Genomic DNA, 68,934 nt, shown 5'->3' on the forward strand with positions numbered 1-68,934 from the left:
TCTGAGGTTGCTGTCCTCCTTGAGCGCTCTGAGGTTGCTGTCCTCGGAGCGCGTCAGTAACCGATCATGGAGGAAGCGTCAAATCCAGTCCTTGTTCAGGTGGTCGTAATATTTTTAGAGCAACTTCTGTCCGGACCTGATCAGGCAACCAGAACACAGAAGGATCCATTTCACTTTACAGGTGAAACTAATTATTTGTCACATTGGCAATGTGCTCTAGAAAAATGTGAACATATTGAAAACAAATGTTAAAAGTTTACAGACAACATGCTTGTGAAAATTCGCACAAATGTTACAAAATATTTCAGAGTACTGTTTTTCATACTTTAGTGTTTACTTTCTTTTTCACCTCCCGTATCTCGGAGCCGACAGCCGAGGTCGGAGAACACGCTCTCTCGGAGCCGAGGTCGGAGAAAACGCCTCTACTGCGTTATGCACATATTCCGGGCTCGCTGTAGTCGCCGAGCCCGGGACACATTGTAATGCGGTTCGGTGGAGTCGCTGCGGGAGGTATATACGGCTGAATCGAAATGATTTGTTTCATTTATAAAATTCCTCCAGATGACATGCATTGTGAATTCAGTAAACTAACTTGAACAGAAACTTTAAAACTCTCCGCTGTCTCTCTGATTTCCACAAGTTTTCATGTTGTGCGTCTCCATCCGAAAGAAGCGCGTTCAAGTCCTCAACGAGCTGGACGTGTCGGCGGGGTATTGATAAATTTCTCTTTATTGTGACTGAATTATAGTTAAAATATATTTAGAACGTTATATTATCATTATATACTTTATATATCAGTAGTGTGATTACAGTATGCTCCAATTACACTCTTTAGTCACACAATGTCTTTTATTAATCTGCTTTGTACATTGATGCTTCTTTCACATTACAGTGCTGCCAACACATCAGGCAACCAGAAACAGAAGGAGCGCGCTCTGAGGTTGCTGTCCTCGGTGAGCCTCTGAGGTTGCTGTCCTCGTTGAGCGCTGTGAGGTTGCTGTCCTCGGTGCGCGTCAGTAACAAATCATGGAGGAAGCGTCAAATCCAGTCCACCAGCACTTCTGTCCGGACCTGATGTGTCGCCCCTCCTTTCTCTTCCCCCTCTGAAGAGGTTGGAAGAGAAGCATCGCAGCTTGGAATTGTGTGAAAACCGTCCCACCGTTGTTCGTCGGGTAGAGGAGACAGGGGAGCTGCTCACCCTAAGATGAAAACGATTTGCGATATTTCGGTCCCCGTCATCTGAGGTTGCGGCTTATTGGTAGTTACTAATTTCACATATTACAATGTTCCAAGAAGACGGTAAACCGTTATTGTGTTTGTCATTATTGTGTATGACAAACACAATAATAATATAAAAAAGAAAGAAAAGTAACACTAAGGAGGAGATCCAAAAGCGATTGTTTCGTCTGAAAATTGAGAAACCGCTGAGCAGCACTTGTTACCGGTGCAAAGCGACACATATTAAAATGTGAAAGGGCGCAATGAACAAGTTGAGCTGCAGAGCCCGCTCAGCGCGCCCTCAAAATCGCCCCGCCGTGGTTCGTCGGGGAGAGGGGACAGGGCAGATGCTCACCCTGCAATGAAACCGAAGGAAAAAGTCGGTGTATGGCACGGAGAAGGAGAGTTGCGGACTGCAGCCCGTGACTCCATGTTATAAGAGGAACAGAGTTCACCGTGACTTTACGAACGACGAGCCAGAGCGCAAAAGAGAGATATTAAAGACAACACATCAGCAAGAATCACTACGACCAAACGTTAACATCAGCTCACCTGACGCAGCAGCAACCAAACTGTTAAACCATGAACGGAGACGATGCAGCGACAAGAAGCCCAATCTGCAGGTTCACCATCTTTGGATTCGCAGTACATTTGAATTGCCACGAGACTCACCGACCGGCGCTGCACATTCCGGGACTGTGTAACTCAGAGATCTACCTCTACGAGGCGTGGTGCTGTCTCTGCAGAGGTTTCGCGGCCATGTGCAGCTGGATTTCCCAGAAAACACAGAAGCGGACACAGAAGCGGCAGCGGCCTCTGGACTCCAAGATTCTGGAGGCGGTCTGAAATCCGCCTCCAGAGTCTAGACTGACACATGTTGACAAGATTATTCTCAAACGCATCTCAGTCCAGCAGGCCGAACCGTGGCATCCCTCACACAGGACTGAAACTCCGCCACCTGCTCGCTTCACAAACTCCAAGAACGTGAATGAAACTGGTGGAAACCCACAATTCAGTAATCAACTGCTCTTAACGCACTGTGTGGCCGAACATTCTGTGGCCGAGCCGAAATGATTTGTTTCAATTGCATAAAATTCCTGACATGCATTATGAATGGCCCCACATGAAAACTGAATTGAACAGAAACTTTAAAACTCTGCGCTGTCTCTCTGATTTCCACAAGTTTTCATGTTGTGCGTCTCCATCCGAAAGAAGCGCGTTCAAGTCCTCAACGAGCTGGACGTGTCGGCGGGGTATTGATAAATTTCTCTTTATTGTGACTGAATTATAGTTAAAATATATTTACAACGTTATATTAGCATTATATACTTTATATATCAGTGGTGTGATTACAGTATGCTCCAATTACACTCTTTAGTCACACAATGTCTTTTATTAATCTGCTTTGTACATTGATGCTTCTTTCACATTACAGTGCTGCCAACACATCAGGCAACCAGAACACAGAAGGAGCGCGCTCTGAGGTTGCTGTCCTCGTTGAGCGCTGTGAGGTTGCTGTCCTCGGTGCGCGCTCTGAGGCTACTGTCCTCGGTGCGCGCTCTGAGGTTGCTGTCCTCGTTGAGCGCTGTGAGGTTGCTGTCCTCGGTGCGCGCTCTGAGGTTGCTGTCCTCGGTGCGCGCTCTGAGGTTGCTGTCCTCCTTGTGCGCTCTGAGGTTGCTGTCCTCTGTGAGCGCTCTGAGGCTACTGTCCTCGGTGCGCGCTCTGAGGTTGCTGTCCTCGGTGAGCGCTCTGAGGTTGCTGTCCTCGGAGCGCGTCAGTAACCGATCATGGAGGAAGCGTCAAATCCAGTCCTTGTTCAGTTGGTCGTAATATTTTTAGAGCAACTTCTGTCCGGACCTGATCAGGCAACCAGAACACAGAAGGATCCATTTCACTTTACAGGTGAAACTAATTATTTGTCACATTGGCAATGTGCTCTAGAAAAATGTGAACATATTGAAAACACAAATGTTAAAAGTTTACAGACAACATGCTTGTGAAAATTCGCACAAATGATACAAAATATTTCAGAGTACTGTTTTTCATACTTTAGTGTTTACTTTCTTTTTCACCTCCCGTATCTCGGAGCCGACAGCCGAGGTCGGAGAACACGCTCTCTCGGAGCCGAGGTCGGAGAAAACGCCTCTACTGCGTTATGCACATATTCCGGGCTCGCTGTAGTCGCCGAGCCCGGGACACATTGTAATGCGGTTCGGTAGAGTCGCTGCGGGAGGTATATACGGCCGAATCGAAATGATTTGTTTCATTTATAAAATTCCTCCAGATGACATGCATTGTGAATTCAGTAAACTAACTTGAACAGAAACTTTAAAACTCTCCGCTGTCTCTCTGATTTCCACAAGTTTTCATGTTGTGCGTCTCCATCCGAGAGAAGCGCGTTCAAGTCCTCAACGAGCTGGACGTGTCGGCGGGGTATTGATAAATTTCTCTTTATTGTGACTGAATTATAGTTCAAATATATTTAGAACGTTATATTAGCATTATATACTTTATATATCAGTGGTGTGATTACAGTATGCTCCAATTACACTCTTTAGTCACACAATGTCTTTTATTAATCTGCTTTGTACATTGATGCTTCTTTCACATTACAGTGCTGCCAACACATCAGGCAACCAGAACACAGAAGGAGCGCGCTCTGAGGTTGCTGTCCTCTGTGAGCGCTCTGAGGTTGCTGTCCTCGGTGCGCGCTCTGAGGTTGCTGTCCTCTGTGAGCGCTCTGAGGTTGCTGTCCTCGGAGCGCGTCAGTAACCGATCATGGAGGAAGCGTCAAATCCAGTCCTTGTTCAGGTGGTCGTAATATTTTTAGAGCAACTTCTGTCCGGACCTGATCAGGCAACCAGAACACAGAAGGATCCATTTCACTTTACAGGTGAAACTAATTATTTGTCACATTGGCAATGTGCTCTAGAAAAATGTGAACATATTGAAAACACAAATGTTAAAAGTTTACAGACAACATGCTTGTGAAAATTCGCACAAATAATACAAAATATTTCAGAGTACTGTTTTTCATACTTTAGTGTTTACTTTCTTTTTCACCTCCCGTATCTCGGAGCCGACAGCCGAGGTCGGAGAAGACGCTCTCTCGGAGCCGAGGTAGAGAAGACGCTCTCTCAGAGCCGAGGTAGAGAAGACGCTCTGTCGGAGCCGAGGTCGGAGAACACGCTCTCTCGGAGCCGAGGTAGAGAAGACGCTCTCTCAGAGCCGAGATAGAGAAGACGCTCTCTCGGAGCCGAGATAGAGAAGACGCTCTCTCGGAGCCGAGGTAGAGAAGACGCTCTCTCGGAGCCGAGGTAGAGAAGACGCTCTCTCGGAGCCGAGGTAGAGAAGACGCTCTCTCGGAGCCGAGGTAGAGACGCTCTGTCGGAGCCGAGGTCGGAGAACACGCTCTCTCTGAGCCGAGATAGAGAAGACGCTCTGTCGGAGCCGAGGTCGGAGAACACGCTCTCTCGGAGCCGAGATAGAGAAGACGCTCTCTCGGAGCCGAGGTAGAGAAGACGCTCTCTCGGAGCCGAGGTAGAGAAGACGCTCTCTCGGAGCCGAGGTAGAGAAGACGCTCTCTCGGAGCCGAGGTAGAGAAGACGCTCTGTCGGAGCCGAGGTCGGAGAACACGCTCTCTCGGAGCCGAGATAGAGAAGACGCTCTCACGGAGCCGAGGTCGGAGAAAACGCTCTCGGAGCCGAGGTCGGAGAAAACGCCTCTACTGCGTTATGCACATATTCCGGGCTCGCTGTAGTCGCCGAGCCCGGGACACATTTTAATGCGGTTCGATGGAGTCGCTGCGGGAGGTATATACGGCTGAATCGAAATGATTTGTTTCATTTATAAAATTCCTCCAGATGACATGCATTGTGAATTCAGTAAACTAACTTGAACAGAAACTTTAAAACTCTCCGCTGTCTCTCTGATTTCCACAAGTTTTCATGTTGTGCGTCTCCATCCGAGAGAAGCGCGTTCAAGTCCTCAACGAGCTGGACGTGTCGGCGGGTATTGATAAATTTCTCTTTATTGTGACTGAATTATAGTTAAAATATATTTAGAACGTTATATTAGCATTATATACTTTATATATCAGTGGTGTGATTACAGTATGCTCCAATTACACTCTTTAGTCACACAATGTCTTTTATTAATCTGCTTTGTACATTGATGCTTCTTTCACATTACAGTGCTGCCAACACATCAGGCAACCAGAACACAGAAGGAGCGCGCTCTGAGGTTGCTGTCCTCGTTGAGCGCTCTGAGGTTGCTGTCCTCTGTGATCTCTCTGAGGTTGCTGTCCTCCTTGAGCGCTCTGAGGTTGCTGTCCTCCTTGAGCGCTCTGAGGTTGCTGTCCTCCTTGAGCGCTCTGAGGTTGCTGTCCTCTGTGATCTCTCTGAGGTTGCTGTCCTCCTTGAGCGCTCTGAGGTTGCTGTCCTCCTTGAGCGCTCTGAGGTTGCTGTCCTCGGTGATCTCTCTGAGGTTGCTGTCCTCCTTGAGCGCTCTGAGGTTGCTGTCCTCGGTGAGCGCTCTGAGGTTGCTGTCCTCCTTGAGCGCTCTGAGGTTGCTGTCCTCGGAGCGCGTCAGTAACCGATCATGGAGGAAGCGTCAAATCCAGTCCTTGTTCAGGTGGTCGTAATATTTTTAGAGCAACTTCTGTCCGGACCTGATCAGGCAACCAGAACACAGAAGGATCCATTTCACTTTACAGGTGAAACTAATTATTTGTCACATTGGCAATGTGCTCTAGAAAAATGTGAACATATTGAAAACACAAATGTTAAAAGTTTACAGACAACATGCTTGTGAAAATTCGCACAAATGTTAAAAATATTTCAGAATACTGTTTTTCATATTTTAGTGTTTACTTTCTTTTTCACCTCCCGTATCTCGGAGCCGACAGCCGAGGTCGGAGAACACGCTCTCTCGGAGCCGAGGTAGAGAAGACGCTCTCACGGAGCCGAGGTCGGAGAAAACGCGCTCTCGGAGCCGAGGTAGAGAAGACGCTCTCTCGGAGCCGAGGTCGGAGAAAACGCCTCTACTGCGTTATGCACATATTCCGGGCTCGCTGTAGTCGCCGAGCCCGGGACACATTGTAATGCGGTTCGGTGGAGTCGCTGCGGGAGGTATATACGGCTGAATCGAAATGATTTGTTTCATTTATAAAATTCCTCCAGATGACATGCATTGTGAATTCAGTAAACTAACTTGAACAGAAACTTTAAAACTCTCCGCTGTCTCTCTGATTTCCACAAGTTTTCATGTTGTGCGTCTCCATCCGAGAGAAGCGCGTTCAAGTCCTCAACGAGCTGGACGTGTCGGCGGGGTATTGATAAATTTATTTTTATTGTGACTGAATTATAGTTCAAATATATTTAGAACGTTATATTAGCATTATATACTTTATATATCAGTGGTGTGATTACAGTATGCTCCAATTACACTCTTTAGTCACACAATGTCTTTTATTAATCTGCTTTGTACATTGATGCTTCTTTCACATTACAGTGCTGCCAACACATCAGGCAACCAGAACACAGAAGGAGCGCGCTCTGAGGTTGCTGTCCTCGTTGAGCGCTCTGAGGTTGCTGTCCTCGGAGCGCGTCAGTAACCGATCATGGAGGAAGCGTCAAATCCAGTCCTTGTTCAGTTGGTCGTAATATTTTTAGAGCAACTTCTCTCCGGACCTGATCAGGCAACCAGAACACAGAAGGATCCATTTCACTTTACAGGTGAAACTAATTATTTGTCACATTGGCAATGTGCTCTTGAAAAATGTGAACATATTGAAAACACAAATGTTAAAAGTTTACAGACAACATGCTTGTGAAAATTCGCACAAATATGACAAAAATGTTTCAGAGTACTGTTTTAATTCAATGTCACAGTTTTCCAGTATGAAACTGACATTTCTCCAGAACAGTGACATGCTGGCCTCTCGCAGAATTAACTTGTTATTGCTACATGAACTGGCTTCATATCAGACGCTCCGATCTCCAATTCTCCTCCTGCTGCTGGAAGCAACGACTGAGAGCAGCTCTGAAGCTGCTGCTGCTGCTGGTCTGAAACCATAAACCACAGATCAGTTCATCACTTTGCCTCAAACACCGTGGAGGCGCATTGTTGCGCACCGCTCAGCAGAGTTCATACTTTTGTGCTTACTTTCTTTTTCACCTCCCGTATCTCGGAGCCGACAGCCGAGATCGGAGAAGAACACGCCTCTCTCGGAACCGAGATCGGAGAACACGCCTCTCTCGGAACCGAGATCGGAGAACACGCCTCTCTCGGAACCGAGATCGGAGAACACGCCTCTCTCGGAACCGAGATCGGAGAACACGCCTCTCTCGGAACCGAGATCGGAGAACACGCCTCTGTCGGAACCGAGGTGGGAGAACACGCCTCTCTCGGAACCGAGGTGGGAGAACACGCCTCTCTCGTAGTCGAGAACGCGCCTGTCTTGTGGTCCACAACATCTACATATATATCAGTCCTTTGAAAAAGTTAAAAATGTGTCTTCATTAACAGCTTTGTTTTACTTCGATAGATAGCGGAAGTAGTACGAGCGATTTGCGTTTTATTGTGACAGTCACCGGAAGTAGTGCGAGTTCGGCGTTTCCAGTTTGATGCCGCCGGACTGCAATAGTTGGAAAAGTACTGCAGGCAGCAGCTGAGCAGGACAACCGAGAGAGAAAGTTGAAGCGGAGTTTAGTGAATGGAAATGGATTCTGCGGCGGTGGAGATAGACGGCAGCGTCATGGAGGGAGTGAGTATTGACTTTAATTAGCAGAGAACAACGGGAAAGCCGCAGAGTTCCTCCTCCGCGCTGATAATAACAGGCTAACGGGCAGCTAGCGGCTAGCAGCCGCCTCTCAGCGCCTCTGCTGCGGCTCTGTCTCACCCCGCTGTCGGTTCTCCTCAGGGCGGACAGATTCTCAGAGTCTCGGCGGCGCTCAGCTGCATCACAGGCTCCGCCATAAAGATCATCAAGATCCGGGCAGGCAGGAGCACCCCGGGGCTCAGGTGGGTTAGCGGCTAACAGGCTAACGTTAGCCTATTCATTAAAGTTGCTTCAGTCAGTTTTAGGAGAACAAAACCTGTTCAATCAACTCTAATGTTCCCAGCTCAGGTTACATGTGTAACTCTCACATGCATTCTGATGATTTTAAACTTTTAACAGATTTAATGCTCCTGGATGTCCGATCACAGACCAGTCTTCATTCAAAAATCTCCATAAATAAGAATATTAATGACCATCTGAAGCATCAGTGAACCAGCCAATAGGAGCGACTTTGTGTTTTATCCACAAAGCCTTCACATCATCCCTGGTTTCTCTGCTGCTTCCTTCCAGGAAAATGTGTTAAACATCAACTGAGCTCAGAGATGTAAGAACTGGACTGTCAGCTTTTAGATCAGCCTGAAATTATGTTGCTTTCAATGAGAACTGGAACCAAATTACTCCACTTTATTGCCATTTTCTGTTCATTAATAATGTTCAGCCATTTGGATTGGTTAACAGCTATATTTGATTATTTGGACACAAATAATCTGTATATTTTATTATCTAAATTCAAATGTTGACATCAACACATTTTTCCAATTTGTTTTTTAAAGAAAAAACTTTCATATGTTTTATTTGCAAGAGTAAAATATATATTTTTAAGAATAATTTAAAATTTAATCTGGTATGTAACATTAAATATTTATTACTTTCATACTAACTCTATAGATGCACAAATCCACTTTTTTCACTTCTAATATCTGAGATCTACTGTCAGAAAAACAACTGAATTTAAAATGTATAAAAAACAAACACACAAAAAAACAAACTAATACATAAACGAAAGTAACAACCCTGCAGTAGTACAGCTCACTTCAACACACCAACAGCTTGACAAGCTTGTCAGACATGGAAAACCAATTTTAATTTGTTCAGTCAGTGCAGGGAGGAGAGAAACAGCCAAAGCAGAATAAATAATAAACAAACTGAATTTGACAGAAACACCAGGTTGACAGATTTTTCAGACATGTAAAAATAAGATGCAACAAACCTTCTTTCAAATGGTTCAGAAAATATAATTAAACATTCTAAATACAGTGTAAAATAAAGAATAAAGCATGATGTCACTCACAGCACAAAGAATAGAATTAGACTGAATAGATGAGCTCTTAGGGATCTGAAAGGTCTAGATCTATCTGATCTAGATTTCTTGTCAATATCAGAACCAATACAAGTCAATATCGAATCAGTGATCTTTAGTTTCAACCCTTTTATGTATTTTCAGCTGTTAAATATAGTGGTGCACCGATTTGTCAACCAGCCAGTTTATCGGCGGCGGTTTCCTTCATTTTGGTGATCGGCGTGATTTACGCGTGAAGCTGATCTGATCTTCCCCAGGAACATGAGCCACTGTCGTCTCAGACTGTTAGCCCCGCCCACCACGTCATGTCTGCACGTTTGCAGTTAATGATAGTCACCACTTTGCTACCAACTCAGTTTTCTTGCTTTAGTGACATTTCAGATAAAAAATGGAATTGGCCAAAGCCAAAATCGGCTTTTTAAACTTGGTAATTGGCCAGAAAACTGCAATCGGTGCAGACCGAAGTGTAAACTCTTTCTTTATGCCTATTTTTGTCAGTTTCTCAGTGTTTTCTCCCAGTTTGAACCATTTATGTGTTTTTTCAGTGTGAAATGTTTTTTCTGCATGTTTTATTTTTCAGTTTGAATCCTTTCTGTCTGAATGTTTTCATCACTTTAAGGCAGTCCTGCGTCTTTCAACATTTTACTTTAACTCATTCTTGCGTGTTATTTTTTGGTTTGAACCTTTGCTTGTATTTTCAGCAGTTCAAACCATTTATTTGTATTTATTTCAGTTTCAACTTTTCCTCCTCTGTGTTTTTATTTCTACCCAGTTCAAACCCTTTTTACGCTGCGTTTTATTGTATTTTCTGTTTCAGGCCGCAGCACCTGACGGGCCTCCAGCTGGTCTCGGACCTGTGCTCCGGCAGCCTGCAGGGGGCCAGCATCGGCTCCACCGACATCAGCCTGACTCCAGGGAAGGTCCGGTCGGGGAACCACACGGCTGACACGCAGACCGCAGGGTGAGGAGCCACCGGCGGCCGCTGCCCGGCCATCCGACGCGGCTCGGTTTCTGTAATGTGTGTGTTTTCTGTCAGGAGTGTGTGTTTGCTGCTGCAGGCGGCCCTGCCCTGCGCGCTGTACGCCGACGCCGCCTCGCAGCTCCTTCTGAAAGGAGGAACCAACGCAGAGATGGCCCCGCAGATCGACTACACTGTGAAGGTGAGCTGACTGCTCCCCCTGCTGGAGTCACTGCAGCAGCGTCCAAAATGAAAGATTCACCAGTTTATGTTAAATACTGACCAGTAGGTCCAGTTAGAACCTGTTTATATCAGTACACTCAACACAAGATCCATTCTGTTGTCCATATCGGTGCTTGAAATCCTTGAAAATCATTGAATTTGGATTGCTTTTGTCTTCAAGGTTTGGAAAGTTGATTTATATATAAAAAGTGCTTGATGTTCAAACTGCAAAGTGTGTTAATAAAGTGCATGATTTAATCTAACAATTGAGCAAAAGCTTAAATTTGTGTAAAAAAATGTTTTTTACAGCTGAAACCAGATATTTTCATACATCTATTAAACTCACTTTCTCTCTGTTTAATAGATGTGAAATCAGAATAAACTATTCTTGTTTTAGGTCGGTTAGAATCACAGAAATTATATTTTCTAAATTACAGATTTTGTGACTTTCTTTGTCGATTGTGTTTCAGGATTTAATTTGAGGCAGGAAGATTTTTAACTTTAAAACAAATTGTGTGCACTGATTCAGTGTAACGGTTACTATTAGTGCTAATGACTGTGCACTTGACACAAAAAGTTGTCTCATGTTTCATGTTAAGTATTGTGATTGACAGCAGTAAGCTCCGCCTCCTGCGTCTGACTGGTTGTTTCTCGTTAGCATTCGGAGCAGAAGTTTCACAGATTATCTGTTTCATATCAAACTGTAACAACATGGGGACAGTTACAACAAATATGTAAAAAGTTTTTTTTAATAAAACTTACAAACTTCACCTTTAAGGTGGATGTTCAAAGTTTAGAACTGTAAATTCTCCATAAACATCCTGGTTCCTCCTGCAGGTCTTCAAGCCCGTTGTGGAGAAGTTCGGCGTCCATTTTGACTGCGACGTCAGGATGAGGTCTGTCCGCTGACTTTGCCGCCGTCCGGCTGCTGTTTGCTGTCATGGCTGTTGGTTGTCATGGTGACTGTTTGTGCTGCAGGGGCTACTACCCTAAAGGCGGTGGGGAGGTGGCGGTGACGGCCCAGCCGCTCAAGGAGCTGCAGCCCGTCTCCATGATGGACAGAGGAAACATCACGAAGATCCACGGCAGAGCCTTCGTGGCTGGAGTCCTGCCCTTCAAAGTAAAAGCCCCTCTCAGCTGTTTTAAGTCTTTTATTTTGGCTAGCTTTGTCTGTCTGGGCTCACTTCCTGTTCCTGTCTGCAGCTGGCTAAAGACATGTCGGCCGCCGCCGTTCGGACCATCAGGAAGGAAATCAAAGAACTTTACATCAACATCCAAGCGGTGCAGGAGAAGGACAAGGCCTGCGGGAACGGCAACGGCATCATGTAAGCCCCGCCCACCCGCTGAGGTCACAGCACCAGCAGCTCTCTGATTGGTTGCTCTGTTTCAGAATCATTGCAGAGTCATCCACAGGCTGCCTGTTCGCAGGATCGGCTCTGGGAAAGAAAGGTGAGGATGACCAGCAGGGGGCAGCACTGCTTTGTTTATGTCACTGATGACCAGCAGGGGGCAGCACCGCTCTGGAAACCAATCAGGAAAAGCTTGACTTCATGCCAGAGCTGATTTAATATTTTTATCTGTATTTTTTTCACCAATGTACTCCTCCAGAGTTCAGAGTGATGTCAGAACTCCCAGGGCAGCCATCTTGTTTTTTTGAAGTTTGTTTAAATCTTTTATTTATTTGGACATTGAATTTAGGTCAACTCTACAATAAAATATTACAGCTGGGATACTATTTTTGTAATAATAGTTATGTGACCATGACAAAATATTTAGGACCATGTTAAGGAAATAAGTCTTATTACAAGAATAAAGTCAACCAATCAGGTTCCAGGTTTTGCCCCTTGTGACCTCTGACCCGTTGTTTCAGGTGTTTACGCAGATAAAGTGGGGATAGAAGCTGCAGAGATGCTGCTGAGAAACCTCAGACACAACGGCTGCGTGGACGAGTTCCTGCAGGACCAGGTGAGGCTGCGGCACGCCGTGAGGATGATGATGATCATGATGATGTCACTGACCCTTCCTCCTCCTCAGCTCATCATCTTCATGGCGCTGGCGAAGGGAACGTCTAGGATCCGGACCGGCGCCGTGACGCTGCACACGCAGACGGCCATCCACATCGCAGAGCAGCTCACTCAGGTCAGACAGCAGGGGGCAGCACTGAGAAACCCGAGACCAGATCAGAGCTGGAGGCGAGTCAGTGAGGAATGATTCCAGTCTGACCCCAAAAACAGGCGTTTTAGTTTCTAAAAGTAATAAATCACAGATTCTTAATCATTCGCTCACTGAAATGTGAACATGTCAACTACTTGCTGTTTTCAGTTATTTCCTCTGGTTATCGATGCCAAGAAGTTCTGCTCTCACTTTTACATTCAGATAGTTATGATACGTAACTGTGGCAACAAGGGATTGTCCTTATAACCTGGAGCCGCAGTTCAGCATCTGAAAAAATGAAATAATTCCTGAACTATGAGTTGAGAGAGGGAGGATGTTCAAACCATCTCTTCTATCAGAGATTCAAAGAGAAGTGGCAAAAGCAAAGGAGGAGGATTAGCAGTGATGATTTACTGGGGGATATTGAGCCGTTAGCCTGACATCATAAATCTGTCATAAAGCAGCAGTCTTCAGTCAGAGTCCTCTTTAGAGCTTTATAAGAGTGACTGGAGAAGAAGAGTGATTTGTGATTTGAGTTTAAATCTCCCCACATGATGCTGCCACTACCGTACTTCCCTGTGAGGATGGTAGAAACATTTCCTCCAAATGTCTCCAGAAATCATTCTTTCTCCTGGAGTTGCTTTATAATTACAGTAAAAATAAACTTAAATAGGCATTTATTTTGAAACTTAAATTCTCCCTGTTCCTGTTGTGTCTGCAGGCGAAGTTTACAATAACAAAGAGCGAAGACGAGCTGAGCAGCGGCGTCACGTACATCATCGAGTGTCAAGGATCTGGAGTGGTTAACCCCAACCTGTAGCCACACACACACACACACACACACACACACACACACACACACACACACACACACACACACACACACACACACACTCTCTCTCTCTCTCTGCTGGACTTGTAGCTGCTCCTGACTTGGCCGACCCTCTTAGTTTCTGCGCTCAGGGTTTTTTTTGTTTCCTTAATAATGTGATAAAATAATTAAATAAAATTCTTCCAATCAAATTTTCTTTTAATGGTTTTTGTTTCATTTTAAAGATTTTTTTGTTGTTGGGGAAACTGAATGAATGCAGCTGAATTCTGGGTAATGTAGTTTCCTCCAGCTGAGGATGGGAGAACAAAAACAAAGCGTGACCTTTTCCAGACTCCAGCTGCTGGATCAGAACCAGAACTTCCTGTGCCGCCCCGTTTCCGTGGCGTCAGCGGCGCGGTGTCGTGTTGACCTGCTGCAGGTGAGCTGGAGTCCGGCTCGGCGTGTTGAAACCTGAGGCTGCTGTAAGCTCACGCCTCTGTCCTCCTCCGCCACCGGCCGTAACCCGACCCGGGTCGCCGCTGGTACCGCCGAGGCGTCCCGGCTCAGTGTCCTCGCAGTCCGCCGGCCGTCCTGCAGCATGACGGAGACGGGGCCCTGGAGGAGGTACCAGGACCAACCCCGGGTCCCCCAGCCCACACCCGGACCTGGACCCGGACCTGGACCAGCACCGAACCGCGTCTGGATCTCACTGATTGCAGGTCAGTTTTTGCTCATCTGGACTCTGAAACCCTGAAACCTTCAAATCAGAGCAAATTTCCACTTCATCAATTTTTGCTCTGCAGGTTTTACAGGAGCCTGAAATCCTCGAGTTTCAAGTTTTATTTCAATTTTATTTTTCTAAGGTTTATAAAGTGCATAATGTCCTTGAAATAAAAGCTGCTCTGTATATTCATAAAATTCAAAACAATGTTTGGTTAAAAGCATAAATTTGGGAAACTTTAGTTGAAACCAGATACATTTCCCTCCCTTTCTGAGGTTGACCAATTTATTCTCATTTTGGGTCACTTATATTGTCTAAAATTATTTATAAATGCCCAAAAACTGCAAAAAATATTTTTTCAGTTTTTTTTGTTGTTGTAACTTTATGTATTTAATTTGAGCAGGAAGTTCATTTATCTCAACATAATCTGTTGAGATAAATGATTCATTAGAATATTTTATTTAAATTCTCAATATATTAAAAATATTTATCACAAATTCTCTTCAAAAAGATCAAATTAGGAAAAAAACATTTGTTTTGATGACCGGTTCTTGCAGCGAAGCTGCTTTCTCAAAAACTTGGTTCAGATCAGTAAAATATGTATTTAAAAGACTAAATTGAGAGTTAACATGCAACAGTATGTTAACTCGATGTCTGGTTGGGGCTCTTTTTGCAGGAATTACAATTCACATGCAGATATCTATGGTTTAATTATTTCATTTTGTAAAAACGACTTGGAATCGCAGTAATTGCTAAACAGTGATGCTGTCTTTTAATTTTAGTTCTGGTTTAGCAGCAGCTCAGTACAAGTGAGTCAGTAACCATCCCTATTACTGTGTAGGCCATAAATTAATCGATTCATTTCAAGTTTCTGACAAGCTAAATTTTAGGTTTTTCATTTCCTGTTGATGAACAGAAAATGTTTGCAATATGCAGTGGTGTATGTGCTCAATTTGTTATAAATTTGTGAAATAAAATTACTTTGATATTTTATTTTATTTAGATGTACGAGTATAAGACAATTAGAGTAATATTTGAAAATATATATCAATTTTATGAAGAACGTTGCGTTTTTATGAGTATTTGATGGTAAATTTTACAGTGTAGTCATACACAAAGTTAAAAATTCAGTTCAGAATTACGCAACCCGAAAAACACAGTTTTCATTTTTACTGTAAAGCAAGCATTATACAATAAAATGAATTCCCTGGTTTTTCGGGGGTTCCTGTTTTCCTTCCGGGAGTATTTCCCAGTGGACCATGAACGCAGCACATAGTGTTCTGGTCGCTGATTGGCTGCGCTGTCCCGTAGAGCGGCTATCGTTGTTATGGCAACGTATCTTAAGGAGGGATTTGGTCAATCAGAGTTTCAGACTCTCGTCAAGCTTGCGGAGCTTTGACATGCTAATATGCTAATCCGGGCACATGTATCGGGTGAAGGGGGAGAAACAAAACATGAGAAACAATGGGAATAAATTCGCAGTGAACGAGAGGACGCTACATTGACCGATGGGAAGCTGAGGAGGAAGTTTTAAAACTTTTTAAACACGCTGTGTGCGCTTCGCAGCTAGCCCCTCAACGGCCAGAGCTGCTAGCAGTTTGAGAACTTTCTGAAGCCGCCCAGGAGTTAGACGGACCCTTTCTGGAGCTCTCGGCAGGAGCAGAACGAGTGCAGGAATTAGACTTGACTCATGAGCGTGGAGGTGTGAATCGCTCCCCGGTCCTGTCGACCCTGTTCCGGATGGCTGAGGAACGTGAGCCGCGGGGAGCGGCAGAGATGATCAAAGGTAATCAGACTAAACGTCACAAGACTGGGGGATCAATAAACAGCCAAATATAAAACTTGAATTTAAGAAACTCACTTTATAACCTTTTTAACAACCTTTTAAAACTCCCATTTTGATCAACATTTAATTAGTTTGGACTTTTCCTCAAACTTTTAAAGTAAAATGTAATAACGTTAATTACATTAGTATTATTATATATTACTATATTATTATTATATATTAGTATATTATTAATTATGCTCTTTATTTACAGTTGTTTTTTATTTGAAAACAGATTATTTCTGTATTAGTGCTGCCAGATATACTAAAGCAGGACTTTAACAAATATAAGTAAAAGATAAACATCAAAGCAAGTATTCAAGAAAGAAATATTTTGTTAAAAGACTAACTTATGAAAGCATCTGATTTAAGCTTTAAAAATAAAATTATACCCTAATATTGATATTTTAAAGACAAAAAAGTACATATATTTAATTCTAATAAATAATATAATTAAAAATCAATAAGTCCAGACAGAGAAACAGTTTTTCAAATAGAATATTTTGATGTGGGTATAAATCCCACAGCAGGTAATATGTTTGTAAAGTATTTCCAATGACAATGTGTTTACTGTATTATTCTAATCTCCAAATGGCTCAGCAGTTAGAAAAGCATAAAGTATTTTATTTTTTCCCCATCGATAGCTTCCATAGAAGTCAAAGATTGAATATTGTCTCTTGAAACAATATTTTTATAATTATACCTGAATTTATTTAAATTCTTTATTTCTGTTTTTGAATCAAAATGTCTGAAGTTCTTTATTTGCAGGTCAGCTAAACCAATGTGAACCGTTTTAACAAGCTTTCATTGTTAAAGGCCAGGAGCTTCTGGTGGACATTTAATTTGTCTAATTTTGGAGCTGTGAGTTGTTTTTACTTGATCTTTCCCGTCTCTCAGGCTGCAGCTTAGTCATGATGACTACATGAAGTTTTCACAGCCAGTTAAAGCAGTGTGGGAAATCTGGTCTGAACCAAAGTCACTGGTTTGATTTGATGGACAGCAGAAATCCCAGTTGATCCAAAACCAGGTGGATCAACTGGCAGAGAAATGGAAAGGAGTTTATTGAAAAAAAGTTATCAAAAAAATGAAACGATTAGACTCCATTTAATTATCTTTGTATTGTTTCTACAGATGTGGGATTTCATAATTCATTCATTCAACTTAAATAGCATTTTAATTAAGGTTTAATTAATTGTTTTGTTTTGAACATAGGTTTTAAAAAACAACAATCTAAGAATGAAATCCTCTAAATCTTTATTTTCCTTAATCATTTCAGTCCCAGATGAAACATAAACACAACCATCCTAAATTTCCTGTTTCACTGATAAACTGCAACATTTTGTAACGGCAGCAAACGTTTGATGTCACAGAAAAGATCCAAACCAAACTACAACCAATTTTCTACCCAAAATATCTGACATGATGGTCTTATTTCAATTTTCCAGCAGTTTGTCACCTTTTTTACAGAAATGTGTCTTCATATTGTTGTTTTCAATCATCAGGTGGAGGTTTTTTGATCCACAAGTCATTTTACATTTCTAAATGTCATGAATTTGGCTTGATTCAGATTTTCTATCAGTTAACATTTTTCTGTTTCTGCTCTGTCTGCATGAAGCTGCTGTTTATTTGATGCAGAAAAAAATATTTGTGTCTCAACGGAGAGAAATTTTAGAATTTCTGATGCCTTACATATTCAGTTGATTAACATGATAATATCTGTTGTATTATTATCCAGAATAATAACGGACTGAACATTGATCCCTGTGGGACACCACAAGTAACGTCTGACGACTCAATCGTTTACAAATAAAAAATAGAAATAATTTTGGCAATTTTAACTGATATAAAACTGAAGTTTGGTTTGATTTAACTTCAAATTGTAATGGGGGAAAATCAACTTCTGCTTATTTGGCCTGTTGGCTGAACTTTAGTGGATGTTTTATGGTCAGAGGCTGAGATGTGACCAAAGGACAGTCTGGATTTCTGGACATGTTGAATAATAAAACTTTGGAGTCTTGCTGCTGTTTTTGTGTTTCTCCTGATCAGCTTTGTTTTGCCAATCTGTCGACTCATCAGGAAGAAGACAAGGTGTGGGAAAAGGTCGACCTGCTGCCTGTTGAGTCTGAAACATTTAAAAAATATAAGAAAAAAAAGATTAAGAGCTGCTGTGATAACAAAATGACAGAGAATCTCCCTCTGATCCGGTGTTTATTAATCTGAATCTCATCTGGGGACTGTAGTCATAACCATCTGTTTAACTGTAATCTTTATTATGAATGTTTCCCTGCAGACCGTCTGTACTTCGCCACGTTACGCAGCAAACCCAAAAGCACCGTCAACACCCACTACTTCTGCACCGACGACGAGTTTGTCTATGAGAAGTAAGTCTGCCTTCAAACTGCTTTCGCTCATTTACACCACGGCTGCAAATCATTGGATGACCAGAGAAAAGATTTGGGCTTTTGAGCCAAAACTTAAATACATGATATTGGAGACACTTTAAAGGTTAAAAAAGTTGGTTTTCTTTTACATGAGCCAACTTTCTTCTTCTGTTTCGCTGCTAATGTTTAGTTTTGTTTTCCTGAAAGTGATGAAATGTTGAACTTGTGACTCGTTACTCCTGAGTTATGACTGAATCAATCAGTTTGATTTCTTTATCAGAAGCCAAAAGTTTGAGGTTGAGTGATTTCATGTCCAGATTTATTTCTCTGTTGGAGGTTTTGTGTTTAATATCTGGTGATTTAATCTCTGTTTATCTGTTCTTCCTGCTTCGGGTCTTTTAATCACATAAAAACATGGAATATTAATTCGTTTGAGAAAATGAGTTTCAGATTCCTTCCAGCTTCACAAGTCAGACAACAAGCTTTGTGTTAAACCAGTGGCGTTTAAACCTTTGGGACAAAGATGTCAGGTTGGAAGAACTGTGGCAGCCACAACATCTTTAGTATTTTTTTATTTTTAATCATACTTGCAAAAATAGTTTTATTTTTATTTTTAATTGATGTTGTTCCTGAACTGTGATCAAATGACCCCAGACATCCTCTGTGTGTTGCATGATAATGCAGGTTTTTCCTCCCTAATGCCACTAAACCTTAATGTTGTAAGAAAAAAAACATAATTTAAACATCCAGAATTAAACAAACAAAAATGATTTAAAAAAAGTAAAACTGGAACTTTAAATAAAATGGATTTGGAAACAAAATCCATTTTTGTTTCCAAATCAAACACAAATGGTTTGTTTGATTTGAGTTAATCACTTGATAATTAACTCAGTTAATCATCATGTGATTAACTGAGTTATTATGACATCATGCAGCTTCCAGGCTGAGTGAAAATAAATGTAAACAGAAGGAATATTTTAATATTTTTCAGCATTTTTCAGTAAAGAACGTTTTTCCGTCAGACGTTCCAGCTGCGTTTAGATGGTTGTGAAACCTTCCCACACGCAGGAAGTATTTCTGGACTTGCAGTGGGGATTATCAGTGTTACTTCCTGTTTCCTGTCTGCGGACCTCGGCGTGGCCTCATGCTGTTTCTCTCGTGTTTCTGCCCAGTTTCTACGCAGACTTCGGGCCGCTGAACCTGGCCATGCTGTACCGATACTGCTGCAAGCTCAACAAGAAGCTGAAGGTGAGTTTCTCTGCTGCTGATCCTCCCTCTGCAGGAATGTCCTGAATGCGGCGCGGAGCGATGGGAGCGTGACGCAACCTCTCACTGAGACACCGTTAAACACGCTTCCTCTGTGTTTGTGTGGGTTGCCATGGCGTCCGGATTCCTCGGGCGACCGGACGGTCCGGATCGGCGTGACTTTCTCCGAGTCGGATCGTGTTTCATCACAAGCTGACGGAGGATCTGGGTTCACCTGCAGCTGGTTCCCATTTGAACCAGTCTGACTCACTGGGGGCTGATGTCACTCACTGCTCTGAACTCCTAAAGAGCTAAAAATAAAAACACAAATGTTGCATAACTTTTAGTAAAACACAACTTTGACATTTTTCATAATCTGATTTGTGGTCATTTCATAAAAAGATTTAAAAACAAAGAAAAACATTTTAAAAATGTAGGAAATTATTGATATTTTAAGGTTTATTTTCCATCCATCTTCTGCTCAGCGTTGACCCCAGTGGGTCGGGAGGTGCTGGTGCCTCTGCGTTCACCCTGGACAGGTCGCCAGCCTGTCGCAGGGCAACACGGAAACAAACAGGACAAACACACACACACACACACACACACACACACACACCTAGAGACAATGTAGAGAGACAGTCGTGTTTGGATTGGGAGGAAGCCGGAGTACCCAGAGAGAACCCACCATGCACAGGGAGAACAAACTCCATGCAGAAAGACCCGGGCCGGGAATCGAACCCAGGACCTTCTTGCTGGAAGGCAATAAAATACAATAAATAAATCAAGTTTCTTTGTTTATTTCAGCTATAGAGCAAGTCAAAGGGTAAAAAACAATAAAACCTTAAAGTCTTCACTCTTTGGCAGCTGAAATCAAATGCTTGCCACACTTTTCAGAACTTTATTACTAAGAACAATACTGGAACCAGCATTGCTGCAGTGCATAGTGTTAAGTTATTATTTGGGATCTAATGAGCTCCTGCTGGTGCTGCCGGGCGGATCCGGGTCCAGCGCGTTCATCGCGGAGCCTCTAATGAGAAAACGGAGGCAGCTGACGCTCTCGCAGGCGTCTGAGAGAATCTGCAGCTCGCCGTTTCCTCTGATTCAGCCGCTGCAGTTTGACCCGACCGGCTTTAATTCAGTCATCATTTCACACATTCATCACGCACAGAAAACGCTCGGCGTCTGTTTGAGTGACTGTGTTTGTGTTTCTGTGCAGTCGTTCACGCTGACCAGGAAGAGAATCGTTCACTACACCAGCTTCGACCAGAGGAAGCGCGCCAACGCCGCGGTGCTGATCGGCGGCTACGCCGTGAGTCTGACTCTCAGCACATCCACCTTCACTTTAGAAACAGGAGAAAAAACACTTTGAACCACTGCTGGTTGTTTATAACAACAAGAATATCACGATTTTATGAAAAAAACCAAACTCTCATTTCTCTTCCATTTTGCTCTGTAAAGCTTTGAGTTTTGACCAAAGATGATTCAATATTTTCAGAGTTATATTATTTAACCCCGAGCAGAGCTGATGAAACTCATCTGTTTTTGTAGGATGTTTGTTTCCAGCTGCATGCGTCGCTACAGGCTGCATGCTAACTGCTTAGCTTTGACGTTTACACAACCATCTACAGAAAACAATTCAGTTATTCAACCCAGATTACATAATGTAATCCAAGACTCTTCAAACCATTGTTGCTGTTGATGGATCTCCAGTAGCAGTCAGTACCGCACCGACTCTAAATATGCCTCTGACTGAACACAGTCAGTATAACAGTATCATCACTGCAGTGACTGCAGAATATATTCAGAATATCCAAAATAAATAAAAACAACAAATCAAATGAATCAAAGTCACAAAATTATCCTTCAAAACAAGAAGCTGGTTGAGACCAAAACATCAGAAGATTTAAACATCCAATTTTTGGTAAAAAGAGAAAAAACCCACAAATGAAATGATTCAGCCTATTTTAATTGATCATGTGATTAATTAATTTATTGATTTATTGGGATCTTTATTCAATGTTCAATCCAATATTTCTACATTGAATGATCCGTTCTGCTTTCCATTTAGTTCTGGTTTTGTTGGACTCTCGTTCAGGATTTTCTAGTTCTGGAGTCCCAGTCCAGTCTGGAAGATCCAGAACCAGAAACGCAGCTGGTTCTGGATCTGGTCCAGAACTCTGCAGGTGGGACGGTATAAGCACACACTCTCTCCTGCTGTGTTTCGCACGTTGAATATTTGATGGCGCTGAAACAAAAGGTGATTGTGTTCACGGAGCAGCTTCTGGCTCCGACACAATCAGACCGGGTCAAACCCGGCCAGAACCGCAACAATAAGAGTTCTCCATATTTTCTGATGCAGAACAGTTTCCATGCTTTTCTCTAAGATGGCATTGAAGTTCATCCAGAACCTCCAGATAATCAGAAATGTTTCCCTTAAAATGTGTGTGAAACTTTGTCAATCAGCAATAAATCAATAAATCAGCTAATCGCATGTTTTCCTCTTTTCTCTCTTTCTACCAAAAACTGGATGATAACGTTTGCAATAACTTGTGGGACAATTTGGGACGCTAAGATAAAAAAACAAACACAATTTCCTTTAAATGAAAAACACAATGTAAGTAAGATTATTTACACAATAAGTTGTTACTAAACAAGCTGCTCCATCATCATCTTTGTCGTTTCCTCCAGTAGTAACATCCAGTTGTTGATCAGCTGACTCTTATGATGCTAAAAAAATGGTTTTAATTGCAGTTTTATGAAATAAACCAATTTCCACCTCATCCGAAGCTTCCACCATAAAATGTAAACTTTTCCAAACTGTCGTGTTTCCTGGTGTAGCCGCTCCGTCTCCCTTTCTGGGTTTGTGTCACCATGTTTTCCTTCCTGCAGGTGATTTACCTGAAGAAGACTCCAGAGGAAGCCTTCAGAGCGCTGAACTCCGGCTCCAACGCCGCCTACCTGCCCTTCAGGTGAGTCACTGTCTCATTATTGTTTTCTGTTATTAATTTGCATATTTAATCGTTGTTCTTAGTTTGTTTTTCTTAGATAGTTTTTTTATTAGCTCATTGTCGGAGCCGTACAGCATGTTGCCATAGATTTTTAATCAAAACCTTTATTTTTATCCCAATAAATCCAAATTATATCCTGAAAACCTTTAGGTCCATCAGAATCTCTGCAGGTTCTGAATGTTTGTCTGTAAAACATTTAAATAACGTGGTTAAAGATTTCATTGATGACTTTTCATCCTCCAGTTGCACTAAAATTCAGTTTTAAGCTCCTTTTGTTGTTCTTGAGAGATTTATGATTAATCTGCTGGCGTTTATTAACAGGAGTTGATGGTTGCAGGATGTTTGCAGGATTCAGAGGTGAATGTTTAGTTGTTCTGGTTCAGCTGATTATAGTGAACATGAACTGAACTTTAAAAGTTGACCAAACAAGGCAACTTCAGAGGGAGGAAGTGATTCCTGCTGCGTGTTGTGAGAATTTGAAGGTTTTTTAAAGCTTTATGGTGAGTTTATCGGGTCAGATCTCCCTGAAAGAGCGGAAATGTTCCAGCTCCAGTTTCCTTCTGCCTGCTTGTTTCTGCAGCATCTCACAGTAAAAACCCATAAGTTTAAAACAATAATTTCATCTAAAAACAGAAACAAAACAGGCAGGAATGTCTTCATGCTGCCCAGAACCAGAACCAGAACCAGCGTCCAGCCTAAACATGGGAGCTCTGATGGCCGACGCTCGGCTGGCAGCAGCAGAGGAAATATTTACCCCCAGAATCACTTTTCAAGCCGATGACATCATCAGACTTCCTGTCCTGGCAGGAACTTCTGATAAAAGCTGGAGGAGGAAACTGAGTCCAGTTCCACCAGTAAACGGTTCTGACTGGAAGAACTGGAGTTCAAGCTTCTGTCACCGCTGACCCAAACAGAGGAGCGCAGCCTGTGTGTCTGTGTGTCTGTGTGTGTGTGTGTGTTTGTGTGTCTGTGTGTGTGTGTGTTTGTGTGTCTGTGTGTGTGTTTTGTGTGTGTGTCTGTGTGTGTGTGTGTCTGTGTGTGTGTGTGTCTGTGTGTGTGTGTTTGTGTGTGTGTCTGGGTGTGTGTGTGTGTGTGTGTGTGTTTGTGTGTGTGTCTGGGTGTGTGTGTGTGTCTGTGTGTGTGTGTCTGTGTGTGTGTGTGTCTGTGTGGTGTCTGTGTGTGTGTGTGTGACAGATAAAGGGCTTTTTGTTGCCATCAACGCACTGCGCGGTTACATAACAGCAGAGCCGCTGAAAGGAGGAAGACTTTGTTCTTCTGTCGGCCTCATGAGGCTCTGATGGATTAAACATGATGCAGACAGGCCACGCCCCCCGAGCGAGGCCTTCACTGACCACACGGAAAATAACCGCTAGGCTTCCTGATCCCCCCAGATCCTGTTAGTGACATAAAATTTGTTTTTCCTCAAATAGGAACCCAAAAACAACCAAATCTGGACTTTACTGACTGAGAAAGTTCTGGTTCTCCTTTCTTAGGCTAAGATCCGTTTTCTCAAGTTGTTTCCAAACAATTCAAAGCTTTATCACAGTAAACATTTCTGACATAAAATTTAAGAATTGGATGCATGTGATGGATAAAAATCCTTGACAGATTGAGACCAAAACAAGTCTCAATCTGTAGACCAAAGAAAGTTTCTGTAAAACTGGCAACAGGTTCTGGAGTTTAAACCCGTCCAATCAGCTCGTCTTTAACAGGGAGTCCACAAATAAATGGATCTAAAGACGTAAAAATGTCTTAAATTCACTTAAAAATGTAAATTGTCCTTGAGTGCATTAATCCCAGGTCTTAAATTGTATTTTTTCAGGACTTTTTAATTGCATATTTAGTTTTTATTAGTCACAGGATTTTCTGTCAGGCAAACATTTGGGTCGCACGCAGACATCTTCATTAGGTCTCCGAGTTGAAGTGGTTTAGGCTGTCGCTAACTAGCTGCTAATGTACCCATGCTAACTAGCTAACTAGCCTTTGGGATAAATGCGACAAATTTTCCTGATGCAAAGCCACATAATAATCTGCAGAAACAGATGTGATCAGTTTTTTTCATCTCGCCAACAAACTGGATTATTTTGGGTTTTTTTCCGTTAGCATGAAGCTTCCTGATTCAGGTCATTCCTTCAGCTCTGCAGGAAGTCTCAGTCAAACGTTGTAAAGTCAATATGAGGTTTGACAGGAAGTGAGGATCCAACAGCCTGATCGACCAGTCGTCCATGTCTTTATTTAACTAAAATCAACTCATCTGAATCTTTACTGACGCTTTGTGTCTCTGCAGGGACGCCTCCTTTGGGAATTGCACCTACAACCTCACAGTGCTGGACTGTCTGCAGGGAATCAGGAAGGTGAGATCAGAGGCCACCAGAAATGTTTATACTGTGAGATCAGATGTTGTTAAGCAGAGATCCAACAAATGACTCCAGAGGAAACGGGAAGCAGTCTGAAACGGGAAGCAGTCTGAAACGGGAAGCAGTCTGAAACTGGAAGCAGTCTGAAACGGGAAGCAGTCTGAAACTGGAAGCAGTCTGAAAAGGGAAGCAGTCGGAAACGGGAAGCAGTCGGAAACGGGAAGCAGTCTGAAACTGGAAGCAGTCGGAAACGGGAAGCAGTCTGAAACGGGAAGCAGTCGGAAACGGGAAGCCGTCTGAAACGGGAAGCAGTCTGAAACGGGAAGCAGACGGAAACGGGAAGCAGACGGAAACGGGAAGCAGACGGAAACGGGAAGCCGTCGGAAACGGGAAGCAGTCTGAAACGGGAAGCCATCTGAAACGGGAAGCCGTCGGAAACGGGAGGCATTCTGAAACGGGAGGCATTCTGGAAAACTCACAGCTGCAGATTATTGTTGCATTATGGCTCAGCGTGTTGAAGAGCTGCTGAACCGCAGCCAATCAGAGGCCGGCAGTTAATCAGTCAGAAGTGTGAGTAATCAATCATTGAGAGTGATTATGTGAAACTGGGATCTGGTGCTGCAGACTCTGCAGAGAAAAGACTTTAAATCTGCTGCTGCTCTTTAACTTCCTTCACATCGTTCTGGTTGATCAATAATTCAGGATTTCTGAAGGATTTTTGTTTTTTTCAATTTTGACTTCATCATGTGGGTTATCAATTATCAGTCATGCTGGTCAAAGGCATCGACACAAAAATCTTTACTTTCATCTGTTTCCCACTGATTAGATATCAGTAATTAACTCTCATGTATTGTTTTTAAATGTGATTCTTCATTATCTGCTTGCAAATAATGTAAAAGCATCTGAAGACGTTTTCATTTGTCACTGAACCTGGTGAAGAAGAAGTTTAGATTTTTTTTTCTCGCCACTTCCTGCTTTACAAAATGGAAACTAAAATGGAGGTGTCAGATTTTAGCGGTTGGAGGATTTCTCTTTAGTCTTTGGCTAAAAACCAGGAGACATTTCTGCTGCTAGCGCTAGGCTAACATGTTAGCTTTGGCTGTATTTACCCAGAATGCCCAGAGTCAGAGTTCAGTTCAACCGAAGCTGGGTTTAATTTGTCTGCGTTTGGTCGGATTAATTAGTCCATCTGGGATCAGGTGTTGTCTCACCTGGACCTGCTGCAGGTGTGTCTGCATGTCTGGCTGCATATTAATGATTTCAGTCCGGCTTAAACGGTTTTAAACATCAGGATCAAACGCCGCGGTGTGAGGAAATAACCCGTCTGTCACCTTTAGCACAGGAGATGAATCTGTTGATCATGTAATTAACAAAAACAAACTGTTTTCATCGTCTCCAGGCTTTGCAGCACGGCTTCTTTGACTTTGAGACGTTTGATGTGGACGAATACGAACATTACGAGGTAAAACCAGTAAGACCAGCCACTGCTTTAATGGTTTGAAAACAGGTTAACTGGGAACATTTAATTTGAAGGGGCAGAAGACTGACATAACTCCGCCATAAACAAGAAGGAGTCTCCTTGAAAGTTTACGACTGTTTTCATAAAGTTTCATTTGGTAAAAAATGAACCTCTTAAATCAGAGTAGCATTAAAAGTTTCATTATTTACAGAGAAACATTCATCTCAGTGATAAACATAAAGACTCCTTTGTGTTATGTCAGTCTTTAAATAAATAAATCTAGTTGGGTAGTAACTAGTTACATTTACTCAAGTAACATTTTTGAAAATTAGGAGTATTGTTATGCTGCACGTTTTACTTTTTCTTGAGTAAAATTTCTGGATTTTTAACCAAAACTTAACCAGACACAAACCTGCAGTTTTAATTAAAGTTTCTGAAGTTTTTATATGGAAAGAAACTGATTGGGAAAATGTTTCTTTTTCCTGATTTTGTTATTTTTTTGTTGCTTAAATGAATTATTGTTATTTTGGTCCTGATAATACCTAAATTTCTCCTTAATTTTATAATTTGGTACGTCTGAATATGTCATTTTTAAATATTAAATGATTGATCATTTGATCTGGTACTCAGTACTTGAGTAGATTTTTAACCAAATATTTATTTAGTAGAGTTTAATTTCCGATATTCTGCTCTGCACCTGAATGAGAGAAACTTAGAAACTTGGACTGTGGTGCCCTCTTCTGGAGAACCGGAGTAGTTTCACCTTAGCAGAACTAAATTAAAACAAGCCTGAGTTAAACTAGTGACAGTTGTGTTTCCCTGCCTGAAATCGTGTAAACTCTCTGTGTCTGCAGCGCGTCGAGAACGGAGACCTGAACTGGATCGTCCCGGGAAAGTTTCTGGCCTTCAGCGGACCGCATCCCAAATCCAGGATAGAAAACGGTATGTGAACAAATGCAGGCTGTTTTCTTTGCATATTTCATGAAAAACACAGCATTACATTCCACTCAGTATTATTTCACTGACAGGTTACAAACTCCATCCTGCAGCAGCTGTTTTTTTTTTATTTTTATAAAAACCTTTCCTAGTTTAAACAGTACAGATTTTCCCAGGATGCATGGCGGTGATTATGTTCTGTTAAGGTTAACACCTGTTGAACATACTTAATAAAGACAGAAAAGACAAACAGAGTCGGTATTCTTGCTACTCGCGAGGAGAACGGACAGAGATGTGCTTCAGTCACAATCTCCTGCCGCTCTGAAGCACATTTGTCCGCTCCTCACTTTTATTGTTTCAGGATCCCTAATCACAAGGACGCTGCAGCTCCAAAGGGAGGGGAAAACAATTCATCACATAGCTACAGCGCCAGTTGTCATTTACTAACTACTACACAAATTATCCTGGACTAGATAATCTCGTTCCTGACACAAAGTCTAGCAGAATATGCTGTGATTCTTCACAGTGTCAGTTTTATAGCATTCCAGCAACTCAGCGAACCAAAGCTCTTCACCAAAAGATAACCTTTCAGGAAAACACTATCTCTGCTTTCCATCAGTAAGGCCTTCTGAGAAAGGGATCAGAGCAAATCAACAATACAAGAAACATTCATTATTCTATAATGAGATTAACTTAAAGGAAAGCATAAAATAAAGATACATTATAAAGATCAATGAGAATAACAAATATTTGATTAATTATATCACAATTTCTCCAACATGTTCCCTCCCTTCGTTGCATCAGGTTAACTTTGCTCTTGTGTTGCACATGGCCCCATTTGTTCTAACTCAGATTCTAAAACTTTCAGAGACGCCAAATTAGTGAGAAAAGTAAATTTTCCACTCCTGCACGTCCCAGCTGAAGTTTTCCAGATGATTTCAGAAAGTCGTAATGACAGACGATATGTTAGAACGACGCTCTGCCCCCTGCAGGTTACCCTCTGCACGCGCCTGAGGCTTACTTCCCCTACTTCAGGAAGCACGGCGTGACCACCATCATCCGCCTGAACAAGAAGATCTACGACGGAAAGCGCTTCACCAACGCCGGCTTCGACCACTACGACCTCTTCTTCATCGACGGCAGCACACCCAACGACACCATCGTACGGCGCTTCCTGCACGTCTGTGAGACCGCGCAAGGAGCCGTGGCCGTCCACTGCAAGGGTAGGCCTCTTACTGGGAGCCGTAGTTCCCAGAGTAGCCAGCAGGGGGCGGGCTTTGCCTGGGAAAGGTTTGTAGGATGAGGACAGAGGTAAAAAATGTTCTTCTGTTTTTAGCTTCCAGTGAGAATGAGCAGAAAGAAGGAGTGAAATAAAACGACATGAGGGTTTTGGGCTGTTGCTCAGCCTGGATACTGAGGCAGGAAGTAGAAACAAACGGCACATGGTTTCTTTTAGCTGGCGCCTGGTCCGTTTTTGGCCCAGTTATAACTTTATGGGCCCCATTGGTGACCTTTTGTGACCTTTTTGGCCGCATTAGTGACCTATGTGCTCGCATTTATAACATTGTTGACTCCATTTAATGGCCTTAACTTCCTGATTAGTGACCATTTCAGCTTTATTATTATTATTGGTGACCTTTTCATTTTCAATTTGGGTCGAAACAATCATTCCTGTATAAATGTTTTATTGTCACATTCTGTTGTTTTGAGCAAATGGATGAATAAAACCAGATTCCTGTTTCCCCTGGTGGGAACAGATCCAGGTCGGCTTCCTGGTTGGTTCAGGCTGTTCGGCTAAACTAAGCTAATTGTTGTCAACTGCTGGGCAAACACTCAGGCCCGTCACACTCACAAACTTTGCTGGACGATAAATTGTCCCAGACGTTATTGCAACAAATGATAATATTGTAATTCTGGTGTCTCATTTACTTCTCCATGTTTGCTTCATATCTGGATGATTCTCAGAAATAACTTTGGGTCCTTTCCAAACATCCAGTGATGCTGTTTCTCATCGTTTCTTGGGAGGCTTTTTAAGATCCTTAAAGCATTATAAATTTATTTTAAAAAGCAAGTTGCCCTAAAATACTTTAATCACAAGTCTTAAATGTTTACTATTTAATCATGTGAAGCCAATGTAATTTTTAAACTGGGTTTGTTCTGGAACGGGTTTTTCTGTTTTGTTTTTCTGCTCGGGTGATGATCTGCTGCTCGGTTCTGTCGGTTCTGATCCAAACGGCTCAGATTTGTTGCTGCTGTTTCTGTTGCAGCTGGTCTGGGCAGAACCGGCACTCTGATTGGCTGCTACCTGATGAAACACTACCGCTTCACCGCCGCCGAGGCCATCGCCTGGATCCGGATCTGCAGGCCCGGTTCCATCATCGGGCCGCAGCAGAACTTCCTGGAAGAGTGAGTTTCTGCTGGTTTGTTCAGTTTCAACTTTCAGGAGAAAAAATGCACAGAATGAACGAGAATCGTGCAGATTTAGCATCAATGTGGATCATATTTATGTCTCATTGAGGAATAAATCAGTTAACTGCATGAGAAATTAAAATGAGCTCAAGATTCCTGCTGTTTATCTTCTGCATGTTAACCTGGCTGGGAAACCGCAGAGGGAAAGTTCAGAACCAGAAACGTCCGCAATGAGCTCAGCTGCTGATTTACAATGAATCTCAGATCTGATGAGCTTCTTAATTTGAGTCCAGAATGGAGGAACTGCAGCTGCGGCCGGAGCGTCCGCTACACAAACAGCTGCAGCTTTTCAGCATCAATGATTATTGTTTCAAATATCCAGCATACGGCCAAACTGGTGACGACACATTTCCTCTTTCATCCATTATTTCTTCATGAACGGTTCCATTCCTTTCCACCAGATTACACAACATGAACCCAGTTAGAACCAGGAACAAAATGTAAGACACAGACGTTGAGAACTGGTGAAGAGATGGACTCTTCCTCGCAGGGGTTCAGCACAACTCACATTTGGAGGCCTTAGTCCTCGACGCAGCGGTCGCAGGTTCGATTCCCGGCCTGGCGAGCTTTGCTGCATGTCTTTCCCCTTCTCTAATTACCCACTTTCCTGTCAAATAAAGGAGACGCAGCGTTTCTCACATGAAAAACGAGCAGAAGTGAAATCAGGAAAACAATGACAGAGCCGAACATGTTGCACCTCCTGATTGCTGCTAACATAACATTCTGGGAAGCCAGAACCTCCATCAGGTCCGGTTTGTGTTCTGGAGCAGAATTTCCTCCAGATATGAAAACCCTGAGCAGAAATGGGAAGCAGCAACAAGAAGGAAGATTCTGTCTGATAAATCCTGTTAATCTCAGTTTCCCTATGTCAGAACTTATGAAATAAATGTACTTCCATCTTGAACAAGTCATTTATTTACATCTCAGCTCCAACAATGAGCTGTTGGCTAAATGTGTAAATGTTTCCTCTGGCCTTTTACAGCTGCTGTTGATTAAAACGTCATCCAGAGGTCATAAGGTCGTCTTTTAAACCTCATCCTGAGTGTGATCTGTGTTCACAGCAAGCAGGCGTCTCTGTGGCTGCAAAGCCCGCACACTCTGAAGGGAAGACCTGAGGACAACACGACGCATCTCATCAACGGCCTGGACGAGCTGTCGCTAGGCTCCGCCCACAACTTCCTCCGACCGGCGAGCGCCGACCATCTGCAGGAGGTTAGACACACAAACCGCACCGTTCCATCGGCCCGACGGAAAACCTAAACCTCAGCTTTGTTTGGTTCGTCTTTGATGCATCGCTGCAGATCCGCCAGGTTGGGCCTGAAACAATTCATCGCATTACATGAGGTTAATCGGTTCACTGAAATAATCAACTAATTGAGGAATCGATTAATTGCTAACTGGAGCACACAAACTCAAAAAAGGTTCGTTTTGAGAGCGGTGATTTGGCCAAAACGATTTTTTAAAGCGTTAATTTATTCTGTGGTCCTTTGGAAAAAATAACAATAGAAGCAGAACATTTAGCCAAGATAGTGCAATTATTTAAAGGCAGATTTTAAAGGCAACACAAACTCTTTGTGTTGCCTCTTACATCCAGGACTTAAAAAGTCTCAACTTCTAAAATAAACACCTTGATCTTTTCTTAAATTCCCTTTAAAACACATAAAAGTTGGCCTTAAGTCCCTTCATCACAGGTTTTGTCGTAGCAGGACTATTTAATCTGGTATACTCTATGTAGGTTTTTCTCCTCGCAGGACTTTTCTGTCAGGCAAAAGTTTCAGTCACCCGCAGACATCCTCATTGAACTCTGTGACTCGAGGCAGTTGAGGCTACTGGTAAGTAGCTGCTAACGTACACCAGCTAACTAGCCGGCTTTTGTTTGTTTGCATCCATTGTGCAAATTTATGGCCGTTTGTCTGGATGCCGTTCGTCTTCAACCCCGGCGAACTTCTGTTACTGACCCAGGAGATGCAGCTCGGCGCTGCGGGAGTTCAGGCTGAGGAGAGCAAAATCAGATTGTTTTCATGCCTGATCCGATTCTAATCAGGCATGATGCAGCCAAAGTCCTCCAAAACAATGTCTGCAGAGTATTTTATCAGAAATGTTCAGAAAGTAGCGATGCACCGATCAGCTTTCTTCACTTCCGATATCTGAGGTCTGGTATCAGCCGATCAAGTACAGAAAACCAGCTGAATTAACTAAAAACGTTTCTGTTTTAAAATGCAGAAATAAATGTATTGAATTACAAATTTATCTGTAACTCTGCTCCAGTCCAGCTCAATTAAACCCACCAACAGCTTCACCAGTTCAGTCAAACATGTAGAAACAACTTTAGTTTGTTCAGTCGGTGAAATCAAATAAACGACAAAGAAACTGAAACGGTTGAAAAGGTTGACGTCCTTTGAAAACATGTCAAAATAAACTGCATCAAACCTTCAGATGGTTCAGTTCAGAGTTTTAAGATGATGTAAAATAAATGACCAGGCCTCTCAGTGATGCCTCTCAGAGTAAAATAGATCCGCCCTTGCAGATCAGGCCTGACCTAGAATTGTTTTAGTTTTGGGATCGGTACAGATATTGATATTGGATCTGTGCCTTTCTAGCAGAAACCGTGAATATTGCAGCTCATCTACAGAAATGTTCAGATCTTTGTTGGTGAACAGAAACAGGAAAACTCCAGAACGTCTCTAACAAAAGCATTTTTATTATTTTCTGTTCTCCATCTGTTTCCTGTTTAACCCGTCGCCTCACAGGAGCGCTTGTTTTCTCCTCCAGGGTGACATTACAGACGGTTCGGGTCTGACGCAGGGCGACAAACTCCGAGCCCTGAAGAGCCGCCGCCACCCTCGCCCGTCTGTGAGCGGAGGAGCTGTGAGGTACAGGACTGAACTTTGACCCCAGGCTGGGGTTCGTTGAGCTGCTTTTAGATTAGATGCTTTCTGCATCGACGTGTCACCGGATTGGACGTTGTTTTGTTGCAGGTTTGAGGAGGCAAAGACCCACCATCGGCCCAGCTCACCGGCGCTCCGGTACGACACTGACGGGTCTGCTTGGTGGAATCAATGACGCATGCAACTATTGATCATCATTTTGTGTTTTATTTACTTTCAGGTTATCCAAAGGGAGAAGTCAAAGTCCCGCCTCGATCCTCAAGCCCTCCAAACTCCCAGCAACCTCTGCTTCTCCTGCTGCCAAGAGGATCGGGAGGAACTCGTTATCGCCGATGTCAAACATCCGAAGGTCAGAACTTCCTGCTGCTCTTCATCGTGCTTTACTCCTCTTTGTCACTCGTATCACTGTTCACTACAAACCTGCTGCTCATCATCAGGCGTCTTCTTCTTCTCTTCCTGCTGATCGCTGTGAACAGGAAGTCATTTAAACGGTTGGAAATTTAAAAAGCAGCTAAACCCCAAATCAACGTTTTATTGGAGATTAACTATGAAGTGATTGTTCTGTTTTTGTGTTTCTGTGCAAATTTTCACCTTTTTGTGTAAATTTGTCCTGCAATGTTTTAGCCAAACCGTCTCAGTGCTGCCCTCCTTTGGTGAATCAGAGAATTTTCCTGTTGGCTGCAGCAGTGCAGCTCGGTTAGCGTTTATGACTCGGTTAGCGTTTATGACTCGGTTAGCGTTCACGACTCGGTTAGCGTTCACGACTCGGTTAGCGTTCACGACTCGGTTAGCCTTCATGACTCGGTTAGCCTTCATGACTGGGTTAGCGTTCACGACTTGGTTAGCGTTCACGACTTGGTTAGCGTTCACGACTTGGTTAGCCTTCACGACTCGGTTAGCGTTCACGGCTCGGTTAACCTTCACGACTCGGTTAGCCTTCACGACTCGGTTAGCCTTCACGACTCGGTTAGCCTTCATGACTCGGTTAGCCTTCAGGACTCGGTTAGCCTTCACGACTCGGTTAGCCTTCACGACTCGGTTAGCCTTCACGACTCGGTTAGCCTTCACGACTCGGTTAGCCTTCATGACTCGGTTAGCCTTCACGACTCGGTTAGCGTTCACGACTCGGTTAGCCTTCACGACTCGGTTAGCCTTCACGACTCGGTTAGCCTTCATGACTCGGTTAGCGTTCACGACTCGGTTAGCCTTCACGACTCGGTTAGCCTTCACGACTCGGTTAGCCTTCATGACTCGGTTAGCCTTCACGACTCGGTTAGCGTTCACGACTCGGTTAGCCTTCATGACTCGGTTAGCGTTCACGACTCGGTTAGCGTTCACGACTCGGTTAGCCTTCACGACTCGGTTAGCGTTCACGACTCGGTTAGCGTTCACGACTCGGTTAGCCTTCATGACTCGGTTAGCCTTCACGACTCGGTTAGCCTTCACGACTCGGTTAGCGTTCACGACTCGGTTAGCGTTCACGACTCGGTTAGCCTTCACGACTCGGTTAGCGTTCACGACTCGGTTAGCGTTCACGACTCGGTTAGCGTTCACGACTCGGTTAGCCTTCACGACTCGGTTAGCGTTCACGACTCGGTTAGCCTTCACGACTCGGTTAGCGTTCACGACTCGGTTAGCCTTCACGACTCGGTTAGCGTTCACGGTTAGCCGTCATGACTCTCAGCCGGGTTGGGAATGAAACGTTCCCCCTCAGACTCTCTGAGGGAACAGAACCGTAACTTTGACGGAGTTTTTCATCATCGCTTCTTAAATTAGCTCGTCAATTTAAAAACAAAAAACCTTTATCTGTCTCTGTTTGTTGATTTTTGCCTGTCAGTTTTCATCGTCTCCAGATTTCTTACATGTTGCTTTTTAAAAGCTGTTGCTAGATTTGTTGCTCGTCAGCTTTTTCAAGTTGCTAGATTCTTTAATCGATTTTTGAAAGGAGGATCATAAACAGGAAATCTGTTGGAACAAAAACTGAATTTTTAAAGAGTGTCTGGATGTTTTTTAACACCAAACCTTTTTCTAGTTTTGCTGCCGTTCGCTTCAGTTTGGTTTAAGTCAAAATATTTGTTGAACTCCAGTCAGTGAAGCAGCAGCACCACCTGCTGGCGGTGACTGGAACATCCGTAGGAACATCGGTTTTCTGAACCGACTGGTTCTCCTGGGGTCAGAGGTCATGAGCGGCCCCCCTCGTTGTCTCCTGTCAGGTGTGTTTGTGTCACATGACCTACCTGATGATGTTTTGTATCTGCTGACCTCAGCTCGGCCTTCGGCTCGCGCTTGGCCAGCTCCCTCGGAGATCTCTACACCGCCGGCGCCGAGGAGGACGAGAAGACTCCCTTCTCCTCTTTCCCTCCCTCCTCTTCCTCCTCTGTCTCTGTAAGCCCCGCCCCCTCGCCCCCTTCGCCCAGCTACAGCGGCGGGCCTCGCGGCGCGCAGCACGAGGTCAACAACAACAGTACCTTATATGGCGTTTCCACGGCGCCCCCTGCGGTCAAGAGTTATATGAGGCCACAGCATCAGGACGTCAGTGCCTTCAGGGGCCACGGGCCCTCCAGCGCCATGAAGGGCCCCTCAGGACGTTACCTGAGCCGCTCCATACCTGTAAGTCCTCCGACACAGCAGCAGCTTTGCCCCGCCCCTTTGCTCTGATTGGTTGTTTCTGCTGTGGCTTCCCAACTCTTCTGTCCGTGTGATTGGTCCGTTCCGATCACATGACGACGCGTTCCCATGCTGCAGCATCTGGAGATCCACCCATCAGGTTCAAAATCAATAAAAAGCAGATCAAACTTTAAAAAAGATGCTTTGATGCATAAATTGGGTAATCATAATTTATTAATTGTTAACTGAAAGAAAAACTCACTCAAAGCTGTAATTGAGCCAAAACTGTTTAAAAATATTAATATTAATCAAGATGAAAAATATTGTTTAGAAATATTTTCTACCCAGAATTGAAGCTGCATTTTGATCTCCTGCTTCAGATCCTGTTAAATAAAGAAAAATCTCCTATTTCAACACATTAAACATTCATTTGTTAATAACAAAATATCCCAACTCCAAGCAGAAAGAACTGAACTTTTCACCTGCAATCGTTAGAAATATTTATTTAGCAAAGATTCATCCTTTGATACAAATGATGAGATAAATAACAAAATGTTATTATGTAAGAGGAATGCTAAACTTTAATTGCATTGGACGCAAAACTAAAAGCTGCAGCACAAATCAACACAGAATAAACCTCGACATTTAGGCACAAAACGCAGCATAAAATGTTAATCTGGTAAAAAAAAATAAAACTTTGTTGTTTTCATTGGAAACAATGAAATTTTTTTAAAATCAACATTATCGAATATTTTGTTGATATTTTGCAGTCTGACCAGAAACTATTGAAACGAATTTATCAAGTGAAAAGTTTCTGATCATAAGAATTCAGATTGAATGTAAAAACGACAAATATAAAATGATTTATGTGTGAGAACAGCAGAAACTGGGAGCTGCATGATAAACGATCTGATCCTCATGAAGCTGCAGGCGGCGGGAACGCCTCGCCGCTCTGACTCGCCGCTCTGACTCGTCTGCTTTGACTCGTCTGCTCTGACTCGTCGCTCTGACTCGCCGCTCTGACTCGTCTGCTCTGACTCGTCTGCTCTGACTCGTCTGCTCTGACTCGTCGCTCTGACTCGTCGCTCTGACTCGTCTGCTCTGACTCGCCGCTCTGACTCGTCTGCTCTGACTCGCCGCTCTGACTCGTCTGCTCTGACTCGCCGCTCTGACTCGTCTGCTCTGACTCGCCGCTCTGACTCGTCTGCTCTGACTCGTCTGCTCTGACTCGTCGCTCTGACTCGCCGCTCTGACTCGTCTGCTCTGACTCGTCTGCTCTGACTCGTCTGCTCTGACTCGCCGCTCTGACTCGCCGCTCTGACTCGCCGCTCTGACTCGCCGCTCTGACTCGTCTGCTCTGACTCGTCTCTGACTCGTCTGCTCTGACTCGCCGCTGACTCGCCGCTCTGACTCGCCGCTCTGACTCGTCTGCTCTGACTCGCCGCTCTGACTCGTCTGCTCTGACTCGTCTGCTCTGACTCGTCGCTCTGACTCGTCGCTCTGACTCGCCGCTCTGACTCGTCGCTCTGACTCGCCGCTCTGACTCGTCTGCTCTGACTCGTCTGCTGAATGTTTGTTTTTTGTCCCACGTCGTTTCTGTTTCCTGTGATGTTTGGTCTCTGAAATCCTTCCAGCTCTTCTCTAAGCGTGTTGATCAGGGGAGCCGAGGGTTTTCTCTGCATCGGGAAACTTTAGCTTCCCTAACGGCCAGAGCTGCTGCTGAGACGAGGAAACGCTTCCACAAAGTCTGAGGCTGAGCAATGAGGCACCACATGTAAGAGCATAAAGAGATAAATGTCTGAAAGCATCAAACCATCCAACAATAAAACCAGAAGTTAGAAAAAAGACAAAACATCATGATGATGTCATTGCTTTGGAAACTTCTGATTGGTTAAAATAAAAGTTGCATTTAGAAATGTGACAGTCAGCAGCGATAATATTCAGATTATTCAGTCTTCATGTAACTTTATAACCAAAATAAACTCAGTGATTATTAAGCTTACAAATCGCCACATTCCCATGGAAACTCTAATTAACAGAGACACTTTGAATGCACCACAGTGCCTCCTGTGACCCGATGGAGTTTTTATTACCTTCTATTTTTGTGTTTTAGAAGCACCTGGACCCGTTGCTGAAATGTTCCTCATAAACTTGATTACATCTGACCGATACTGAAAACATTAATATTATCTTCTGAATTCAGAAAAAGTTTAAAAACTGTCTCTAAAAAATGTTCTCACTAATTTTTCTGGCATTTAGCAAATTTTATGTAAACTTCTGGTTTGGTCTGTAAGAAGTTTCCGAACATAAAACCAAAAATCACCAGCAGGCCTCAGTCGTTCCAGGAAAGTGGAAGGAAAAGCTCCTCATCCTGATCAGATCTCGGTTTGTTTGTCGTCCAGAAGGTTTTCTTATCTTCACACGCAGCCGTAGGAATCCTTTCCTCCAGGAGTCCAAACCGAAAGCAAAACGTACCAAATACATCCTGATGAGAAAACGCTCGCTGGGATTGTTGCTGTAATTGGGTTCACAGAAACCGGCTGGAGGAGGAAGACGAGGAATTCCCCTTTTCCGTTCTGGGAACAGAAACCTCAGGAATCCTCAAACAGAAGTTTAATCAGGAATGTTTCTGTTTTCTACTGAACTCATGTTGAACATCCAGTCCACTTTTCGCTCCCTGATTTTGTAATTAAAGGAATTATTGATCAGTGAGCCGATACATCCGCTCTACGCTGCATTGATCCTTCACTAAAATGATTAAGTGTTCACCAAGGGAAGGCTGTTAGAGGCTTGTTAGTTAATAAAATGTTTATTGTCTTATTTGAAAAGGAATTTAATTATTTTATTTTCATCTTTCTGTTAATAAAATTGTATAAACAAATTTTCAATAGTGAAATGAAAAGTCTGCAGATTTTTTTAATAATTAATTGATAATTTGTCACTGTAATCAATTACTAAATTAATTGCTGTTCAGCTCAGTGACGTTGCCTAGCAAGCTTGTGGTGACAGTGGACAGAAAAAACTCCTTTTTAACTTTAAAGCTGCAGTTTGTAACTTTTTACAGTTTGACAAAAAGAGGATTGTTGTTTTTATCAGTTTTACTTTTATATAATGTTCACATAGATTTTCTTCCTGAGCTGCTTTACATCTGAATCGACCAATCAAAGCCAGGAGGCGGGGCTTAGCGCTGTCAATCATGCTGCTAAACAACTTAGTTACAGGAATATTGTTTATTCTCTGTCATCAGTTGCTATGCTACCTAGCATTAGCATTCACAACAGGCTATGCTATCTGTAGCAGAGCGAAAGAGCCACATGTGGGTGATTTGCATACTAAGCCCCGCCTCCTGGCCCTGATTGGTTGTTTCCAGTGAGCACAGATTTTTCACAGATTATCTGTTTCGTTTTAAACTGCCATCTACAAATATGTGAAATATAGATTTTTATTAAGATTGCACACTGCAGCTTTAACTGAGGTGAACTGGATCAGAACCAGGCTCGGTAGGCCCGGTTCTGAAGTCAAACAGACTGAGTAATTTTTCAGTAAACTAAACTGAAAGTTTCCCGTTTGACTCAAAACTTTTCTGTTTTCTCCTCCAGTCTCTTCAGTCGGAATACATCCAGTACTAGAACCGGCGGCCCGGCCCGAGGCCTGACCTGAGGGTCCAGAACCGGGCCCTTCTCTGACTGCGCCAGCTTTGAATCGGGAACCCGAATAAACCGGCGAGAGCTGGACTCTGGACTCAGACTGTATGTGAGCGAAGCTGTGTGTAAATGTGACCCGGTCTGACAGAACCACTCGGGCTTCAAAGAGCTTTTGAAGGTTTGGGTTTTTTGGTTTTGATAAACGGGTCAGCTGATCGGCCCGTTGCCAAGGTTACAGTATTTACGTCCAGGTTTGGTGAAGACGGGACTCGGGCCTCAGAGAAGCTTTGAAAAACAGAAACTTTTCTCGCTAACGGACTGAAAGTAAAGACGGTTCTTTCTCAGGTTCAGATTTACGACACCAGCAACAAAAAAAGAAAAAAAGTTTTATCCGTTTTTGTTTTGACGCCTGGAAAATAATGAAATGAGCTGCAAGACTTTAACTAGGCTAAAATGTAGATTTAGTTGCCGTGGAGACGAGCAGAAGTGTAGTTCGAGTGTCGTTTTTACAGTCGGACTGATCGGTTTTACCAGCAGCTGCCTGTAGGGGGCGCTCAGCAGATCACATCACTGTTGTAATGTTTACTAATCGACTCGTATTAAAAATGTCACGTGTTGTTTTGTAAGCCGGAATCGTCCGAGCCCGTCCGTTTTCTCCCTCGGCTGAAGAAGTTCTGGATTCTTCCAGTAATCGGGTCCGAAGGCTCGGTTCCGACCCGTATCGCACCTCCAGCTGGGAGAGTTCGGACCGGAGCCGCAGTTTCAAACAGGCCCAAAGTGCCTTCAACACGTTATCATGAAGAAGAGACTTTTATTGTGGCGGTCCCCAACAGGAAGTTGTGTGGCTGCTTTTTAACCATGAATGTTTTTTCATCTGTATTTATGTCACTGAGACGTTAAAGTCAGAAAATAATGTTTTATCTCAACGGAACGAAGAGTTCTACATGAATAAAAACAGGAAACACAACCATTCATTTTCTCTTTATTTGACTCAAAGTTTCTATTTTAATAAGAACGAAAAACAGAATAATTATATTCACGTTTGTGTCAAACAGTTTCTTTATGAAACAGGAAGTAGAATAAATAATTTTCAGTTTATTGGAGTTTTAAATCATTTTGCTCTGGTCGGATCCATCTGCACTAAATTCGGCGTTTTTCTATAAATCTGATGAGAAATGAACTGAGGATTCTGGAAAATGGAGTTTGTGCAGGAAAAGAATAAAACCTCAGTGGAAAGTAACAAGTTACATTTAATTACTGTAATTAAGTACAAAAACTCAGAAGTTTGTTTTTTAATTTGTTTGCAAAACCTGAACTTTTACTTTTACTTGATTTTGTTTTGATTGAAGCATTTTGTTCACTTTTTAAGTCATTTTTGATTACGACTAAAAACTAATAAAGAAAATATTTTTTTAAAAACTAAACAAAAAAAAGTCATTTATTTTGGATTTTTATTTATAAAGGGTTTGATTTAATTTAACAGTCGTTTTTAAGTTGTCTTCTTCTGCTCAAAGTAACTTTTAAAGTAAAATTTACCACAGTAACATTTCACAGTGATTACTTTAGTTTAAGTTTTAAACTCTTTTGACCTCTGAACTTTGAGTTGAATCTGATCACATGATGCTGATCGATAAATCGTCTCTCAGTTTATCATCTGAAAAGCCATTTTATTTTTAAAATTGTCAAACTTTTACAGCAGAGTTTCTAAATGTGTCAACAATAAAAAGAAAATCTGATTTTCTTTTCATAAAGTTAAAATTATCCATTAATTTTATTAACGTTTGTTGCGATTAAGTGGAAATAAAAAATTTGGAAAGTAAAATAAATTTTATTTTTAACTGGTTGGAAATGTTTACATGTATTTTAAATAAAACTTCAATAAATAAATAAAATCTATTCATGGTTCAAAAATGATGCAATAATTATTTTGTGTCACAATAAAGTTGATTCTGATTCAAATCCTGTTTTTATTTGAATAAAATGACATTTAATTATTTACTTTGTGAATTATTGAAACAGTTTAATATTTTAATGCATTTTATTTTAATAAGCTCTCTACAGCAGAGAATACAAGTAATCAAAATATTTATTTCATGACTTGTTAATTAATGGAATTGTCTCTGAATCATTTGATCTAATTTCCTCTGATAAACTAACTTTAAATGTTTTATTGTTTAGATGGAAACAGGTTTAATTGGAGTTGTTGGTGATTGCTAAAGCTTATTGATTTGAATAAAATGACATTTAGTTTTGTATTTTCAGAATGATTAAAACAGTTCAATTGCAGATTAATGCATTTATTCCCAGTTAAATTTGATGTCTTTGCAATACAACAAAATGACCAAACAGCAACAAGTAATTAAAACACCTCATCTGAAAATGTTTAATTACTGATTAATTCACTGGATTGTCTCTTTTTGCCCTTTAAAATATTTAGTTTGATGTTTCATCTTTTGTCTCATTTAATCTTTTTTTTCCAATAAATTATCAGATCATTTAGATGTTTTGTTGCTTGGATGAGAAACAATCAGTTAATGTATTTTTTTACATATAAACTAACTGGTTTGGTATTTAAATGTTTTGTTGTGTAGATGAGAATCAGATTAAATTTGTGAAACTGAAGCTGCATTCAGGAACATAAACATTCAGAGTCCAGTCATAATGAAAGTGAAAGCCTGTTCTCCTTCTGGCCAGCAGAGGGCGCGGTGGCCTCCTGCATATAAATCTGTTCTCCTTTTGGCCAGCAGAGGGCGCGGTGGCCTCCTACTTATAAAGGCGGCCATCAGAAGGGGGCGTTTCTGCTTCATCTGGGCTGTGGGGGATTCATGTGTTGAGCTCATTTTCTGCTTCAGACTCAGAGTCAGGAGCACAAAGGAGACGCTGCTGCGCCATCCATCTGTCCATCCATCCGTTCATCCAACCATCCATCCATCCGTTCATCCAACCATCCATCCAACCATCCAGCAGGATGGACGGCTGCCTTCAGCTCCTCTCAGGTGAGATTCTGCTTCCTGTTTATGATCAGAAAACAGTTTTTTTCCCTTTCATTGAAGCGTCTCAGCTGCTCTGATTTCATTTGAATAATAAAAGCAAAGCGGGAGAATCTCTGATTAACATAAAAAAGGCTCCAAATGATTAAATTACTGCAAATATCAGTTTGTCTGAGACTTTGATCATCAGCCGATCAGCTGATAGGTTCACAATCAGCTGATTAATTCATCAAAATGTTGAAGATAATCTCTGATTTCTGTTAAATCAATCTAACTTAAGGCTGTTTTTATGATAATATTTAATAATCATGTTTTCTTCTCATTATTTGTCTGGTTTCTGAGCGTGAAAGCTGTGTTTTTCTGTCCGGATCCGGTTCGGTTCTGTTTGTTTTCAGTGTTTGTTTTCAGTGTTTGCTGCTGATTTAAGTTCAGCCGTTTGAAACTGGCTTGTTTGGCTTCAGGATTTAACTTGTGAAAACTGGGGAAATATTCAACTCCATCCAAGGTTTTAAATGACAAAAAACATCATTATTTCATTTATTCAGAGTAAAAACAGTCAAAACCAAAATGATCCTGTGTTCCTGTTTGCCACACATTGCTTCACACAAAGAAGTGATTTGGGTCTAAATGCTCACAGTAACTGCATTTTAAATTTATTGATATTTCTTGATGCTTTTATTGAACAAACAGTGGAGAAAATAGTAAAACTATCAATCCTCACAGTTTTGGGATTTTAAACATCATTAATTTGTATTTATGATCAAAACGACAACATTTCTTGTCATAAGAAATTTATCATAATTTGTTATCTTCATCCTGCTGCAGAAATGATTTTTTGTAGGTAAAGACGTTAAGTTGTTCATTTTAGCGCTGAAACTTTTCCCCCAATGCCTCCAGAACCAGAGCAATCACACTTCGGTTTTATCCCTCACTGCGTTCAGAGATTAAACATATAAACTTTAGAGGAAGTAAAGGATAAAAGGAGTCGTACTCTCAGCCATAAGTTGATATAGAAAAGAGAAAAGGAAGTTGAGTTGTTTTCTTTATTTCCCAGTAGAGAATCTGTCTGTTTGGCTGTTTGTTTTGTTCATCAGAGACAGAAACTGTTTCTGAAGGTTAAAGTCTGAACAGTTTGTGTCCAGGATGTGTGGGGTCTGCAGAAATGTTTTTAACACGAGAGCTGTGAAAGTCCTGCATGTGTTAAAAGGCCTGGCATGATTTATATCATGATGTCACTCAGAGCGCAGAAGGTTTTCATGCCTGGTTGTCCAGTTGGACTCGGTTCCACTGGATCCAAAACGTCTCTGTTTCCTGCGCTGCAGCATTTTCTGTTGCATTTGTTTTGCTTCTTTGTTTTGGAGTTTGAATCGTTAATATTTTTGCAAAAGCAACAACAGGCAGCACTTTCACACCTGTTGGGTTCGATTTATTCTTCTGGATATTCAAATCAATTCAGATCCAATTAAATGTGCTTCATTCATCTCAAAGGCATATGTCGTAACTCTTATCGTCAGCTTTGCTGTTGATTCTGTGGGAAGGAAGGATCTGCAGTAGCAGTCAGTCTCGCAGCCCATCTGAAGAGGCCTCTGACTGAAGATTGTTGCTATACGACAGCCTTGCGATCATCATGACATGCTAACAGCTAATGTTCCTCAGTGACCCATCCCGGATGACATCATCAGTCGTTAGCTTGCTCTGCTGATCCGTCTCCTTTGCTGTTGCAGCTTCTCTTGATCTTCCTCCTTCTCTCTCTCTTCGCGTTCGTTCAGGCTCCTTTTCAGCTCCTCTGGGTTTTGGGGTCATAGTTCAGGGATTATTTGAGCTTTTGAAATGCTAATCACCGGCCTCCTGTTGTAAAAAAACCCAAAAACACATTGTTTCCATGGTTACAAATCATAACAACTGTCCCAAAATAAAAAAAGAGTCAGAGCAAAAATCTCGTTGTAGCTGCTCAACATCCAGAACCAGACGGAATAAAGACTAGAAAAGGTTTTTATCCATTTATTCATAATGATTTTTTTATTTCTGTGTTTTTGCAGGATTAAAGATAAAAGTTATCAAAATAATTTTTCACAGATAAAATAAGACATTTTAATGTACTTTAAATGTACATTAAAATTTACAAACTGCTGCAGTTTTTACTCATCTGCTGATTTAAGAATCATCTGAATACTTTCTGTCTTATCGTTTTACTTTCATTTCTTCAGTTGAATTTTTGTGAAATCTGTTGTTCTGACCTTTTCTTCCTGGACCAAAATCCCTCTGGTTGTCTCGTGTTTCCGTTCATGTGGACAGGAGGAACACAGCCAGAGCACTAAGCTGCTGAGGCCACCTTTGGCATCATGATTATCCTTATTACTGTCAGGTTAAAGAGGCCCCTGCTGGCCCCCTGCTGCCCCCTGCTGGCCCCTCAGTCATCCACCATACTTCTGTTCTGCTTAATTTGTTTCAGTTTCTTTGGTTAAATCTGTGTGAAATCCCCCAAAATAAAACAGTTTGACCAACTAGGATCTTAGTTTCTCTGTCCCTTCAGGCTTTAAATCAGCGGTGTCCAAAGTGCGGCTCGAGGGCCTCTTCTGGCCCTTGGGCTGATGTGTTGCGGCCCGGTGGATACAGACGGAGATTTTTATATTTGTAATCAGTGTAAAATTATGTTATTATCTTTTGTACAACACAAAGTCTTTTATAATAAGTAGAACCAACTAAATCCATTTACTAAACTCTGCTGGAGCCGTTACCTAGCAAACCAGCATGTTTGGTGAGCTGGTTGTACTGCTGGAAGAACTGTACATCGACTGCTGGAAAAGAAATAATTTTGTTGTTGACTTACCATCCAGAAACTACTTGCTGTTGTACAGGAGGCTCCACTTCTGCTTTTCAAACTTGTACAGTTGTATAGTTGTCCGTCTGTTTTCAGTTTAAGAATGATATTGTGAAACTGTAATATTCCTGATTTGCTGTTTGGCTCTGCAGTCGTGCTGCTGATGTCATCGTGGTGCGTTCAGGGCCTCCGGGTCAGCCTGTCACCCAGGCGGCCTCTGCTCCGGCTCGGCTCCCACCAGCACATGGTCTGCCAGGTCCACGGCTGTCCCACAGAACCGAGCATTTCCTGGGCCACCGTCAACGACCGGCCTCTGGGGGCGTCCGTCAGCGCCAACAGAACCCACTCCACTCTGACCTTTGACCCCGTTAAGATGGAAGACGAAGGGCAGCTGGCGTGTAAGGCCAGGTGTGGAGATGATCGGGTGGAGAGCCGAGCCTCCGTCAGCGTTTACTGTGAGTCTCCGACCCGAGGCGAGTTCGGCCCGGCCGGGTAGCTGTTCCTGACGCGTCTCGTTCTCCGGTTCCAGCGTTCCCATCGGACCCCGAGATTGCCGGGCAGGACCGCCTCAGTGACCGCGTGGAGGCGACCCTCACCTGCCGGGTGCCCAGCCTGTTCCCGGCCGGGGACCTGAACCTCACCTGGGTCCGAGGAGACACGGTTCTGAAGAGCACCAGGGGCTCTGGGTCCAGCTCCATCCAGTTCCTGCCCCTCAGGGAGGATTCAGGAGAAAACATCACCTGCCGGGCGACGCTGGAGCTGCCGGGTCTGCCGCCGGGCCAGAGGACCAGAGAGACCACCGCCACCCTGAATGTCCGCTGTGAGTCAGAACTTTACTAAGCGGGTCAGAACCGTCCGAGCTCCACTCTGGGTGGAGAGTTGATCCTCTGAAATGAATTTCATCTCTTCCTCCTCTGCAGACGCTCCGGGCCTCATGAACATCTCCGACCCGGTGGCGCTGATGTCTGGCTCTCCGCTGACTCTCAGCTGTTCTGCTGAGGGAAACCCCGAGCCGACCATCACCTGGACGGCAGGCGGTCGCCGTCTGCCCGGAGGTCGCGGAGGTCAGCTCGTCCTATCGGCGGTGAAGCTTTCCGACGCCGGACGGTACGAGTGTGAAGCCAGAAACTCAGAAGGAAACCAAACTGCAGCTGTAAACGTCACAGTTTTAGGTAAGAGTTTCGTCTGCAGCCGCGTTGCAGCGTGATGTCATGCGTTGCCCCGAACTACTAAAGCGACATCATCAGGGGTCAGCTAGTCGGCGGTTCCACTGCAGGACGGCAAGAATCACCTTTTTGCCCTCCAGCAGGCGTCACATTTCCAGATGTGAACAATGACACGCTATAGTCTTCTTTTGTAGTCCTCATCGTCTTCTTCCTGTTTTCTCGCTTAGCTCCGCCCACTAGCACCTCCCTCTCAGTGGAGCCAGGTGAGGAGGTGGTGGAGGGCCAGCAGGTGAATTTCACCTGCAGCTCTGTGGGAGCTCCGCCTCCCAGCCTGGTTCTGAGGAGAAAAGGGGAGGAGCTTCTGAGGACTGACTCCACCCCCCTGCTCAGCTTCAGCCTTCCCTCCGCGTCACTGGAAGACTCCGCCCACTACGAGTGTGAAGCCTCCAACCAGTATGGCTCCCAGCAGGAGTCCAGGTCCATCACTGTGAGCGGTACGTCTCAGCTGACCGACCGGATCGTGATCCAGTAGGATCCCACTGGGTCCTGCTAGGTTCTGCTGGATCCTGCTGGGTCCCACTGGATCCTGCCGGGTCCCACTGGGTCTCGTTGGACCTGGACTCACTCTGTCCGTCCGTCTCTCCTCAGCTCACCCGCTGCAACTCTACTCCAGTCCTCAGGTGTCAGCGGAGCGCGGCTCGGCTCTGATCCTCACCTGCAACGCCTCTGGCTGCCTCCATCCGCCCACCTTCAGCTGGAGGAGGACGGACCGGAACCGGACCCTCCTCCAGAGGACGAAGCCGCAGGACGGCCAGTCCCACCTCCACCTGCTGAACCTTGACCTCCGGCACCAGGGAGGCTACAGCTGTGAGGCCGAGTGCGACTCGGTCACCAGGACCAGAGAAATCCACGTCCAGGTTTACTGTGAGTCCGACCCGCATGTTTCAGCCGCCCAGCTGATGAATGTAGAGGAAGTCCTACTTCACTGTTTGATGCACACTGGTAGAGCTGTCGCTAAAGCTAATAGCACAATCATAGACATTAGTTCTGCTGATGCTAAACTCGCTGTAGCAGCGCAGTATTCATTGGAAGCTAATGCTGATGCGTAAAGCTTAAACACTAGTTCAGATAAAGCATCAACAGTTAGCAGAAGCTAATGTTAAAGCACTAATTAGAAACACTAGTTCTGCTAATGCTAAGGCACTATGCTAACATAGTAGCTAATAGAAGCTAATGCTAAACCCAAACCTCATTCGGTCAAATTAAAGTTCAGTTTAGCTGGAAATCTTAAATCGAGTGAAGCTCAGTGCACCAATCAGTTTCAGAGTTAACTGAAGCGCTAAACATAAAATTAGCTTCACTATTGATGCATTAGCATCCACCCCTGGTCCACAGCCTGATGCTGCTACCGCCCTCACACATTGCTTCACACATTTCAACTTTTCCAGAGGTTTTATTTAGAGAAGCGCTCTGGGTTCGAATCCTAATCTCATGTATCACAAATAAAATCATTTGTTTCATTTGTGATAAAATAAATGAGTAAAAGCTTAACTTACTGTCATGTTCATGCTGATAGTTGGATATAAGCGTTACTGATTGGCAGTAATAAACTCCCCAGATGATGATGGTAATATTTGCAGGCGTCTGGGTATCAGCAGTGGGAGTTTGGCTTCCTGCCTGCTGAGGTTAAGAAGGAAACAGAACCGACTCATAAATCATAAATTTGTTGTTTTTCTCTGGAACAAACTGTTAAAAGCTGAGAGGAAATCATTCCAGCATCAATCTGCAGGATGAGTTTCATTCTGACACGCTGCTGCAGCTCAACCTGCCGGGACGCGTTCAGGCCGCCGCTCAAGGTCGAAGGTCGGAAAGTTTTACATTGTTGATTTAGTCCCAGAGAGAACAGCAGCGTTTCCTGACGCAGGCCGTTAACATCTCCTACTGTTGGCTTTTAAGACCCGGCAGAACCAAAGGGGAGATCCGGTTTCTGGAAACACAAGAGATTAAAGTTTCACTGGAAGCAGCTGGTTGTTCATATTAAAGCTGGAAACTGAAGGAGAGATGAACAGAAAGAGACCCAATGCAGCTGCTCAGGGTGAGAAAAGTTCATTTTCTGAACGGTTCTGACTGACGGGACGCGACCCGACAAACAGAACCAACCGGCCCACACACACTGCAACCTGTCAGCAAGACTCGGCTGAACGGCTCATCCGGCCGCGGGCTGGAATCCCCCGATGGTTTCCAGAAACACGGGAACAAAAACCAAAAGCAAAGGTTTCAGAAGTTTAGATTAAAAACAAAAAGGGGAAAAATAATCAGGAAGTCATTTAGTAGCAAAATGGCAACTAATTGTAATTAATTGATCATCAAAATAATTGTTGAGGACTTTACTAATCGATTAATTAACTTCTAAAAAAAAGGTCATTTAAAAAAAACACATTCAGAGAGAAAAAGCAAAACTTTACAGAAAAATATAAATAATTTGCATTTAGAATAAAAAAACTAATCTGTCAATATTTTCATCTAGTAATTCTGGCAAAGCGTTCATATCGAATGAGTAACGAATATTTAACAGAACATTTCAAAAATAACCAGCTTAAGGAGGATTATGGAGCCGTAATCTGACATAAACTACATGAGCAGGAAGAAAAAAATCACTTCATATCAGTTCAAAAAGCTGAGAAATAGATTCATAAGATAAAAACCGTTATAATTTCACTATGTTTAAACTCACAATACACTTCCAGTTAATTTGAGTTTTCCAGATTAAAATAAGGAATTTTATTGTTTTTCTGGCAATAAAATGTTTATGTTCTTATTATTAAATTGTTTATTTCTGTCTTTTAATGTTTTTCTAACATTGTATAAAAAGGTCAAAGGTCGATAGACTTGCAGATTAAATAAATGAGCAGCTGGATGTTGAGTTCCTCTTCCTGGTTTCTCTCCAGCGTTCCCATCTGACCCAGTTCTGGAGGATCCCGGTCCGGTCCAGCTGGGCCAGCAGGTCCAGCTGCGCTGTGATGTCACCGACATCTTCTCGGCCAATCAGCTGCGGTTCCGCTGGCTGTCGGGGAACCGGACCGTCATGGCGGAGACGCACAGGTTCTCCGGCTCCCTGCAGAACGTGTCGTCCGTCCTGCAGCTGAGGGCGGAGGAGGCGGCGCGGGTCGTGACCTGCAGCGTGGAGCTGCTGACGGCGGACCGAGGCGTCTGGAGGTCCAGAGGAACCAGCGTCCCGCTGCAGATCCACTGTGAGTCGTTTCAGGGAATCCAGGCTCAACCGATCAATCGATTCAAATACTTTAGTATTCGATTCATCGCTAACTGGAGAATACAAAGTTGTTTTGAAAAAAATTAATAATTAAGCTAAAACTGCAAAACGTAAAATCTTAAAGCTGCAGTTTGAGCTTTTAAAGAATATTTGTTTCCATATTTGTGAAGATGTCACCATATTCTGAAAAAACTGAACTCCAAACAGCCAATCAGAGCCAGGAGGCGGGGCTTAGTGCTGACATTCACCTCTCCTTGTGACTAGCCTAGCCTGTAGTGAATGCTAGGCTAGTTAGCTTTAGGCTAGTTAGCTTAGCCATCGATGATGGTGGATAAACAGTTTTCCTGGAACGGTGAGAGTTGCTTTTCCACCATTAGCAAATTATATATACAGAGACATGTCCCTCTGTCCCTCTCTCTCTGTCTCTCTCTGTGTGTGTCCCTCTGTCTCTCTCTCTGTCCCTCTCTCTGTCTCTGTCCCTCTCTCTCTCTGTGTCTCTCTGTCTCTCTCTCTCTGTGTCCCTCTGTCTCTCTCTGTCCCTCTCTCTGTCTCTGTCCCTCTCTCTCTCTGTGTCTCTCTCTCTGTCTCTCTCTCTCTCTCTCTGTCCCTCTCTCTCTCTGTCTCTCTCTCTCTCTGTGTCCCTCTGTCTCTCTCTCTCTCTGTGTCCCTCTGTCTCTCTCTCTCTCTCTCTGTCCCTCTCTCTCTCTGTGTCCCTCTGTCTCTCTCTCTCTCTGTCCCTCTCTCTGTCTCTGTCCCTCTCTCTCTCTGTCTCTCTCTCTCTCTGTCCCTCTCTCTCTCTCTCTCTCTCTCTCTGTGTCCCTCTGTCTCTCTCTCTCTCTCTCTCTCTCTCTCTCTGTCTCTCTCTCTCTGTGTCCCTCTGTCTCTCTCTCTGTCCCTCTCTCTCTCTGTCTCTGTGTCCCTCTGTCTCTCTCTCTCTGTCCCTCTCTCTGTCTCTGTCCCTCTCTCTCTCTGTGTCTCTCTCTCTCTGTGTCCCTCTGTCTCTCTCTCTGTGTGTCCCTCTGTCTCTCTCTCTGTCTCTCTCTCTCTGTGTCCCTCTGTCTCTCTCTCTGTGTGTCCCTCTGTCTCTCTCTCTCTGTCTCTCCATCAGTTGCTGCATTTTTACGGTGACATATTGATGGTGCTATAAAATGGCGCTATGTGATTGAAAACATAACTCTGCTGCTTTATATCTAAAAACTGAAATAAAATGCAGTTCTTTATAATGATCCTTTTCCTGAAGGAGACATTTGTCAAAACAATTTTACGTTGTTTTTTTAAGAGGTTTTCTAACGTTTGTAGCTCTAAGCGGATCTTATTTAACAACTGTCCCTTTAAGATGATCTTTTTTCTGACCCAGATCCTCCCAGGTCGACCGTTCTGTCCGTCTGTCCAGGTGAGGAGGTGCTGGAGGGCCAGCAGGTGACGCTGACCTGCCGCTCGGACGGAGCTCCGCCCCCCGCCGTGGTGCTGAGGCGGAATGGGGAGGAGCTTCTGAGGAGCGACGCCAACTCCTCTTCCTCGCTCTCCCTCCGCATCTCCTCCACCCTTCTGGAGGAGTCGGGCCTCTACCAGTGTGAAGCCTCCAACCAGTATGGCTCCCAGTTGGTCTCCAACTTCATCACTGTCAAAGGTCAGAATCCACATTCATGCTAACCTGCTAATAGCAGCTAATTAGCACTGAAACATTAAAACATTTAGAACATCTTAATAAAGCTACAGAGTTAGCAAAAGTCAACAAACTGAAACCGTGAAGGAAACTTCGGTCCAAAAGAATCACGTCAAACAGTCCAGGAAGGCCTGCAGGAACAACTTCACTCTGTTCAGGGCGCTATCCTCCCTGAAGCACGTTGGATGTTTACAGGATTTAGCACTTTAGCGTTAGCTTCTGCTAATTACCATGTAGCATTAGCAGAACTAATATTTATGATCTGTGCTTTCGGATTAGCGCAGCTAATTTTCCTCAGACTGCAGATCTCTGCAGACTTTCTCCCATCCAGTTCTCTGTTCTTCTGTTTCTTCTCCGTTCTGACGGTTTTGTTCAGGAAGTCGACCTCTGGCTTCTTTCCACAAAATGTTTGGACAGAAATAGATTCTGACTCCAGTCCTGAGTCACGAAACTCTTGAGCCGTCAGCCTGGCTGATCCTTCTGGTGTCAGTTTGATCTAAAGCCCCAGAGGAAAAGAAACGTCCAGAAACGTAAAACATCCAAACCGTGATGAGCAAAACAAATCCTGACCTCCTAAACTTTACATTAATGTCACTGACGTATTTTCTGCCTGTTTTTGTTTCTTTGTTTAAATGCAAAGGTTAAAGGTTGATGTGTTTTCACTGTGGATTGGACAGAAATATTTGCTCTTTTAAAATAAATAAACTGGAGATCATTTTCATTTCAGATGTTCTGAGGTTGTGATTCAGTAGAAATCCTGTCATAAAGATCTTCCAAGAAATGAGCAGAGACCAGCTGGACCCCAGGCTGATGACAGGTTGTCCGCTATCAGGTGATGATGTGCTGGTTTAAAGGTCAGCCGGCAGGTCAAGAGGCCTTGTCTGAAACGCTTTGACCTGCTGCTGACATTCTGGACCCGTCAGCAGAAACGCTGCTGGAAGACATTTCTGAGAAGCTCTTTGTCCAAAATGCTTCATGTTTGGACAAGGCGACCGGCGCTCCGCTTCCTGACTGTTTCGGTCAGAACCTCCTTAAAGTGTTGGGATTAGTCACAGCGCCGCCTCCGCTCTCGCTTCAGAGATTTATCACAGTTAATGTCAGCGCGCCGACAGACGGCCGGAGAGGATGAATCACCGCAGCAGCACAGATTTCATAACAGCTTCCTCACAGCAGGAGACTTTTAACATGTTAATGTTTCTCACATGCTGCAGAAAACTTTTCAATGTCAGTTTTCAGAAACAAACACCGACATGACACTCCTGGTTACCTGGCCACCCTCCTACCTGGTGGCCAGGTAACCAGGTGGGAAGGTGATTAACTACTTACCTGTGTCCGTATGTTGGACGTCTTCTCGTTGGCTTTGTCTCAGCTCAGTAAAAGGTTTGTGCTTTCTTTACGCTGAATGGTGAAACAGATCGCTGCATCATCAGCGTGTCGGTGAACAGAGGAAGCAGAAAGGAGACGGGCTGGGATTGGACCCTACACTGTAACACCTCCGTTCTGCTTTCGTTCAGCTCCCCCAAGGAACACTACCGTCCACATCTTTCCTTCTACGGAAGTCCAAGAGGGCCAAAATGTGACGGTGTGCTGCCAAAGCATCAGCTTCCCTCCACCGGCGGTGATCCTGAAGAAGCTGAGCAACGGGACGGAGCTGTTCTCCACCAGCGGCATCTTCCAGTTGGTCAACGTCACTTCCAGCGACTCGGGCTTGTACCAGGTCAACGTCAGCAACGACCTGGGCTCCGAGGTCAGAGTCTTCAGCATCAGAGTCAGAGGTCAGTAGAATTAGCAGCTCACCAAACGAAAGTCTTGGTCGCATTTCATTTGGTTTTTGATGTTGTTTCTCTTGTAGAGGTCAGAACGGGATTTCCTCCCGGTTTGAGCATCATCCTCGTCTCGGCCGCCGGCGTCGCCGCCGGGCTGACGGCCTCCGCTCTGATCCTCGACTACATGAGGAGATCCAGGAAGAAAGGCTTCTACCAGCTGCCGCAGTCCGCGCCGCCGTCAGCGTGAAGCCAGCAGTGAGCTAACAGACTCTAAAACTTGGCTGCTTCTCCTTCGGGACATCCTGATTCCTGGTGTCTGACAGCAGCAGGAATCAGGAGGCGGGGCTTTGATCCGACAGATGGCTGGCTGAAGATGTGAGGAGGCGATCTCTGACGCTTTTCTGATTTCCTGCATAACGCCGTCATGTGGCTGAAGCTAATCGCCCTTGGATTCAAGCTTTCTCCAGAGCTCCTGCTTTTCCCAGCATGCTTTGCTCCAGCGCTGGAGTTTCTGTTTTTAGTCACATTGAAATGTTTGGGATAATCAAAGTTAACATAGATAAGAAGAGAAAACTGTTTGGTAAGTTTATTTATTAAGGTCAACAGATCAGCCTGGATTTTTGTTAAAAAGTGTTTAACTCTGTAAAATCAAAAGTCATTTGAGTAAATATCATCTGTTAGCTAAGACGTTAGCTGTGCAGGCCTGGAAGCTCTAATCATTAGCCTAGTGCCTCTGATGCTAACGCGCTACACCAGCCTGGTGTTTAGAAGCTAAAGCTAAAGCTAACAGACCGGATGTGAAAGCCTGAAACGCGTCGCTGCCTTTTCTACCTCATCTTCCTTTGCACTTGTCACGAGCCCAGCGGTCACCATGGAAACGTAAATACTTGTTGCACATCTGGAAAGGCAGCTGTTGATGCTCCAGATCATGTTTCAGCTGTTTGGTACCGATGCAGCTCCTGGTTCTGCTGACTCAGCTCCTCTCCTTGTTTTTAATAGATATTTATTTCCTGTCTCTTCCTCTGACTCTCGATGCGACTTCATCCTCTGGCGTCTTGGGGTTCGTACTTCCTGGGAACTTCCTGGGATTTTCCCTCAGCTTTTACTTTTGCAGTTTTCTGGAAACGTGCAGATTGTTTCCTGCGGGTTGTTTCCTGCGGTTGCCGTGGTGCCGGGGGAAAACAGCTTTTTGCTCTGGTTATTATTTGATGACACAATAAAAACTTCATCTCTGGATGAGCAGCAGTGGTTGGGCAGCAGTGGTTCTGCAGCAGTGGTTCTGAGTGCAGCCTGGACCCGGGTTGGTTCGGATCCAGATGGTTTCAAAGGAGCCGTTTTGTCTCCGCCGCTGATTGCCATGGAAACTGGGCTGCGAGGCGGGAAGTGGACCGGGACCGGTTCGGCTCAGACAGACGCGCCGCGGCGGTCCGTTTCGTCACCGGACCGCTGACCCCTCCGGTCGTGTGATGCCGTCTGCATGGCAACCAGGCCGGGCGGCGAGAAAGGAGGAGGAGCTGCAGGAGAGGCTTCATGTTTCTGGACCGGAACCAGGACGCGCCGTGCGGTACCAGCAGAACTATAAACATGAGACATAAAACAATGAATTGAAAACATCAGTTTTTGTAATTTTCTGCAGACGCTTTGATCGCCTCGTTATTTGTGTTTTATCAGTTTCTACCTGTGATGTTTGGTTTGTTGATATAAATGTCTATAAATGAACTGCAAACATCTGCTTGAATCACTTTTTTACCCCGATTTAAATTTATTCCTGCTTCTGATCATCCAAACTAAAATTTTCTGTATTTTTCTGTCACAGAAACATTTGACAGAAAATGGAAAACACAGGAAATGCATCTGTTAAAAGAACAAAACGTTCCTCCACATTTCTGTGCGACCTTTAACCTTTTTCACAGTGCACTGTAAAACCTGCAGGTCTGGAACAAACTGCAAAAGAATAACATCATTTCCATGGTTCTGCTGGGCTTTCAGCCTCCAGCCAGAGCAACAGCTGATGATGTCATCAGGCCTCTGGATGCTCATCTGTTGTGATCTAAATAAAATTCACAATAGGAATAAAATCTTCCACTACAAAAATATTCAAAGTTTTTGTAAAATCAAAGCTAATATTTTCCCAGAAGCAGCTTTGACAACAAACGGCTGCAGGAAGAAGCATTTCATCTCATGAAATGTTTACAGGAGAAACTTCTCAAACTCTCCGGAAGCTTTTAAAATCCGACTTTCAAACTTAAGTTTCCCGAACAGACGCTTCTTTCGGATCTGCTGCAGCAAAACGTGTTGAACTCTGACTGACTTGTTGAACGACCCTGAAGGTCAAAGGTCAAAGATGCTCCATCCTGCAGAAATCTGCAGCTCTAAAGAGACAAAAAGCCTGATTAAAATCTGCAGGCAAAGATTCTTCAGGTCAGGGAAGCAAATGTCTCCGTCTTCACTGTGCAGCAGGAAATACCAGCAGGAGATTAAAACGATGAGACGCAGCAGAATGCCTCCGCACGCAGGGTCAAAGGTCGCAGCGACACGTCGGGGTAGCGAGCGCCACGCTGTGGAAAAACACCAGATGGAGCAAAAAGAAACATCCATTATGATGATTCTGCTGAATCTGCAGAAAGCAGCGCAGCAGAGTCGGAGAGAGTCTGCAGGCCAAGGTCAGAGGTCAACTACAGTTTTTATATAACTACGTGAATCTCAACTCAGCAGGTTTGTAATCTGAGCACAAACTTCAATAAAACTGGAATGTTTTTTACATTTTTAGGGAAAATTGAATGCAGCTGCTGCAGAAACTCAGATTAGATTGAAAACAAGCCGACGGTCTGTTGTTTTAATAAGAACATCTCACTAAATGAGTTCATACTAAAAACATATTAGTACATTTAAAATAAGACAAAACAAACAAGTAACTTTTCAGCAAGAAATATGATCTTTATCTATTTATAAATGATTCCTAAATACTGAGGAAATACTTCTGGTTGGAAGTGAAACAATCTGCCGATGGAACAAAACATTTTAACTTATGTTATGGAAAATGTCTCATTATTTCACTTATAACTTTCCATCAATATCAAGGAATTATTGACTTAAACTCCTGTCTTGAACTAAAATATTCACTTTAGAAACTATACCAAAAACACTTTGTAGGTGTTTGTGCTTTTGCAGTGGAAAAAGGTAGATAAAGCTAATAGAAATGCACCATCAGATCAGATGTGGATGGATGCTGAATAAAATGAGAATCTGCTCCATATTTCAGTTTCTCCCTGAAAACCCGCTGGATGACTCAGCAGCGCCATCTGCCGGTCTTCTCATTTAAACCCTAAGAAGATTTATTTACTTTAAATCAAATGTCAGACAATCCGAGCTTCCTGATTGGCTCGCACTTCTGTCTCCTGTAAAACCTGTAAAAGTCTCAGAAACTTTATAGATAATTATAATAATAGTTCACATTTTTTCTAAATTGGTGAGAAATTATGGTTGAGATGCTCCTTCTCAGTGGAAACAAATAAATACCGGACATTAAGGCAAAACAGTTATAATTATCCAAAAATAAAGCTTTTTTAAAACGCAGTGGCTGATCATAATGTTAGTCAACATGTTTCTCTCTTTGGCCCACTAGAAGATTTTAAAAGGGGGAAGGCTCAAGCGCTTTTATTGTGAAACCTGTCCTCGCCGGAAGTTGACAGTTAGCATCTCAGCCAGTTTACGTTCCCAGTGAGCCTGTGGAGCGTCCAGGTGTAAAAATGTTACCTTTATCTATCAAGGATGATGAGTACAAACCGGCCAAGTTCAACCTGCTGCTCAAACTGTCCGGGTGGTTCAGGTAAGATGAGCACTGCTAGCAGCTAGCCGCTAGCCGTGGCTGTTAGCCGCAGGCTAACCGGTTAGCCTGAGCAGATGTGTTCCTCTCGCAGCTCAATCTGCTTCAAACTTGTTTTTATTCAGCTGTCAGGCTGCAGGCTGGCCGCTTTTCACCGCAGTTTGCGTGTTTGTGTCTGACTGTGTGGAGTTTTGAATCCCTGCCTCCTCGGTGGGTTTATTTGTTGTGACTGCTTGTTTGTTTCTGTTGCTTTTCAGGTCGATTTTAGCCGATAAAACCTCCAGGAATCTCTTCTTCTTTCTCTGCCTCAACCTCTCCTTCGCCTTTGTGGAGTTAACCTACGGCATCTGGAGTAACAGGTAGGCTAAAGCCCGAGCAGCATCTCTGTGTGGTTCTGTTCTCTGGATGTGCCACGTAAGTGTTAGCTGTGTGTGTGTGTGTGTGTGTGTTAGCAGTGTGTGTGTGTCCGTCATCTTTAATCTGAGACGCTGCAGTGACTCAAACTGCGCATGACAGCAGAAACTCTCCGGTCATCAGCTGTTAAATATCTTTATCTAATATTCTTTTAAAGGAAACGTTCGTCTCTAACTTTTTCCTCCATCCTGTCTGTTTTAAATCAAGACAAATAAAAATTTACATTTGCAGCTAAAAGTTAAACGTTAAGATGTGTTTGTAAATTTCCTGTGTTGTGTGCAATCACTTCCTGTTGGAGCTGAGCAAGCTCTGCACTGGTGGCCACGTTATTCTGCAGCGCTTTATCAAACAATACAGGATAATAAAATAAGTCCTAATATGGGTGGAAATATAAATACTCCTAACTCCACAGACTGAACTAATGAAAGTTGTTTCTATGTGTTTGACCAAGATTGTGAAGCTTAAATGCAGAGTTATAAAATAAATATACATTTATTCACAAAAAAAGCTTAAATTCAGCTGAACTTCAACAATCCAGAGACATTTATAGTTTTAGAAACTTGAAGCGTCAGAGAAGTTAAAACAAAAACAAATGGACAGAAAAATTACTGAAGTATTAAAATACATGAACAAATTACACAGGATGAGGATCAAAGAAAACAACTGAAATATGCAAGTTATAAATTCATGATCAAATATAGTAACATGGCGTTGAACCCCTTCACTGGTGTTACCCAAATTAAATCAGCTGCTGTTCTTGAACAATTTGGAGTTCATGCAAAAGTTTGGCCTCTTTATGAAGAAGACAAGCTACAGTTTGTATTCATGCAGACAGAAATACTTTCACTGTAAGTTGTTTGTAGTTATTACATTTGTAACACAAAAAAAATGCAGGCATGTCAAGATGAGCTCAAGTCGCTCTCTGGATATTATTGGCTTGGGAAAAGCCATTCAATATCATTATTGGTCAAATGAGGAACCAATCAAAAGGCTCCAGGCTGCCCAATAAAAGCAGGCAGAGGATTCAGACAACCTGGATTTGTCCCATGAATGGGATGCTGAAAATGTAAGGGCTAAATATTTATGATCAAATGTAAAATAATGGCAAAAACAGTCGAATCAAATAGACAAACACCATAAAAAAGATTAAAAATAACTAAAACAATTAAACCCAAGAAAGCCTTAAAAAGCCAGAGTGAATTAATCTCCTCTTCCTCGTTTTCTTCCTCCTCTTCCTCCGGGTCCAGTTTAGGTCTCATCTCAGATTCCTTCCACATGTTCTTTGACTGCACCGCCCTGCTGGCCGGCCTGGCAGCCTCCGTCATCTCCAGGTGGAGGTCCAACGACAGCTTCTCCTACGGGTAAGCCCCGCCCCCTGGCCCCGCCCCATGTCACCAGGCCCCACCCCTGGCCCCGCCCCCTGTCCCCAGGCCCCGCCCCCTGTCCCTAGGCCCCGCCCCCTGTTCCTGCTCCAGTCTGATCACTCTGCGTTGTTTCACTCCCAGCTACGTCAGAGCCGAGGTTCTGGCCGGCTTCGTCAACGGACTCTTCCTCATCTTCACCGCCTTCTTCATCTTCTCAGAAGGAGTGGAGGTGAGTGTGATGACATCATCGCAGGTCGCACACATGACCTTTCAACCTTTTGGTTTCGCCGGTATCGCTCAGTCTGGTTCTGGACGCTGCGCAGCTGAAACAAGTTTTACTCTTAATGTTAAACTGTGGCAACAAGGAGTCGATTGTAGAGCTTTGTGCCTCTGATTAAACTCAAACAATGAGCTTCAACAGCAAAATCCCAAAACAGGAAATGAATCGATCTAATGTGGAACCAGTAGAGCAGAACAGCGCCACCCAGTGGAGACAGTCCAGCCTTCAGCTGCTTGTTGTCTGTCTGTCAGAGAGCCTTGGAGCCGCCAGACGTTCACCATGAGCGGCTGCTTCCTGTTTCTGTGGCCGGCCTGCTGGTCAACCTGGTCGGGATCTTCGTCTTCCAGCACGGAGGACACGGACACTCGCACGGGGACGGAGGTAGTCCCACCTGGAGACCAGGCAAACCCGCCGCCAAGCGAACGAGTCGTTTTCCGAAAATCCTAAACCTGTCGCTCCGCAGGTCACGGACACAGCCACTCTCTGTTCAACGGCAGCCTGAGCCACGGACACGGAGGACACGGAGGACACGGACACAGCCATGATGGACACGGACACAGCCATGACAAACACAGAGATCATGGACACAGTCACGGGGGACACGGACACGGAGGACACGAGGACTGTCACAGTGAGACAAACGTCCGACTCCGTCAGTCGAGACGTTTTCAGAGAATCTGAACTTGTTGCTTTTTGTTCCTCAGATGAGCTTCAGCGTCCAGGAGACGGATCCAGCAAGCAGATCCTGCAGGGTGAGCACACACACACACACACACACACACACACACACACACACACACACACACACACACACACACACACACACACACACACACACACACACACACACACACACACACACACACACCAGCAGAAGCCTGTTAATCAGCTCTGATTCAATCCAGATGTGGCAGAAGAGAAAAACCTGAACATGCAGGAGAAACTCTGGTCTAGATATTCACATATACATTCTAGATTGAATTTTCTATATCTAAATATGCAGTTGGTCGGATCTCAGGATGTGAACTGTCACACTCTTTGCCAGTTGGAGTTCCAGGTTCTGCAGAGAATCGTCGTGTTGTTGAGGATTTTCTGAGTTTTCAGTCGGTAGAGAAATCTGTGATCAGAACCGGAGACCGTATCCTGGTACACAACACGGCTTCACTCCGCTCGCCCCCTGCAGGCCGAAGTTTGACAAAAACCTTCATAACTTAGGAGGAAATTTGATCTCAAATTGCTTGGTTTTGCCTGCAGGTGGCGCTCTCACCTCACACCACATTGGTGTAGCTGCTGCCTTCACAGCTGGTTGGAACTGCAGAAGTTTAATGTTTGACCTGAATTTGTTTTAAAATCTGAACGGTTTGTTGATTTAAACCGAGAAGCTGCTCAGATTTCCTGTTTTCATCGATGAATAGAAAAACTTTCATTGTTCCTCAGCAGGGAAATTCAGAGCTGAACATATCCAGACCCATTCAGTTAAACTGAAGTTTATGGAAAAGTTCATTTCCTCAACAATAATTATGTAGATTAATTGGACAAAGGTTGACGTTTTAACACTTTTATTTCTCTTAATTATAATGGTTTTCTGCTAACATTTAAGACCAGCATATTCCATCTCAGCGTGAGTCCAACTGGACCTGCTATTAACACCTATTTTATTGATTTGTTCTGATGATTAATCGATTAAAATAATTACACTTTCTGCTAATTTTTCATTTGACCTCTAAAGCTGTTTATACAATATTAGAAATACATTGAAAGATGCAAAATAACACATTTAAATGATAAAAACAGATTTTACTGCTGAACTTCAATGAACAGAAACATCAGATGCATCTGCAGCTAAACAAATCTTCAGATGGGAAAACCCAGTTTACAGCTGATCTGTTGATTATTGTTTCATTTACAGATTTAATAATTGGAAAGCTAAAGGTGCTTTATTGAAGATTTAGTTTTACAGCTAAAATTCTCTTTCTGGGTCGGATGTATTTGTTGAACGCAAAATGTATTTATTTATTTTTTACACAATTTTGGCTCTGAATATGTTCCTACAAAAATGTTGCTCTATTCTCCAGTTAATGATTAATTGATTCAATAATCGATTCATCCAATTATTTATTCCAGCACTCGTTATAATGACGGTTATTAATCATGAATTGTGGGTAAAACCTGCGTTTTCGCTGCCGTTTGAGTTGATGACGGTTTGCGTCGCAGGCGTTCTCCTCCACATCATCGCCGACACCCTGGGAAGCATCGGCGTCATCATCTCCGCCCTCCTGATGCAGAAGTACGACCTGATGATCGCCGACCCCATCTGCTCCATGCTGATCGCCCTCCTCATCGGAGTCAGGTGAGCCGCAGGTGGGCGGAGCCTCAGCAGGGAGCCAATGAGTCTCTGAGAGTCCGCCGTGTCGGGCTGTGGTGAAGGGAAACAATGGAGTGAGGTCACTTCCTGTTCAGAGGGGAAGCTGCTGCTTTGGTTTCTTTTAATCGTTGAGCTGAAATTCCTGGAGGCTCAGAGGGAACCTGAGGAACCGCCGGCGTCCCGCAGGCGTCCCGCCGGCGTCCCGCAGGGTTCCTTCACTCTGGACTCTGAAAGCTGGAGAATAAAAACCTGATTTCTGAAGCTCCAGTTTCTGGATGAAAAACATCTGAATTTATCAAGTTTCACTCAGAAGCTTTTAGCCGAAGAAACGATTTACAAAACAATGTAATGTCCAACCATCAATCTGTTCCGTTGTCCTTTCGTCCAATTGTCCGTCCATAATTAGTCCAGTTGTCCTTCCTTCTGTTCAGTTTATGGTTTTTCCATATTTTCACCTGAGCTCTGAGTAAATCTAAAATTTATAGTAAACTTTTGCATTTATCCAGGAACTATGACTCAAATATCAGTGGAATACTTTTTTAATTAATCACGAATAAACATTGATTTTTTTGGTCACTTAAATAATCTGTGGATCTTCTGACTTTAATAACTCAGCAGGAATTTCTATCATTTCTGACAAACATCCAATAAACCTGAAACATGTTCCTGTTAAAAACAGTCAACTATCGACCTTAAATTCTCCAAAGATCCAGTTTATTGATCAGCAAAAGCCCTGCTGGGTGTAAAGTGATCAATAGATTCTGTTAAATGGCCACCGGGGCTTCGTTAGCATCCAGCACAACGACTTCGCTAAACTAAGACAAGATCTTTATCACATTCATCTCTGAGGACGGATCATTAATAATTCTCTAAAATACCTCAGTAGCTCAAACATCCTCACCTCCAAACAACCCATAATTGAAGAGCTGACTGATAGAACTGGATCTATTAAAGACGACCTATTATGCAAAATTCACTTTTGTGTTTTTGTACATCAGTTTGGATTTTTACTGCTTTTAAAAACAATCCAGGTGATTTTGAAAAAAAAACATTTTTTGGCAGTAAGTTTGTTTTTTCGTGTGGAAAATGAGCCGTTTTTAAAACCTTCTGATTGACTCACATTTGACATTTACTGCTATGTACGCTGTGCAATGGCTGCTGGAAAACATGTTTTGTTGACTTACCATCCAGAAACCACTTGCTGCATTCTGCCTGCTTGTGCTGGAGGCTCCACTTATGCTTTTCAACAATGTACAGTAGAATAATTGCACAACTATTTTCATGTGTTGGCGTGGCCAGCAGCAGCTGTTTGGATTTAAAGTCATAAGACGCCTTAAAAAGCTCGTCCTCAAAGCAGAACTGGGTAGACGTGTTTTGTGTAGGCCACAGATTTATGGGTCTGCAATATTATAATATGTCACGTTTTAACACAAAGCGGCTCGGAAAGCGAAAATTTTGAAGCTCTGGATCCAGTTGATCTCAGACTAAGATGATGAAAACAGGACTTAAACCACATTATGGTTTTTATTTTAAAAACTTTCTTTAGGATCCCTAAAAACTACCAAAGCTCTACCTCTGAAGGCGACGGATAGAAGAAGCCCAAACGAGTTTGCAGGAAACGTTGAACCGCCTCAACATTGTACATCTGTTTGTTGTGCTGCAGGTTGAAAGTGTTTTAAAACACCAGAAGAAGAGTTTACAGCCTGTATCTTCAATCTAAACTCTGCAGATGAAAACACATGCTGATGGGTTTCCTCTCAGGTTTCAGCTCTGCAGACTCATTCCTCAGACCTGAAAGCAGGAAAATCAATCCAAGCCCTGATGGCGGCCATGGAGGCTGGTTTCCACTAATGTAACGAACGCTCAGCCCGCGGTTAATGGCCGTCCTGGAGCTGTTCTGCCTCTCCTGACCAGCGGTCGGGTTTCTCCGAAGCTTCGACGATAAATCGAGGCGCTGTGATGCAGCCTGACGGCTGGAAGCGAGCGCAGCCGCATATTTCAGGCCTCGGCAGAGCGGAGCTGTGGTCAGCCCGGAGGCCTTCACCCGACCGCAGAGATCAGGTTTCCGCAGCTGGAAAGTCGGAGTCACCGAGGTGCTAAACGCCTGCAGATGTGGAGGGAGAGAGCCGGACCGAACTCCAGCTGAAAGTCCAGAGATTCTGTTTCGATCTGTTGTGATGTGCCCTGACCTCTGACCTCCGGCTGGTCAGAATGGGAATCATCACTAGTTAAATTCTTCAAATCGCTGATCTTCCCGCTTGTCGGTTTCAATAACGTCAAACCATATTTTACAAGCTCAGCATTTTGGTTTAGAAAATATCCGAGATGTCGTCGAAGCGAAGCACGAAGTGAACCACAAAGCGAAGGCGAAGCGCTCTGAAGCGCAGAGCTTCAACACCGTCAACATCCTCAAACGGTTTCCCTCAGTGTTCAGCTGGTTTGTGATTGTTGCTTAGGGCTCGGGGTGGGATGAGCTGCTACAGTCGGTTCCAGCACCGGGTGACATATTGCCATGACGACGTACCGGTCTGTGGTTTTTTTAGACAAACTCTAAAATGGCGTCGCGGCGGGAGGCACACAAATACGATTATAGTTCATAAAAATACGATACTACTTCCTGGTTATTGTATTGATATTAGAGCCCAACTTAATAAATAATTTCTATCTCATATCAACATTTAAGGTCTTGTTGAATAAATTAGAATATGTTTCTGACTCTTTTGTCAGATTAAAAGCAACATTTGAAAATATAATTTAAAGCAGAAATTACGGATATTTTTCTGACAGTTTTTGTTTTTTTATTGGTCTGATTCTGATCTTATTAGCTGCAAGAAAATATTATCCACTAATAGAAATAACATCTATACAACGGGTTAAACTTGAGAGATAAAGTTTAATAGATATTTTTTAATATTATATTGAACATGACTAGTTTTGCTTTCATCAACTGGTGGAAATGAATAACATCTGAGATGATGTTTCAAACATGGAGTTTTTAATGTAAGAGTTTATTTCCTAACTCAGAGAATCGATAAGTGATATTGATAATGGAATTGGTGAATTCTTATCGATTCCCATCCTGACCTCTGACCCTCAGTGTGGTGCCGCTGCTGAAGGAGTCCATCGGCATCCTGATGCAGAGAACGCCGCCGTCGCTCGACAACGCCCTGCCAGAGTGCTACCAGAGGGTTCGTACCTGACGATAAGCCCCGCCCACTCAAACCCACCTGTTCAGGCTTATTCCAGCTGATCCGGATTCTGAGCGTGTCCAACTCCTCGTCCAGGTGCAGCAGCTGCAGGGAGTCTACAACCTACAGGAGCCTCACTTCTGGACGTTGTGCACGGACGTTTACATCGGGACGTTGAAGCTGCTGGTGGCGCCGGACGCAGACACCCGCTGGATCCTCAGCCAGACGCACAACATCTTCACTCAGGTATCTGAGCACCTGGAGCAGCTGGAGAATTCCTTTAATCAGAACGAGTTCACTTAATTTACACACAGCAGATATTAATAACATCACCTCAACATGTTGTTCATTAAGGCCTTCTAAACTCCAATGCGCTGCGTTGCTGCGTTAGCTCTGTTAGCCCTGTTAGCTCTGCTAGCCCTGTTAGCTCTGCTAGTCCTGTTAGCTCTGCTAGTCCTGTTAGCTCAGTTAGTTCAGTTAACTCTTTTAGCTCTGCTAGCCCTGTTAGCTCTGTTAGCCCTGTTAGCTCTGCTAGTCCTGTTAGCTCGGTTAGTTCAGTTAACTCTGTTAGCCCTGTTAGTCCTGTTAGCTCTGCTAGTCCTGTTAGCTCGGTTAGTTCAGTTAACTCTGTTAGCCCTGTTAGCTCTGCTAGCCCTGTTAGCTCTGTTAGTCCTGTTAGCTCTGTTAGCCCTGTTAGCTCTGCTAGCCCTGTTAGCTCTGTTAGTCCTGTTAGCTCGGTTAGTTCAGTTAACTCTGTTAGTCCTGTTTTTTATTCCTGTTAGCTCGGTTAGTTCAGTTAGCGCTGTTAGCTCTGCTAGTTCTGTTAGCTCTGCTAGTTCTGTTAGTTCGGTTTGCTCAGTTAACTCTGTTTCCTAGCTGGCTCCTCTGCAGCTCAAGCTGAAAGTATAACCGCTTCTGGACGAGGGAAGCTAATTAGCTGCCCACCTTTATAATTGAAGATACTTTGTTTTTAAGGAGGGCATGAATGCTCCAAATGTCAGTTTACACATCTGCCTCTAAAGATATTAGTAGTAGAATATTATTTACTGTGATCAGGTGGTAAAAACTCGTCAGGAGATTTGAAACACAGCAGGATGAAAACCAGTAATTATTAAAAAAATACATGTTGGAATTAAATTTAACTGATTTTCATTTAGAAAAGCCCAGCTTGGAACTCGTTGGATTGTGGAGCAAAGGACTGTAGCATTTTTCTGTAGTTGGAACATGATGATAATAAAAGTAATGTTTGAACATTGGTTGAATAATAATCAACATACTGGGGTTGAGAAGTCTGTCATTCTCTAATTCATAACACGGTTCCAAGCTCCATTTGTTATTATGTCTATATTTTAAAATAGTAGCTGGTTCTTTGTTGTTTTTATCCATCTTCAAAGCCATTGTGACCCCAGATCTCTGGTTTACTCTTCAGCTAATCTCCGTGACAAAGTGAAGTTTTATCTGTTGGATATTTGCTACTCTCAGCCTCTCAGCAGAACCCCGCTAGCTAGAACCCCGCTCGCCCTGCTTTTCAGTCGTTAATACTTTATTTTTCAAAATGAAACCTACAAGACTTGATTTCTAAAATGAGCAACCAGCCTGAGTTAAGCTAGCATTGAAAGAACTTTGAACATGAACGATTCAGTTCAGAATGAACTTGGAACCAGTTCCTAACATTGGTTTCCTCTGCAGGTCGGCGTCAGACAGTTGTACGTTCAGATTGATGTGGCCGCCATGTAGAAGCTCCGCCTCCTCCGATCTTGGGACTAATCAGTCATCTGCTGCTGGGTGACCTTTGACCCCTTTGCAGAAGGGAGGAGCAGGGAGGGGACAAAGAACTGATGAACTCAAACGCCCCGCCCACGTTGCCGGTTTTATAAATTTGCTGGGTTTGGTGGGAGACTCGTCCGCCTCGCTCCTCCTGGCCTTCTCTTTGTTTGTAGCAAAGGATTCTGGGTAAGTGCCTTCATCAGAGACAATCTGAGCCCCTCCCACTATTGGTGGCATCACACCTGGTGCTGCTGATTGGCTCAGTGTAATGTCACCGGGTTTTTTCTGTTTCTTTTTTTTTACTGTGCCAAACCATGTGACCAAACCATGTGACCAAATTATGTGACCTGTTGGTGGGATTTTTTAACTGTAATAAATGAAATTCTCTGCTCAGTTATTGATTTTAATCTTTATTGGTGTTTACAAAATGGCATCAGTTTGTTTACCAACACTGCAAAAACTAAATCTTGCCAAGTAGTTTAGTCCAGGTTCTGATTAATCAACTACTTTGATTAATCAAGTGCAAACTAGGGTCGCACTATAAACTAGACAAATATAGTTGATTTGTGTTTTTGAAGCTGTTTTAATGGATTTCATTTCACTGATGATCGAGTTCGTTGCTGCTGTGAGGACGGATTCTGTCCCGACCTCATCCAGGTGAAAGTTCCCGGCCCACCGGGTCGGCCGGTGTTAGGATGTGTAGGTGGAGCTGTCGATCATGCGCAGGTTCTGCAGCGCGTCCGGTTCTGCGTTCAGGCGCAGCATGTCCACCTCCAGCGGGTGGAGCCGGGCAGTGACCACCAGCGAATGGAGCGGCCCGCCCAGGTCGCATGACGCCAGCTGGCGGAGCGTCCCGGCCCGGACCGCCTGGTCGTCGGCGCCGAGCCGGGCCAGGCCGACGCACACCGTGTCCTCCGTCACACCTGGACCGGGACGGAAAGGTAAGGAGAACATCAGAAACAGAAACGTTGCATTTTGATTAAGAATGAAACAGTTTTCATCGTTAAAATCAACCTTTAAATAAAATGAGATTCAGTTCTTTCTTTAATGCTGAAACGATTCATCGATTATTTAAACCAGTAACTACTTTATAGTTATCAATTATTAACAGACTGAAGAATCTGTTGAAAAAGCAACATATTGTATAAATCAGGTCAAAACTGTACAAAAATAAACATTTTGCATGTAAATAAAAAAACTTTAAATGTTCAGTTTTAGCCTCACTTGGTTCAAAATCTGGGGAAAAAATTTCTATTAAGCATCAATTATTGCTATCAATTATTGATCTGCTGAAGTCAGATTGAGCTTCTGTTTTTAGATTTCAGATCCATTATTTGTTATAAATTAAGCGTTTGCTGAAGACATGCTGTTATTGCAATAAATGTTTTACTTTTTATTCATTTATTTGCATCGTTTTTGTTTTTAATGTTGCTAAAAAAGCCTAAACGATAAATATTTGCAACACCAAGTTTTATATCCGATTAATCGTCTGAACAGTCGATTAATCAATAATTAAAATAATCGGTAAACACAAAATGAGGACGTTATCATTGCTCTGCAGGATCAATTGATTGGTTGTTGATCAGATCATGTTGGACTCACCCAGCTCCTCCTCTTCCTCGCTCCTCCTCCTCTGGATGATCTGAATCAGCTGGTCTGCAGCCTGACTGACGGTCATGAAGCGCGGAGGCTCGTAGATCTTCTTCCCCCTGAAATCAATAATGTTGCTTTCAACCGGGAGAACGGGTCCGGACCAGTCCTGGTTCTGGTCCGGTCCTGGTTCCGGTCCGGACCTGGTTCCGGTCCGGTTCTTACCTCATCATGTTCTCGATGCTCTGCTCTTTCACTTTGATATCTGACAAACAACAAGAAACATTTAGATGAAACTTTCAGTGTTTTTACTGCTGCAGTCTGAACATTTATTGCTATTTTGCTATTTCATAAATTATCTAATTGCTTACAGATTAATTTTTCTGAAAACTTGTTTTTACAGTCATTTAATCTTTTTCATAAATAATGCCTAAAATAATTATTAATCATCCATAATTACAGTTTTATGTTGGAACAAGTTCATGATGAAAAATATATTTATAGAAATTATAGAAATAGTAAATTGATTGTTTTGAACAAAGGGCCTTCGATAAATCACCTGATCTGCTGGAGAACTTTCTAATCTCTATTAGAAGCAGCTCTTCCTGCCAGGAAGGAAAATGCACAGGAATAAAAACTGGTTGAAGACTTTTGCACAGTATTTCTGTCTGATGTAAACGCATAATGCATGAGACGTCCATTAAACGCCCTGCTATAAAACACCGGCTCTCTGAGAGATGATGGATGAGCGTCTTCACTCTTTATTGCCTTATTCTTTTATTTCCTCTAATGAATATGAACAGCAGAGTCACCAGCAGGCCCTTCAGCTCCATGCAGGCTGTTGGTTTAAGGGCCTCAGGGGCCCCAAGTGACTGATGGCGACACCTGGGGGTCTGGAGTCGCTCCGCTCACACAGAGGATTATTTTTGGTAAGGCTCATTAATCTTTAGCTTTTCTAATCTAATTTTGTTATTATTTTTCTAATCTGTCTGTGTGTGTGTGTGTGTGTTTGTGTGTGTGTGTGTGTGTGTGTGTGTGGGTGTGTGTGTGTGTGTGTGTGTCTCACCCAGCAGGCAGAGTGTGTGTGTGTGTGGTGTGTGTGTGTGTGTGTATGTGTGTGTCTCACCCAGCAGGCAGAGTGTGTGTGTGTGTGTGTGTGTGTGTGTGTGTGTGTGTGTGTGTGTGTGTGTGTGTGTGTGTGTGTGTGTCTCACCCAGCAGGCAGAGTGTGTGCAGTCCAGCTGCTCTGTTCTTACAGATTTTGTCGTAGAAACTTTCGGGTTTCCACGTTTCCGTCCAGAACACCAACGAAACCGTCTCCCCGAAGTTATACAGCTGGAAAAACCCAGAAAGGTCAGAGGTCAGCTGTTACCGCTCTGTTATTACTTATCATTACAGTTTAGTTTTATTTCATTTA

General features: G+C 43.4%; 5 protein-coding genes across 10 annotated transcripts in view; 4 read left to right on the plus strand and 1 right to left on the minus strand.

Annotated features, from left to right (window-relative positions):
* Window positions 1-7,702: 7,702 nt before the first annotated feature.
* On the plus strand, window positions 7,703-13,710 carry rtca (RNA 3'-terminal phosphate cyclase). Its single transcript, XM_055043961.1, has 11 exons — window positions 7,703-7,984; window positions 8,141-8,241; window positions 10,177-10,320; window positions 10,396-10,519; window positions 11,377-11,435; window positions 11,518-11,659; window positions 11,743-11,864; window positions 11,930-11,988; window positions 12,410-12,504; window positions 12,574-12,678; window positions 13,415-13,710. Exons 1-11 carry the CDS (start codon window positions 7,934-7,936, stop codon window positions 13,511-13,513), a joined length of 1,101 nt encoding a protein of 366 aa, XP_054899936.1. The 5' UTR covers window positions 7,703-7,933; the 3' UTR covers window positions 13,514-13,710.
* Window positions 13,711-15,569: 1,859 nt separating this feature from the next.
* On the plus strand, window positions 15,570-39,147 carry cdc14ab (cell division cycle 14Ab). Of its 4 annotated transcripts, XM_055043901.1 has the most exons (18): window positions 15,570-16,011; window positions 18,341-18,431; window positions 19,604-19,679; window positions 20,893-20,985; window positions 22,566-22,645; window positions 24,972-25,038; window positions 26,441-26,503; window positions 27,355-27,442; window positions 28,429-28,659; window positions 29,704-29,842; window positions 30,967-31,117; window positions 31,657-31,737; window positions 32,678-32,778; window positions 32,884-32,931; window positions 33,014-33,142; window positions 35,061-35,403; window positions 37,035-37,174; window positions 39,000-39,147. In XM_055043901.1, exons 1-17 carry the CDS (start codon window positions 15,966-15,968, stop codon window positions 37,149-37,151), a joined length of 1,944 nt encoding a protein of 647 aa, XP_054899876.1. In that variant the 5' UTR covers window positions 15,570-15,965; the 3' UTR covers window positions 37,152-37,174; window positions 39,000-39,147. The 4 variants fall into 4 exon arrangements, with proteins under 4 accessions (XP_054899876.1, XP_054899898.1, XP_054899887.1 ...); XM_055043923.1 differs by lacking the exon at window positions 37,035-37,174; XM_055043912.1 differs by lacking the exon at window positions 31,657-31,737.
* A 2,368-nt stretch (window positions 39,148-41,515) lies between these two features.
* On the plus strand, window positions 41,516-54,536 carry vcam1b (vascular cell adhesion molecule 1b). 2 transcript variants are annotated; one of them, XM_055043881.1, is made up of 10 exons: window positions 41,520-42,040; window positions 45,008-45,310; window positions 45,385-45,675; window positions 45,776-46,027; window positions 46,249-46,515; window positions 46,670-46,945; window positions 48,970-49,272; window positions 50,650-50,922; window positions 52,473-52,733; window positions 52,811-54,536. In XM_055043881.1, exons 1-10 carry the CDS (start codon window positions 42,013-42,015, stop codon window positions 52,969-52,971), a joined length of 2,415 nt encoding a protein of 804 aa, XP_054899856.1. In that variant the 5' UTR covers window positions 41,520-42,012; the 3' UTR covers window positions 52,972-54,536. The 2 variants fall into 2 exon arrangements, with proteins under 2 accessions (XP_054899865.1, XP_054899856.1); XM_055043890.1 differs by lacking the exon at window positions 52,811-54,536 and having other exon boundaries at window positions 41,516-42,040; window positions 51,686-52,580.
* A 1,872-nt stretch (window positions 54,537-56,408) lies between these two features.
* slc30a7 (solute carrier family 30 member 7) lies at window positions 56,409-66,321 on the plus strand. 2 transcript variants are annotated; one of them, XM_055043944.1, is made up of 11 exons: window positions 56,409-56,553; window positions 56,808-56,909; window positions 58,212-58,325; window positions 58,470-58,557; window positions 58,860-58,989; window positions 59,072-59,239; window positions 59,313-59,360; window positions 60,823-60,958; window positions 64,071-64,161; window positions 64,258-64,407; window positions 65,851-66,321. In XM_055043944.1, exons 1-11 carry the CDS (start codon window positions 56,474-56,476, stop codon window positions 65,896-65,898), a joined length of 1,155 nt encoding a protein of 384 aa, XP_054899919.1. In that variant the 5' UTR covers window positions 56,409-56,473; the 3' UTR covers window positions 65,899-66,321. The 2 variants fall into 2 exon arrangements, with proteins under 2 accessions (XP_054899919.1, XP_054899925.1); XM_055043950.1 differs by lacking the exon at window positions 56,409-56,553 and having other exon boundaries at window positions 58,217-58,325.
* A 16-nt stretch (window positions 66,322-66,337) lies between these two features.
* Window positions 66,338-68,934, minus strand: part of dph5 (diphthamide biosynthesis 5) — a 6,200-nt gene continuing 3,603 nt past the window's right edge. The window contains exons 4-7 of the mRNA XM_055043973.1: window positions 68,732-68,852; window positions 67,744-67,783; window positions 67,531-67,637; window positions 66,338-66,851 (exon numbers count right to left, since the gene is read on the minus strand). Coding sequence (XP_054899948.1) covers window positions 66,619-66,851; window positions 67,531-67,637; window positions 67,744-67,783; window positions 68,732-68,852 — 501 coding nt within the window. The 3' untranslated portion in view covers window positions 66,338-66,618. The remainder of the gene's footprint in view (window positions 66,852-67,530; window positions 67,638-67,743; window positions 67,784-68,731; window positions 68,853-68,934) is intronic.

Source organism: Poeciliopsis prolifica, unplaced genomic scaffold (assembly GCF_027474105.1).
Source record: "Poeciliopsis prolifica strain line A6 unplaced genomic scaffold, Auburn_PproV2 SCAFFOLD002, whole genome shotgun sequence".
Classification (NCBI taxonomy): domain Eukaryota; kingdom Metazoa; phylum Chordata; class Actinopteri; order Cyprinodontiformes; family Poeciliidae; genus Poeciliopsis; species Poeciliopsis prolifica.

What these genes read in the sequence shown, in the direction of transcription:
- rtca (XM_055043961.1), top strand. Translation starts at nt 7,934, where the DNA reads ATGGAAATGGATTCTGCGGCGGTGGAGATAGACGGCAGCGTCATGGAG. An exon ending in AGATCGACTACACTGTGAAG is followed by an intron (nt 10,520 to 11,376) that starts GTGAGCTGACTG and finishes TTCCTCCTGCAG; the next exon opens with GTCTTCAAGCCCGTTGTGGA. An exon ending in CTGGAGTCCTGCCCTTCAAA is followed by an intron (nt 11,660 to 11,742) that starts GTAAAAGCCCCT and finishes TCCTGTCTGCAG; the next exon opens with CTGGCTAAAGACATGTCGGC.
- vcam1b (XM_055043881.1), top strand. Translation starts at nt 42,013, where the DNA reads ATGGACGGCTGCCTTCAGCTCCTCTCAG. An exon ending in CTGCCTTCAGCTCCTCTCAG is followed by an intron (nt 42,041 to 45,007) that starts GTGAGATTCTGC and finishes TTGGCTCTGCAG; the next exon opens with TCGTGCTGCTGATGTCATCG. An exon ending in CGCCACCCTGAATGTCCGCT is followed by an intron (nt 45,676 to 45,775) that starts GTGAGTCAGAAC and finishes CCTCCTCTGCAG; the next exon opens with ACGCTCCGGGCCTCATGAAC.
- cdc14ab (XM_055043901.1), top strand. Translation starts at nt 15,966, where the DNA reads ATGGCTGAGGAACGTGAGCCGCGGGGAGCGGCAGAGATGATCAAAG. An exon ending in GTCTGCAGGGAATCAGGAAG is followed by an intron (nt 25,039 to 26,440) that starts GTGAGATCAGAG and finishes CATCGTCTCCAG; the next exon opens with GCTTTGCAGCACGGCTTCTT. An exon ending in CCCAGCTCACCGGCGCTCCG is followed by an intron (nt 32,932 to 33,013) that starts GTACGACACTGA and finishes ATTTACTTTCAG; the next exon opens with GTTATCCAAAGGGAGAAGTC.
- slc30a7 (XM_055043944.1), top strand. Translation starts at nt 56,474, where the DNA reads ATGTTACCTTTATCTATCAAGGATGATGAGTACAAACCGGCCAAGTTC. An exon ending in AGGACACGAGGACTGTCACA is followed by an intron (nt 59,240 to 59,312) that starts GTGAGACAAACG and finishes TTTGTTCCTCAG; the next exon opens with ATGAGCTTCAGCGTCCAGGA. An exon ending in TGCCAGAGTGCTACCAGAGG is followed by an intron (nt 64,162 to 64,257) that starts GTTCGTACCTGA and finishes CTCCTCGTCCAG; the next exon opens with GTGCAGCAGCTGCAGGGAGT.